The 72,089-nt window shown below is 40.7% G+C and overlaps 5 protein-coding genes across 5 annotated transcripts in view; all 5 read left to right on the top strand.

Moving 5' to 3' along the window:
* LOC133061623 (olfactory receptor 7A17-like) overlaps nucleotides 1-3,019 on the top strand; it is a 4,398-nt gene extending 1,379 nt beyond the window's left edge. Inside the window, exons 3-4 of the mRNA XM_061149594.1 lie at nucleotides 2,521-2,712; nucleotides 2,884-3,019. Coding sequence (XP_061005577.1) covers nucleotides 2,521-2,712; nucleotides 2,884-3,019 — 328 coding nt within the window. The remainder of the gene's footprint in view (nucleotides 1-2,520; nucleotides 2,713-2,883) is intronic.
* An 11,412-nt stretch (nucleotides 3,020-14,431) lies between these two features.
* Nucleotides 14,432-15,382, top strand: LOC133061622 (olfactory receptor-like protein OLF4). Its single transcript, XM_061149593.1, has one exon. It carries the CDS (start codon nucleotides 14,432-14,434, stop codon nucleotides 15,380-15,382), a length of 951 nt encoding a protein of 316 aa, XP_061005576.1.
* A 19,416-nt stretch (nucleotides 15,383-34,798) lies between these two features.
* Nucleotides 34,799-35,755, top strand: LOC133061621 (olfactory receptor 7A17-like). Its single transcript, XM_061149592.1, has one exon. The coding sequence runs from the start codon at nucleotides 34,799-34,801 to the stop codon at nucleotides 35,753-35,755; it is 957 nt and encodes a 318-aa protein (XP_061005575.1).
* An 11,110-nt stretch (nucleotides 35,756-46,865) lies between these two features.
* Nucleotides 46,866-47,795, top strand: LOC133061620 (olfactory receptor-like protein OLF4). The gene has a single exon (XM_061149590.1). The coding sequence runs from the start codon at nucleotides 46,866-46,868 to the stop codon at nucleotides 47,793-47,795; it is 930 nt and encodes a 309-aa protein (XP_061005573.1).
* Nucleotides 47,796-55,390: 7,595 nt separating this feature from the next.
* LOC133061619 (olfactory receptor-like protein OLF4) lies at nucleotides 55,391-56,347 on the top strand. The gene has a single exon (XM_061149589.1). It carries the CDS (start codon nucleotides 55,391-55,393, stop codon nucleotides 56,345-56,347), a length of 957 nt encoding a protein of 318 aa, XP_061005572.1.
* The last annotated feature ends 15,742 nt before the right edge of the window (nucleotides 56,348-72,089 follow it).

Here is a 72,089-nt window from a genome sequence, read left to right as displayed (position 1 = left end):
ATTTGTAATTATTGTATATAAAATAAACTTGAATTACAGTAATATTGTGTGTGATCACTCTCTCAATTGTGTCTGACTCTGCAACCGCATGAAGACTAATACTGTAGCCCGCCAGGCTCCTCTGTCATGGGATTTCCCAGGCAAGAATACTGGAGTGGGTTGCCATTTCCTACTCCAGAGGATCTTTGCAACCCAGGGATCAAACCCACATCTACTGTGTCTCCGGCACTGGCAAGTGGGTTTTACATACTGAGCCACCTGGGAAGCCCCCATACTATATTTGATCTTAGCCAGAAGGTGGAGAAGTGAAATGCTATCCAAATATCAGAACAAATGACCAGAATTAGGAGCAGCATGTTGTTATAATTTCCCTCAGTTCTGTTCTTTTTGATTATTGTATCAGTTAGCTGTTACAGGGCTTCCCTGGTGGCTCAGATGGTAAAAAAATATGCCTGCAATGTGGGAGACCAGGGTTCAATTCCTGGGTTAGGAAGACCTCTGGAGAAGGGAATGGCAACCCACTCCAGTATTCTTGCCTGGAGAATCCCACGGACAGGAGCCTGGTGGGCTATAGTCCATGGGGTCATAAAGAGTTGGACACAACTGAGCAACTAGGCACACACACACACACACACACACACACACACACACACACACACACACACACACAAAGGAACCACATGGAAGGAGGGATTCTGTGTGGAATGAAGTGTCACCTGTAGCAGGGAAGCCACCTTGTTCCTCAGCATCCCTGATACCATCTCTAATCACTACTCCTCTACCTCACCCCACTGCCCCATTGATTTCCTTGTTTGGATTTGAACATATGGAACCAGGATCATCCTTAGTTACTTTGCAGCAACCATTCCCTGTGCCAGGCACACACTTCTGATGTACGAGATCCTTCCCTCTCTTTCTTGACTTATCTGTTCAATTATCATCTTGTTTGCTGGCATTATCTGAACACTCAGTACAAGTAACACCTCTTATTATTCTCTCCTTTATATCTTACTTTGTTTTCTTAATAACACCTGTAACTCATTTAAATCATTGATGTGTGCTGTCATATCTGATTCTTTGTGACCCCATGGACTGTAGCCCACCAGGAGCTTTTGTCCATGGAATTTTCCAGGCAAGAATACTGGAGTGGGTTGCCATTTCTTCACCAGAGGATCTTCCCAAAAGAAGGATTGAACCCACGTATTGGGCATTGCAGGCAGATTCTTTAAAATTGAGCCATCTGTCAACTTCTGACATATTATATATTTATTTGAATATCATTTTTCACTGTCCTTGGATTGTGGGAGATTTGTTTTTCAGGTTTATTTCCTATTTGTGCTTGGGACATGACTGGCTCTCAATATATATATATATATATATATATATATATATATTTCTCAAATACGTGAATGTTCTTATTAAAACTGTAAATACATGAGTTCTATGGAACCATAGTGAGAATAGGCCAAAAATTTCTAATCAAAAGTGAAATAGGGTATACCCTCAAGAATATATCTATACACAACATGTTAACATCAATTCCTTGACAGCAAAATGAAAAAATGAGGCACAAGCTGGAATCAGGATTGCCAGGAGAAATATCAATAGCCTCAGATAGGCAGATGACACCACCCTTATGGCAGAAAGCAAAGAAAAACTAAAGAACCTCTTGAGGAAAGGGAAAGAGGAGAGTGAAAAAGCTGGATTACAACTCAACATTCAAATAATGAAGATCATGGCATCCAATCCCATCACTTCATGTCAAATTGACAGGGAAACAGTGACAGGTTTTAGTTTCCTGGGCTCCAAAATCACTGCAGATGGTGACTGCAGCCATGAAATTAAAAGACACTTGCTCCTTGGAAGAAAAGCTATGACAAACTTAGACAGCATATTAAAAAGCAGAGACATCGCTTTGCCAATAAAGGTCCATCTAGTCAAAGCTATGGTTTTTCCAGTAGTCATGTATGGAAGTGAGATTTGGACTATAAAGTAAGCTGAGTGCTGAAGAATTGATGCTTTTGAACTGTGGTGTTAGAGGAGACTCTTGAGAGTCCCTTGGACTTCAAGGAAATCAAATCAGTCAATCCAAAAGGAAATCAGTCCTGCATACTCATTGAAAGGACTGATGGTAAAGCTGGAACTCCAATACCTTGGCCACCTGATGCGAATAGATGACTCACTGGAAAAGACCCTGATGCTGGGAAAGATTGAAGGCAGGAGGAGAAGGGGACAATAGAGGATGAGATGGCTGGATGGTATCACCAACTCGATGGACACGAGTTTGAGTAAGCTCTGGGTGCTTTTGATGGACAGGGAGGCCTGGCGTGCTGCAGTCCATGGGGTCTCAAAGAGTTGGACCTGACTGAGTGACTGAATTGAACTGAAAATTAAAATTACAGTATAACACCAATTTCTTTACAGCAAAATAAAAACCACAGTATTTCAGCTATGTGAGTTATATCTGTTTGAGTGAAAATTAGTAATGTATTTAGTAATACCATTTTTTTTTTTTCCCAGTAGTCACCTCCACTACATGGAAACAGCAAACAATACACAGATTTCAAAATTTCTTCTTCTGGGACTTTCAGAGGAACCAGAACTGCAGATCCTAAGATTTGGTATTTTCCTCTCCATGTACCTGATTGCTGTGTTCGGAAACCTGCTTGTCATCGTGGCTGTCAGCTCAGACTTCCACCTCCACACCCCCATGTACTTCTTCCTCTCCAACCTGTCCTTTGTGGACATCTGCTTCTCCTCCACCACCATTCCAAATATGCTGTGGAACATCCAGACCCAGAGCAAAGATATCACTTATGAAGGATGCATCACCCAGATGTATTTTTACATATTTTTTGCAGGATTAGTTGTCTTTCACCTCAGTATGATGGCCTATGACTGCTTTCTGGCCATCTGCCATCCCCTGCACTATACAGTCATCATGACGCCCCAACTCTGTGGACTGCTGGTTCTGATATCCTGGATAGTGAGTGCCATGCATTCCTGTTACACAGCTTAATGGTGCTGAGATTGTCCTTTTGTACAGCTTTGGAAATCCCTCACTATTTTTGTGAAATAAAACAGATGATCCAACTTGCCTGTTCTGACACCTTTCTCAATAACATGGTGATGTATTTGGGAGCTGGACTTCTGGGCACCACTACCATAGCTGGCATATTTTACTCTTATTCTATGATTTTCCTTCATACAAGCAATTTCATCAGCCCAGGGGAAGTATAAAGCATTTTCCACCTGTGCATCTCACCTCTCAGTCATCTCCTTATTTTATTGTACAAGTCTAAGAGCATACCTTAGCTCTACTGCTACCCCCAACTCACACTCAAGTAAAACTGCCTCAGTGATGTACATTCTGATCACACTCATGCTGAGTCCCTTCATCTATCTGATCAATAAAGATATAAAGAGGGTTCTGAAAAGGCTCTTTGGGATGGAAACTGAGAGGGTAACAGGCAGGAAGGCCAGGGGTCTCCAAACAGAGGAAATAGGCTGCAAGTGCCAGACATTTTTCTCTGTCTTAAGCGGCAGGAGGAATGAAACTAGAGATATTGTTTTTTCTTTCTCTATACAAATTTAAAAGGAGGTTTCTCTTAAAATGCTGTGTTGCCATGACACCTGGTTTCACCTGAAGCTAACTATTCTCAAAACCTTGAGTTAACCAATACATTTTTTCTAATGGAAATGTTTGTCTTAAGCTATGTTAATGTACCCCAGACTCCGTCTTCAAGTTGGTTCCGCCAAATGGCTCAAACTACTTGACAAACCAGTTTGTGATACTCAGATATTGTTCCCCTAATCTATGTAAATGAAACTATTTGTGTGGTAATCTGCCCTTCTACAAGATTCAAGTCAATCGTTTTATGGCCTGGGCTGAATTATCTGGTGCCATTCTGAATTTTAATACAGTCCTTTCTTTTCATTAACAGACTGCGAGTGACTATATAACATCCAGCTGAAGACTAGCAGTGGGGTACTCTTTCTGCCCCCTTCTGATGCCTATGTCAGAAGCTTTCTCTATCTCCTTTATACTTTCATAAAACTTTATTGCACAAAAGCTCTGAGAGATCAAGCCTCGTCTCTGTCCCCGAATTGAATTCGTCTCCTCCGGAGGCCAAGAATCCCGGCGTCTTATCATTCAGCAACAACCTTTCAAAACTACAGGAGGGTCATTTATCCTTGGGCTGAAGAAATGCATATAATAATAGGGCTAAAGCCTCAGGGCTACTTTTTGCAATTCTTTGATGGGATTGTAGAAATAGCACTTGATCCTTCCACTTATTGTCTACTATTTCCATTTCTTTGATTTCAATTCAGCGACTCATTTCATTACCTTTTCTGCTCTGTCATATATATTTTATCCTTTTTCACTTTTTTACTGTCCCAAATTGATTCATAGTCTTAAGTGAAATAAATGGAAATTCCTGGATATCTCGTAAGACTGGGTCCATCTCCTATGAATATTTTCTTCTTGAACTATATGTACAGAACAAGCTTATCTCATTTTACTAAATGAATGATCATGAATTTAGCTACCTCTTTGAGGGGAAAAAAAAGCTACTTTGGCAACTAAAGCCAGTCACATAATTCCATAAGAGTATAAATTATGAAACCACAATTTATCATTTTTTGCTCATCATTCATTTGTACATCACTACCATAATTGCTCTTCCTGAAAATGTAGACCTTACCATGTAGAGAGTTTTCTAACAGGGCATTGATTTTATTCCATAAAGGATCTTGTTCTTTATATAGCTCAGTGTCCACATTGGCTACTAGAGTCACTGGAAATACTGATCATCAAATGCATGTCTCCAATTGTAGTCTATGTGAAAGGTAAGTTTCAGTAAAGAGTTTGACATAATTTCTGGAGTCTGAGATGATCTTAACTATAATGAAGCAAGAATTTATGCCAGATTTTAACTAGACAAACTATTTTTTTCTGATGAATATTTACTTACTGTTGTATGTAAGATCAGTGTCCATGTGTATTGGTTTATCGTTGGGGTAAAGCACTGTTTGGTGTAATTATATTTTATATTGAATTATTTTTCTTCTGCTTGAAAACTTGCAATGCTGCTTACAGATATGATTTCTTCCAGAGCAGTAAATGAAATATCTTTCCCCATTCTAAGTTTTATCATAACCGCTGGAAGGGTGCTAAGTAAACAATATAAATATCATATATGTGTGTGTGTCTCCAAAGTATGACTCACTAGAGAGCTTAAATTCCTGTCCATTCCTGTGATTTAGAGTCTCACACTTTGAACAAACAAGCAAGTCCTTTTCACCTCGCATGGTTACCTGTAAGAAAATCTCAATGGAGTTACTTTTTAATGGAGTCACAGTCACATGAAACAGACTGGAAAAACAGAGTGCTATTCAAGTATCAGAACTGCCCAGAATGAGAAGCAGTATATTATTTTAATTTCCTCAGTTCTCTTCACTTGGATTGTTATATCAGCTTGTTGCTGCATAACAAGTTGTCCTAAGAGCAAATGGATAACAATGCCCTTATTATCACATAGGAATATATGATGGGGCGATGTTCTGAAACAGATTATCTCTTCTTCATGGGTCTACTGTCAAGCTCTATTTTGTGTTTTAAAGGCTCCTCCATGATGTTGTGTGTGGTTGTAGTGCTCTTCTCTCTTGAGCCACTTTATGCCAATTTCTTCCTTTTATATATGTAGTAGTTGTTGAGTCACTCAGTCATGTCTGACTCTTTGCGATCCCATGGACTGCAGCATGCAGGCTTCCCTGTCCTTGAATATCTCCTGAAGTTTGCTCAAACTCATGTCCATTGAGCTGTTGATGCCATCCAACCATCTCATCCTCTGTTGTCCCCTCCTCTTCCTGCCTTCAGTCTTTCCCAGCATCAGGGTCTTTACCAATGGGTTGGCTCTTCACATCAGGTGGCCAAAGTATTGGAAATTCAGCTTCAGCATCTGTCCTTCCAATGAACACTCAAAGTTGATTTACTTTAGGATTGACTGGTTTGACCTCCTTGCAGTCCAAGGGACTCTCAAGAGTTTTTCCCAGCACCACAGTTTGAAAGCACCAATTCTTTGGCATTCTTTATGGTTCACCATTCCATATGGTTCAACTTTCACATCCGTACATGAATACTGGAAAACCATAGCTTTGACTATACGGACCTTTGTAGGTTAGTCTTTAATTTACAGAAGAAAAGTGGTTTCTGAAATGTTAACTTCTTTATTTTAATTTGACTGTTCCTATATCCATATAGGACACTTTGTTTTCTTCCTTGGTAGAAGAGATATCTCCCAATTTTAGGTGTGAATCAACTACATGGGATTTATTTACTACCTTGAATCACACAAAACCAGAACTTTTAAATTCTACCTAATTCACTGAAGTATAATTACATACAATAAAATGAAAGTTTTAAACTTACAATTTGTTAAATTTCAAAAATTAGCAGTACACACCACCTGGTTCATTTTTTAGAGTTCAAAATGTGCCCAAGTTTAATAGTAAACCTTAATTCAGGTGCATGCTGTAAGGAATAAATGGATGTTAAATATATATTGATTTATTTTGATGAGCCCAAAGAAAGCATTCAAGAATAGCTAGTGTGTGAATGTATATATGTGTGTGCGTTTGTACATATTGTTCTTTCAACTCAACACGCTCACACGTATGCATATATACATAGACTCAATCATCATCTCATCTACCATGTTGAAAGAAAACCTGAGAGAGATTGAAGGGAATGACATTTGAATAAACATAACCTAGAAGATTTAAAATAGAATATATTACTTTAATTTGAATAAGGGATTACTTTTTTACTACCTTAACTTCCCAAAGCCTTTGAAGTCAGAACCACATTTACATTATGTAATGAGAAATTTTCTATACCAGATAACGATACTGAATATCTCCAAATTAACTCTAATTTCTTTTCTTGAAAAGGGATTTCAATATAGAATGACATGCCAAGGGTGAATGATTTGAAAAGCTTAAACTCATTTCCTGGCAACAATATTTTCTTGCTTAAGTATCTACATTAGATTCCTCCTGCTGCAGTAAGAAATTAACAGACTGTGACTTAAAAAAACATTCTATCTTCAACCTCTAGAGGTCAGAAGCCTAAAATAGGTTTTTAATGGGCTTAAATGAAGACATCTGGAGGGCTTGGATCTTTCAGGATGTTCCAGGTGAGAATGAATTCCTTCTTCTATTCCAGTTTCCAGGGGGCAGCTTCATACATTGGCTCATGACCCTCCCTCTCTCTGCAGTCCCAGCAGCACAGCATCTTCAAATCTTTGACTCCAATTTTCACTCTGTCTTCTACATTTAGAGGATCATTGTGTTTACATCCTTGACAGCTCAGTTGGTAAAGGATCTGTCTGCAATGTGGGAGACCTGCGTTTGATCCCTGGTTGGAGAGATCCCCTGGAGAAGGGAAAGGCTACCCACTCCAAATTCTGGCCTGGAGAATTGGTCGCAAAGGGTCAGACTGGACTGTGCTACTTTCACTTTCAAGGTGCATAACCTGGGATAATCTTATATTAAATATATGACTAGTAATTTTATCCCATCTACTGTCTCCATTACCTTGCTATGCAACAAATATATTCGAAAGTTCTTTGGTTTAGGATATGAACTCTTTTGGAGTCCCTTATGATGCCTACCCCAGAGTTTTCTTTTTTTTCCCTTTTTAAAAATTTGGCTGTGACATGTCTTAGTTGAGGCATGCAGGATCTTTTTTTTAGATGTGCCATGAGAACTCTAAGTAGCATATCTAAGTAACAGTTCCCCAACTGGGGATTGATCCCTGGCCCCAAGCATTGGGAATGTGGAATCTTAGCCACTGGGCCACCAGGGAGGACCTAAAGTCTTTTTAATATATATTTTATTTGATGTCACTCAGGGCTATTATATTTTAGAGATCTGGACACAATCACAATCACCTATGAAGTGAGTGAAAATGATTCTTTCAAAATACATACATAAAAGATCCTTCATGGAGAAGACTAAAGATATGTGTATTTGACTCTAACAAAGGACCACTGCCTTGATATCCAAACTGTGGTCCACAGAACAAGACCTGCAACTTCAACACCTAAGATTTTGCTGCAACGGCAATCCCTGGGCCCTTTAGAGACCTGATGAGTCACAATTTGCATTTGAATCACAAACCTTCGTGATATGTATGCACAAAGAACCTGTAGAAGTTCTGGTCTTAGATTTCCTTACCTTCTTACAGGCTTCCCTGGTGACTCAGATGGTATGGAATCTGCCTGCAATGCAGGTGACCCTTTGATCCCTGGGTAGAGAAAATCCCCTGGAGAAGGAAATGGCAATCTGCTCCAATATTCTTACCTGGAAAACCCCATGGACAGAGGAGCCTGGTGGGCTACAGGCCATGGCATTGCAAAGAGGCAGACACAACTGAGTGGCTAAACACACGCACATTCTCACTGTCGGCATTTGAGGCAGGAAAGGTATTGTACAGGGTGCTAGCCTGCTGTACACTGGGGACTAGTAGCATCCTTTAGACATTGTCAAATATCCCCAGGGACAAAATCATCTCTGATTGAGAATCACTGCCCAGAGTTTGAGAACTGAAAGTATCTTGACCAATTCCAAACAAGATTCCATCCCGTACTTGGTTTACAACTTTAAGCAGAATATTAAATCCCTCTGAGTACCATTTCTACAATGTTGAATGGCATTCTTACACATTCTAACTCATAGAACACACAGTTTTCAAGATTAAACTTGACAGTCCCTAAAATATTCTAAACTAGTGTTACATAACAACATCTAAATATATCTTTTATAATTTTAATGTTTTATAATGAGGGACTAAATGACGGATGTTACTATCAGTAGGAAATCCTTATTGCCTTTGTAAAACTTTCTTGAAACCAAGGATTTTAATATTCAAGTTTTACATTAAAGAAGTAGAGTTAACCCCCATTTTGAAGAGAGAAATTGTAATTCTCAGATATTGCAGGGGTTGTGTTCCAATCACTAATCAAAGCACTGAAGACCCTGAGGACCTAGTCAAGACATATGCCCATATGAGAAAATTTGAACTCAGGGATGTGATGAGGTTCTGGGAGGCTTAGCCTTTTGGATGCAGAAGAGTTAAATGAGAAGGAGTGATAAAAATTGAATTCAACTAACTTATAATGCAATCTCCTAGGAACAGAGAATCAGCAGGAGAAAAATCCATTCTGTCCAAACCAATATCTCCCAGGAAAATCATGTATGTAGAGGTTGGAGTAACAAGAGGAAACATGCCTAATGAGCTGACACAGGAAGCTCTAAATATCTCCTCTGCTGCAGTCCCTCAGCCTGTGCCACTGTGGTTGGATAGCACATGGTCCTTGCTTATGCAGTCCTAAATCTGGCTGAGAGACCAATGCTGTTGTCTTGTTTAGGTACAAACTTTGGTTTCCATCACCAATTATTTAGGGGAGGGGGTGGATTTTGACCTTCTCAGGGAAAACTTCCATGCAGAATTCCCAAGCAGGTGAGTCTGGGAGCTCCACAGATATTTCAAGAGAGGATCAGAGAGGAGGGAAGCCAGGAATGTGTATTTGAGGTCACCTGAGGACTAATCTAGCATAGCCCAGAGGTCAGAGATCATTGTGGCTGTTTGCTGGCTTTCCAAGTAAATATTGTGCTTGGAAACATGAATGTCACTTTTAACAATTAAATCATGTTAGTGGAACCCCAATAGAAGAAGGAATGGGAGGCCTAAACTGCTTCCAGTAAAAGTAGAACATGAGCCCAGGGATCTTGTTAATTAACAGGAGTGGACAAATAGGGTTTTATCTGTGGAGGGTCAGACAGTGAGGTGAGGGCATTTCCTTTTATTGTAAGAAGGGACATATTAGACTCTGTTTTCACATCGAAGAGAAAGATCTAAACTGAAGACTGTTTGCAAATAAACCCTTGCAACATCTATGAATGAAACCTACGTATTACAGTATCTTCTCTCACAGTGGGTATTCACATAAGGAAAAAAACAGCTTAGTCACATAGGTAAAAAGATGTATGTCAAAAGGTTTACTTTTCAATTATTTTATTACCTGTGAGGCTGAATATATTTGTGGATTTGTTAGGCAATGAGTGTTTCTCTACTGAAAAATATCTCTGTAACTTTTATTTTACATGGTGGTGTCAGAGTACTATTATTCTGCTTTAAAATTTAATTCTTTGAAAGAAAGAATAACTTTTTAAACAAAAAACTGAATATCATTTAGTTCTTTTATATATGTATAGATATATTTGTGGGGATTGTATAAGCATTCATAAATTTTTTTGTTCAAATCTGTCAGTCAAATCTGTCAAATGCAGCATTCTCTTCATCACTTTTAAGAAAGAATTTGGGTAATTTGACACTGTGGCTCAGTTGGTAATGAATCTGACTGCAATGCAGGAGACCAGAGTTCCATCCCTGGGAAGGGAAAATCCCCTGGAGAAGGAAATGGCAATCTACTCAGTATTCTTGCCTGGAGAATTCCATGGACAGAGGAGCCTGGTGGGCTACTGTCTGTTCATGTGGTCTCAAAGAGTCAGACATGATTGAGAGACTTTCATTTTCTTTCACTTCCTTTATATGGCACTTAACAACCTATGAGTTACAAGCATACAGCATGTTGATTCAGTATTTGTTTATATCACTAAATGATCACCACAGAACATCTAGTTAACATCTGTCACCACACATAGTTCCAGTGTATTTCTTGTGATGAGAAATTTTCAGATCTGCTGTCTCTTAGCAACTTGCAGGTATGCTATAAATTATTATGAAAATTTGTGGAGACTGTTAATTTAAAACTGCTTCCCAACCAAGGGTAACTGTGTCCTCCAGGGGACACTTTGTGATACGAGTAGACATTTTTCACTATCACACTGATGAAGGGTAGATGATGGGCAAGGATGCTTCTAAACATTCTACAATATACAGGGCAGACCCCATCACATAGAATGGTCGGCCAGAGAATGTTCAGTAGTGCAGAGATGGAGGAACTCTTGAGTTAAAGAATATCCGTGCTTCCACAATCAAGAGCTGTCATAGGTAGTTTCTAAAATGTTCTCCACATCACATTTTTGCCAGCAAAATTACAGAACTCCCCTTATGTCTGTGATACCTGTTTAGAAGATTCAACCTCAGTCTATAGTAAGTGTTTTCCTGGGCTGAGGGTTGTGAATGAGACTTCTTGGTGATTTTTAACCTATTAGTTACTTTGAGTAAAGATTCATATATTTGATCAGAGTGTCAATTTTTATTATCATATATCTATATATTGTATGCCTATTTCTCAACAGTTAGCTGCATTTCCAATGATTTTGACAAATTATTGGTTCTGCAATTGACTTTTGGTTGGGTGTTTTTGACCATAAAAATGTTAAGTTTTATAGAGTCAAATCTGTCTTTCTCCTTACTTCTGATTTTCTCACCTTAATTATGATAGTCTTCCCACCTATTGATTTTTTGTGTAGTTTTTCATATGTTCATCTAAAGTAGATTGTTTACTTTTGGGATCTTTGGTCCCTTTTTAAAAGATGTACTGTGTAAGGAACCACTTCATTTTCTTCCAGGTAGACAGCCATTTATGCCAAGTTTTATTCAACAATCTGGACTTTTCCAACCAAATTGAAATATAATGCTCCTATAGGACAGTGTTCATATCTGAGAGGACCTAATTCCTAATCATTCCACAAATAATAGCAAAGCATCTGCTATGTGCCAAAATTTCTGAGTAACTTATATGTTATATTCTCCTGAGTCAAAGTCTTTTCTTAATTAATTATCACTTAGTGTTGTAATTGTCCAATGGCTGTTACTGTATATCATGTTTCAGTTTTGACGTTCCACTCAGTTATATTTAATACAATTATGCAAAATCACCTTTTTTTTTTTTTTTACTGTTTTTGCTGTTCTTTTTATTTCATAATTTCTAACTTTCTTAAGTGCATTTTAAAATAAATGTACATATATTTACATATCTTTGGGAAAAATGAGTGAACAATGTAGTTGAAGTCTCTACTGATATTGCATTATAGTGACAGAGTTACAGTACAGTAGACTACTATGGCTTCCCTGGTGGCTCAGACACTAAAGAATTTGCCTGTAATGCAGGAGACCTGGCTTTGATTCTTGGGTTAGGAAGATCCCTTGGAGGAGGGCATGGCAACCCACCCCAGTATTCTTGTCTGGAGAGTCCCAATGGACAGAGGAGCCTGGTGGGCTACAGTCCATGGGGTTGCAAAGAGTCAGATAAGCACAGAACAGCACAGACTACAACATAGTGTCCTCAGGTTTAAACTATGCAAATACATTTATCCAGAATAACAGAATGAATTTTCATTACCTCCTTAGGCTTTATATGTACGGTATGGAAAGACCTTTGCATGTTGGACAAAGACCAGAACAGGAATTAAATTGTGCCCACTGGATTTATTTTAAAAAAATATATTAAGCACAAGAATGATAAATAAAATATCTCCCATAATAGACAAGTCTTTCTTCATTCAGTATCAGATCACAAAAATATAATTTGTAAAGTAATATGAAAAACACTCAGGATAAACAAATCTTCTACTGATCCATATAACACACACAGAAATTTTGTTGTATTCCATGTTTCCATTTTGATTTCTTAGTTTACTCCCTTTGTTTATTTTTCTCTTGGGGTATTAAATCTGTATGATTTTTCACATTACAAATATATCACTCTTTCTGTCATTGGCAAAAAAAATTTTTTTCTTTATGATTTCACCTGGGCATTAAGGATATGTAGCTGAATTTGCAGTGTTCCCAAACAAAGGAAATTTTTCTTAGTCACATTTTCTCAGGGGCACTGGAGCTCATTAGATCTTTTTCCTTTGTTATATCTATCTGTCTCTAATACTTTTTATGTTTCTTTAATATAAAAAAAAGTGGGTGGTTGTTGTCATTGCTCAGTTGACAAGTTGTCTCCAAGTCTTTGTGACCCCATGGACTGCAGCACGCCAGGCTTCCCTGTCCCTCACCATCTCCCAGAGTTTGCCCAAACTCATGTCCACTGAATCAGTGATGCCATCCAACCATTTCATCCTCTGTTGCCCCCTTTTCCTTATGTTCTCAATCTTTCCCAGTATCAGGGTCTTTTCCAATGAGTTGGCTGTTTGCATCAAGCGGCCAAAACAGAAAGGAGACTCAAATTTATTGCTTCCTTGGAAATTTATGAAGTGAAATTTCTAGGTACCTTTTAAAAATTCTTTAGAAGAAACCTAATCTGATCCAACCAGCTTGAGTTGTCACCACTGATGGCCTAAGGAGGGTGGTTCTGGATGAGAAAATCATGACAGTAACAGTCCAGGAAGCCACGGTGTGTCTGTGCCTTGTGGAGTGAGAGCAGTTCTTAAAGCAGAGGCACCTGGTCATATATTAAGGTGACATAATAAGGTGAGAGAGGCCAGAACTCAGTGAACAGGTGGTGCTAAGAAGAGGACCTCCTTCAATCCACAGGGTGCCTTTGCAACCAAATTTCTGAAGTGCTGGGAGCAACATGGAAGGAGGGATTCTCTGGAATGAAGGTTCACCTGTAGCAGAGAGGCCATGTTTTTTCTCAGCATCCCTGACACCATCTCTAATCACTCTGCTTCTTGCTTATTCCTTTGCCCTACTGGCTTCCTTGTTTGCATTTGAACATGTGGAACCAGCATCATCCTCAGATCCTTTGTAGTGGCAGCTCCCTCTTCCAGGAACACACTTCTCCTGGTCTCATACTAAATGCTTCTCTCTCTTTCCTGATGTCTCTTCAAATAACCCTTTGTTTGCAGACCTTGCCTGAACACTCCGTGCAAAATAACTCCTTCTACTACTCTCTTCTTTGTATCTGGATTCATTTTCTTCATATCTGTCACCATTTGACATCTTTTATAAAATATTTATTTTAATATCATCTATCTCCATTCCTGGAATGTGGAGATTTGTTTTTCTGCATCCCTCTTTGTGCTTGGAACATGTTGGCTCTCAATACATATTTCTCAAAGGCATGAAAGAGTTTCTCATTAAAACTATAAAGTGAAAGTGTTAGTAGCTCAGTCCTGTCATATTCTTTGTGACCCCATGGACAAGATTCTCTGTCCATGGAATTCTCCAGGCAAGAATACTGGAGTCAGTAGGCATCCCCTTTGCCAGGGGATCTTCCTGACCCAGGGGTCAAAGCCTTGTGAATTTACTGAGAATGGGACAATAAAAATTCTAGTCAGAGGTGAAATGAGGTATACCATCAAGAAAAATTCATATATATGCAACATATTAACATCAATTTCTTGCCTACAAAATAGAAATTATAGTATTTCAGCTATTTTAGGTATGCCCGTTTAAGTGAAAATTAATCATGTTGCTTTCTTTTTATTCCCTAGTCACATTTGCCATATGGAACTGGAGAACAATACACAAATTTCAAAATTTCTTCTTCTGGAATTTTCAGAGAAATCAGAACTGCAGCCCCTCATATTTGTGATTTTCCTCTCCATGTACCTGATCACTGTGTTTGGAAACCTGCTTATCACCCTGGCTGTCAGCTCAGACTCCTGCCTCCACACCCCCATGTACTTCTTCCTCTCCAACCTATCCTTTGTAGACATCTGTTTCACCTCCACCACCATTCCAAATATGCTGTGGAACATCCAGACACATAGCAAAGTTATCACCTATGAAGCTTGTATCACCCAGATGTATTTTTATATACTCTTTGCAGGATTAGATGACATTCTCCTGGCTGTGATGGCCTATGATCGGTACGTGGCCATCTGCCACCCCCTGCAGTATGTGGTCATCATGAGCCCCCGGCTCTGTGGACTGCTGGTGCTGCTCTCCTGGACAATGACTATCATGTATTCCTTGTTACACAGTTTGATGGTGTTGCGATTGTCCTTCTGCTCAGACTTGGAAATCCACCACTTTTTCTGTGAACTCAATCAGGTGATACAACTTTCTTGTTCTGACACTTTTCTCAATAACATAGTGATCTATTTTTCAACTGCTCTCTTTGGTGGTGGTCCTTTTGCTGGCATAATCTACTCTTACTCTAAAATAGTTTCCTCCATAACTGGAATCTCATCGGCTCAGGGGAAATATAAAGCATTCTCCACCTGTGCATCTCACCTGTCAGTTGTCTCCTTATTTTATTGTACAGTCTTAGGAGTGTACCTTAGCCCTGCTGTTACACACAGCTCACACTCAAGTGCAACAACCTCGGTGATGTACACTGTGGTCATGCCCATGCTGAACCCCTTCATCTACAGTCTGAGGAACAAAGACATAAAGAGGTCTCTGAAGAGATTCTATTTGGGGATGCCAGGTATAAAACCGCCAGTTACATGAAGGAAATGAATGTTTTCTCGAGTCAAAGTCTTGGAAGCAGATATTGCAATGCTTTGGTCTTTGTAGAATAAAATTTGTTGCTTCTATTTATTTCCTCAGATTTCCCTTTTATTTTGATTCAGCTTCTCTATGGAAATTTTAGAAACTGTTTTTAAGTTTTTTCATCAGTCTGATATCAGGCAGTATATATTGTTCCTTCAAAATTTTCCTAAGTTTAGATTAGAAATGTTTGGAAATCCCATTCCTCTGATGGTTCATCACAGGTTTATTCAGAATAATTGCTTCTCAAAATGGTGATACCCTAGAGGGGTGGGATGAAGGGGTGAGAGGAATACACATAGTTATGTCTGATTCTTGTTGTTGTAAGGCAGAAACCAACACAAAATTGTAAAGTGATTATCTTCCTATTAAAAAATTAATTAAAAAATTTGTATGACACCCCAAGTAATTTTCATTTGTCTTCCTGAAAGAATCATGAATTCTATTATTTAAAAAAAAACATACAGTTGACAAGCAAGAAAAATCATATTATTTTAAATTAAGTTGGTTGAATTATTGGGTATAAAGAAATGACTATAAAATTATATGAGAACTTTTAACTATGCAAAGGGTCGATGTCCCCAACCCTTGTGTTGCTCAAGGTCTAGGATTCTATATACAAATATATGTATGGATCATCATGATCAAAAAAGACTCACTGGAGAGCTTTAATCTGTTTGGGAAAAAAAAAATCTGTTTGGTCACAGGACACAGGGTCACAATTTGAGCAAACAAACTTGTCTTCCAATCTCCTACTTGGCTGGAATGAAATCTCAATGGGGTCACTTTTTTTTTTTTTAATACTATTATCTGACATAAATTTTAAAAGCAGAGTAACTATGAATGCTGTACTTAAATATTGTATAAATGTCTAGAATGATAAGGAGTAGATTACTAATGTTGCTTTCAGTTCTGTTTGCTTTTATGCTGAATCATTGGACATTGCTGCATTAGAACTCATCCTAATGATAAATGTTTTAATACAACCCCTTCACTACCAAATGAAACTGTGTAGAGTGGAGTTCTGATCTCTGCTGGGCTCCTCATGAGTCTATATTCATCTGTCTTTCTCTATGTTGTTAATTCTAAAAGTTTTTGCATAGTGTACTTCTTTCTTCAGTGGTAAATGATAGTTTTCTCCATTTTGAGTGCCTGTTATGTCAGAGTTAATGGAAAAATGAGTTTATCATTAGTATGTCAGCATCATGATAAAATAAGATACTCCCTTTGTCTCTCCCTTTCAATCTACCTTTAGTAAAACATCTATACTTTAAGAAAGTTTCCTCTTCCCAACACACCAGACCTCCAGAGGGTAGGGACATCTGGTAGGGACACTGAAGGGCAGGCATTGCAGTTTCTCAGTTATAGGAAGTGTTATGCCCGATGTCCGAATCCCCGAGCGGGAAGAGAGAGAAGGCTTCCAAGACAATGCAACTCGCAAAAAGGGAAGTTTATTACTGTCTCGAGCCAGGGCCTTCTGCCACCAACATCACAATGGTGCAGGGTCAGAAAGCGCCGAGCTCAAGCTTGTTACACAAATTTATGAGATATGCAAAAGCGGTTAGTAACTGGCTTAAGCGGATTGGTTACATGTTTGCAAAGCAATTCTATCCCTACAGACTTTCGCGGGCTTTTCAGCTCTCCCTTTGTTCTTACTGGGCGCATATTGATTGGCTGGCTCCAGGTTACTTGATGGGGGTAGGGAATCTTACCATTTCGGGGGAAGCTAAAACTTAGGTCCAGGCCGCCCGTCATGGTATTAACCCTGGCAGCCTCACATTCCCCCCTGTCTTCTTGTTCCTGTAGAGGAATCTTTCTCTTCATCCTGGGCTACCATCTGATATTGCTGCCTCAATACCATAATCTGAATGGTATTTAGACGTTCTCTAATAAATGACATTAGCCGGTTTAAAATACAAGGGCCAAATGTAAGTGTTAATAATAGCACTATAAGCGGGCCCAGGAGGGTGGAAACTAAGGTGGTCAGCCAGGGGGAGCATTGAAACCAAGACTCAAACCATCCCTGTTGGGCCTCCCGTTCCCTCTTTCGTTGCGCCAGCCCTTCTCTTACTTTTACCATAGATTCTCTTACCACTCCTGTATGGTCTGCATAGAAACAACATTCTTCTCCCAGAGCCGCGCAGACCCCACCCTGTTGGAGAAAAATCAAGTCTAATCCTCTCCTATTCTGCAAGACCACCTCAGACAAGGAAGTCAGAGACTTCTCTAAGTGGCTGATTGATTCTTCTATGCGAGTTATATCTTCATCTATGGCGGCTCGTAGGGAAGAAAACCCTTGGCCTTGCAGAGATAGTGAAGCTATTCCTGTCCCTGCTCCTGCCAGCCCAAGACTGAACAAGGCTGCCATGGTGATCGCACTGATTGGCTCTCTCTTTTGTCTTAGCAATTCTCGGTCCCAATGTGAGTACATAACCTCTTCAGAGTGGTATAAGATTTTTGGCATTACAGCAACCAGGACACAGAATTCTTGACTCTGGTTAAAAACCTTCACATTTAAACATGGGGTTAGCCCAGTATGTGAACAAATCCACCAGCCCCCAACCTCTGGCACAATCCAATTTTTGCCATATAAGCGTAGGTTACTAATAGTCCGGGCACAGAGGGAAGTTTTATCACGTGGCACTGTGCCCAAACAGAGTCCCTGTCCCCAAACTTCATTCATTGTGAGGCCAACTTTGCGTTCTTCCCATCGGCATGGGGGTGGGTCCTGGCCTGAAGATAAGTGGTAAGAGACATTGAGGCCTATGGCCTCATAGAAGGGGGGGTGAAGATTATAACAAAGCCAACAGGACTGGGTTGCATTAGGGTTGATATGGTTTATGACCGTAAAGGCTGCATTCACTAAGGCCCATAGGGGGTCCTGAATTGCTGAGCTAATGGTAACAGCCAGAGGGCCAGGGGTTTCTGTCAGTTTGCCTCTGAGGCTCGGGGTAGAAGAGATGTTAAATGTTCCTGGCAAGCTTGGTCTGAAGGGGGTTGGCTTGGGGGTCGCCTTGTGCCCCTGTAATGCTTTGACCAGATTGGGACCTAAACTATGTACCTGCACTGGCTCAATAACCTGTTTAATGATTAAAAGCTCGCCTGGGTAGGGGCCGGGCCAATTTACGTGAAGCTGAAAACCCCAAGTCAGTCCTGAGGTCCAGCGGTTTTCTTTTTTCGCCCGTTCCTGGTTAAATCGTACTCGTACCTGAGGCCCCTGGTGTCTACGGTCCTTGAAGGTGAAGCTAACTAGATCTCTGTTTCCGACATCCCACCTCTGGGGTCCATCACAAGAGGTCACACAACTCCAGCTCCTGCAATAATAGCTTTCTATGCCACCACAGGTTTTCCAGTTATTTTTTACATAGCCCGGGCAAGCCCAAAACCCCAACCTATGGTTTTTTATCCCATCTCTATAGTACTTATCATAGAGACCATCCTGCTTTGCGAAGAGGCTTGAGAGGTCGAAGTTCAGGTCTGGCCACCAGGTGTTTGGAGGGTGGATTCCTGAGGTCTCATTGAGCAGCTCATGAGTTTGCCCGTCGTTGAGTTTCCATGTGATCTTAGCAGGTTGATGGGGGTTATGGCTGGTCGCTCCTGGGTCGATGAGAGCTGCTATCAGCAGGAGAATTAGGAGGCCTCCCGGCGGACGAGTTTCAGTTTCAAAGGATTTGACGGGTGAGGACTCGCCTTCCATTCTGCTCGCGCTTTTTCCTGTTCTTCCGATGTAGCTTGCCGCACGTGATTGCACTGAACCCAGGGTCCAATCCCGTCGACCTTGACAGCGGTAGGAGTGGTAAGGAGAACAACATAAGGGCCTTTCCATCTAGGTTCTAATACTTTAGATTGGTGTGGTTTTACCCAAACCCAATCACCTGGGCCAATATTATGTGAGGGGAGGGCCCTCTTGTTTTGGCCCTCATGCATCTCTCGAATCAATTTCCAAACATGGTTATGCACCTTACTTAATGCTATCAGAGTTTGCTGGAATTGTCCCAAAGTAGGGGGTGGCAGACATTTTCCTTCGAAAATAGGATACACAGGAGGGGGTCTTCCATACAGAATCTCAAAAGGAGTAAGATTCAGCTTATAAGGGGTGTTACGTGCCCGAAAGAGTGCAAAGGGGAGGAGGGTCACCCAGTCCCCGCCAGTCTCTATTGCCAACTTTGTCAAAGTTTCTTTTAGGGTCCGATTCATTCTCTCAACCTGTCCTGAGCTCTGGGGATTATATTCGCAATGTAACTTCCATTTCGTCCCCAGAGCTTGGGCCAGCCCTTGTACAATCTGGCTCACAAAGGCAGGTCCATTATCAGAGCCCATAGTCACTGGCAGCCCATACCTAGGCACTATCTCCTCTAAGATCTTTTTAGCAACCACTATTGCTGTCTCTCCCTTAGTGGGGAAAGCTTCTACCCACCCCGAGAAGGTATCTACCAGTACCAACAGATAGCGGTACCCACACTTGCCTGGCCTTACCTCGGTGAAATCTATCTCCCAATGTTGCCCTGGCTTTTCCCCTCGGTACCTCGTTCCCAAGTGCTGCTTCTTCTCTGCCCTCATCAGCTGGCACGCTTCACAGGCTTGAATTATCTCTCGTACAGTTGCATTTTGTCGAGGGAACCTCAGGCAGGCCATCTGGAGAAGTGTTAGGGTCTTTTTTTCTCCCAAGTGTGTAGTTGTGTGCAGGTGTTCACACAGGTGACGACCCAGGGTGGCAGGCAAGATCAGGTTGTTGTTTTGGTCTCGGTACCATCCATCTTGGTCATCTTTCTGGAGGGTGGTATCCTTGTTGATCCAGGCGAGATCAGGGAGGGAATATTTGGGAACTGGTGGCAAGGTCCCCATACCAGGGGGTGGAAGGCCCACGGCTAATATGGGGGCGGCATAGTCCCGGCTAGCCGCTTCTCGAGCGGCCGCATCAGCAGCACGATTGCCTCACGCGTTAGGGTCTTCTCCCTTCTGGTGACCGGGGACATGTACTATAGCTACTGCCCGGGGTAGTTGGACAGCTTCCAAGAGCCTGCGAATCTCAGGCAGATTTTTGACCTCTTTTCCCTCAGCTGTCCGAAATCCCCTTTCTTGGTATATGGGACCTTGAATATGGGCAGTGCTGAAAGCATATCGGCTGTCAGTAAAAATGGTGACTCTCTTCCCTTTGGCTTGCTCCAGAGCCTGTATTAGGGCAATCAATTCTGCTTTTTGTGCAGAAGTGTTTGGGGGTAGTGTCTCAGCCCATATCGTCCGCCCTGAATCATCAACTATGGCAGCTCCCGCCTTCCTTTGCCCATCTTTTACATAACTGCTCCCATCGGTGAACCATACTAGCTCACTGTTGCTTAGGGGTACATCAGTTAAGTCTTTTCGTGCCGCCAGGGCCTCAGCCAGTATCTCACTGCAATCATGGAGAGGGCTGTCCTTCTCTGGGTTGGGTAGGAGAGTGGCCGGATTTAGGGAGCAAGGGGTCTGAAAACACACCCGTGGGGCATCGAGCAGCAAGGCCTGGTAGTGTGTCAAGCGGGCATTGGAGATCCACTTACCCGGCGGCTGCTTTAAAACCCCTTCCACTGCGTGGGGGGTGTAAACCGAGAGTTGCTGTCCATACGTCAACTTGTCAGCGTCGCGGACGAGGAGGGCTGTAGCTGCAATGATGCGAAGGCAAGGGGGCCACCCAGCGGCCACCGGGTCTAATCGCTTCGAAAGGTATGCTACCGGCCGCTTCCATGGTCCCCATTGTTGAGTCAAGACCCCCTTTCCTATTCCTTGCTTTTCATCTACAAACAGCTGGAATGGCTTATTTGGGTTAGGCAGGGCAAGGGCTGGGGCTTCTAGTAGGGCCCGTCTGAGTGTCTGGAAAGCCTGTTTCATTGGCTCAGTCCAAGTCCACTTTGGGGTCTCTTTACTTCCCTCATATAAGGGCCGGGCCTTCTCAGCAAACCCCATAATCCACAGTCTGCAATATCCAACAGTCCCCAGAAACTCTCTCACCTGGCGAGGGTTTTTGGGCTCTGGTATCTGCAATATTGTTTCTTTCATGGCCTGGGTTAGCCACCTTTGCCCCTGCCTGATCTTATACCCCAAATAGGTGACGTCTTGCCGGGCTATTTGTGCCTTCTTTGCGCTAGCGCGATACCCCAAGATGCCTAGGGTCTGTAATAGGTCCCCAGTGGCACGGCTGCAAGCTTCCTCTGTGGTTCCAGCCAACATAAGGTCATCTACATATTGTAGCAGAATGACCTCTGGGTGGCAAGCCCGATATTCGTAGAGGTCCTCACTCAGAGCCTCATTAAACAAGGTAGGGGAGTTCTTGAACCCCTGTGGGAGGCGGGTCCAAGTTAATTGTACTACCGGTTGGCCTTCCCCCTCAGTCCACTCAAAGGCAAATATCTCCTGGCTCTGGACTGCCAGGGGTAGGCTGAAAAAGGCATCCTTCAAGTCCAGCACAGTGTACCAAGTGTACTCAGGCAGTAAACTGCTCAGGAGAGTATACGGGTTAGGGACAGTTGGGTGTATGTCACTCACCCGTTTGTTGACTTCTCGCAGGTCTTGGACAGGTCTGTAATCTGTCCCCCCTGGCTTCTTCACCGGCAGTAAGGGGGTGTTCCAAGGGGATTGGCATCGCCTGAGAATTCCGGCCTCCATGAGCCATCGAATGTGGGGAGTGATCCCCCGCCGAGCTTCTTGGCTCATAGGGTACTGTCTCACCCTCACAGGAATTGCCTCGGCCTTTAGCTCGATGACGACCGGATGTCTCTGTTTAGCTAGTCCCATTCCTGCTGTTTCTGCCCAGGCCAATGGATATTTATGGACCCACGGTTGTACATCTAGTGCTATGGTCTCTGAGGGCTTAGGCGCAAAAAGTCTGTATTCATCCCTTAAGGCTAGGGACAAGACATGTATCGGTTGTCCAAGTCCATCCGTGACTGACATTCCCCCGGGGTCAAAATGGATCTCAGCATTAACTTTAGTCAACAAGTCTCTTCCAAGTAGAGGGGCTGGGCATTCTGGTATCACCAAAAACGAATGGGACACCTGGTGGGTCCCCAGATTTACTTTCCGTTCTGTGGTCCAGCAATATCTTTTTGTCCCCGTGGCTCCTTGCACTAAGCTGGCTTTCTTAGACATTGGTCCCAGTTTTTTTATTTAAAACAGAGTGTTGGGCGCCAGTATCTACCATGAAGCCAATGGGTTTCCCCTCCACATGTATGGTTACCCAGGACTCGGGGAGGGGTGCCGAGTCTCGACTCCCCTAGTCACTGTCTTCCCCCGCATATAGAACTCGAGTTCCAGGGGGGATTTTTTCTCTCTGGGTCATTCCTCTCTTTGAGTCCCTCTTAGGGCACTCGTTTTTCCAGTGCCCCTGTTCTTTGCAGTAGGCGCACTGATCCTTCTCTAGGGCCTGCCTTTTTGGTTTTTCTTTTTCTCCCGTCTGGGGGTTTCGAGGTTCCCTCAATTCTGTTCCAGCCTTTATCCCCGCAAAAGAATCTGGGCTAGCTCCTTCTGGTTCTTCCGGTTTTCTCTAGCCCTATGTTCCCTGTCTTCTTTCCTGATCTTCTCCGCTAATTCCCTTTCCTCCCGCCGAATTCGCTCTTCCCTTTCTTCTGGGGTCTCCCTATTATTAAATACCTTTTCAGCTACTTTCAGTAAATCCTGTATTGTCTGTTCTCCCAATCCCTCTACTTTTTGTAATTTCTTCCTAATATCTGGGGCTGCCTGATTCACAAACGCTAACAAAACTGCAGCACGTGACTCCTCAGCCTGGGGGTCCATAGGTGTATATTGCCTGAAAGCTTCCATCAGCCTCTCTAGGAAGGCTGCCGGGCTTTCAGTGGGCTCTTGCCTTACTAAATTTACCTTTGCCAGATTTGTCGGCTTTCTTGCTGCAGCCCGCAGGCCAGCCATTAGAGTCTGGCGGTACACTCGGAGACGCTCCCTACCTTCCACCCGCTCAAAATCCCAGTTAGGCCGCAACAGAGGAAACCCCTCGTCCACAAGATGAGGCTGGGCAGTTGGCCTCCCGTCGACCCCTGGTACCCGTTTCCGCGCCTCTGCCAGAATTCGCTCCCGTTCTTCCGTGGTGAAGAGCACCTGCAACAGCTGCTGACAATCATCCCAGGTGGGATTATGAGTGAACAAAATGGAATCTAAGAGGTCAATGAGGCCTTGGGGCTTCTCTGAGAAAGGAGGGTTTTGGGTCTTCCAATTGTACAGGTCACTCGTGGAAAAGGGCCAGTACTGATAGGTTCGCTCTCCGTCCGGGTTAGTTGGTCCCACTCGGACAGGGAGCGCCTGAACAGTGGATGAAGGTAACTCTGGGTCCCCAGGGTCTTGCTTACCCCTATCTCCCTTAGTTTTCCCCCGGGTCCCCAAAGCCGGTCCCCCCTCATGGTCGGTTCCCGTTGGCCCTCTTAATCCTCTCGGTTCACCTGTGGGAGCTTCTCTCCTCGGAGGGGATTGCAAGGAGGACACATATGGCGGAGGCCTTATCTCCGTTTCTAGATCTATCAGGTTTGGATAAGATGATTCCTGAAGGACTGGTTTTGGGTCCTCTTTCTTTTTGGTTTCCTCCGGGGGGGTCTCCATCACCAGGACCTGTGAACTGGAGGAACTAGGAAGTTTGTAAACAAAAGGTTTTAACCATTTAGGCGGATTTTCCACTAGATCCTGCCAGACCATGACATAGGGGACCTGACTCGGATGGCCCCAGGGATCAGGAGCCATAATCTTTTCCTTCACAGCCTGTATGATGGACGGTTGAAAGGTGCCTTCCGGAGGCCATCCAACCTGAAAGGCGGGCCACTCTGCAGAACAAAAAGTTATTAATTTACTTTTCTTGACCAGCAAAGACAAGTCATGGGCCCTGGCCCTGACATCCGAAAAATGGTCAGTCATGAGAGAAAGTGGGGTAGATTCTCCTTGCCCCATGGTCAAAGAATTAACGGTAAGGAAGAGAGAGAAAGTCACTGAGAACGACCACCAAAAATCCTACCGGGAGTGGTGGCGGCCAAGAGGTTGGGCTTATGGTATGCTTTTGGAACTGTTTATGTGCCTGCGTCATTGCACGGAAGTTTTCTTGCTGGGGGCGGGCCCCCTAGGGGTTTCTAGCCCGTTCCGTGACCCCCTTATCCTCTCACGGGAGTCTTCAAGTGGCAGGCGCCCTAATGGCCTTTATGTGCCTGACCCGTGCCCACAAGAAGAATTTTAGGCCACGTCCTCAGTTAGGGATGTTAAAGGAGAGTTTCACCCGGTCGGGCTCTAGTTACTGAGGCTTACTTATTGTAGGGCCTTCAGAGTCCGCCAGAGCATAGCCCTGGCCAGGACTCATCAATTGCCCCCACAACCGTTTTCCTGTTCACTGAAACTCCCGAAAAGAAAAGGAGTTGGGGGCAGATCAGAGAAGTAAGAGAAAGAGAATAAGTCAGAAGTGAGAGAGAACAATGCACCAGAAGAGAACGAGACTAGAGACAATGCCGGCACACATAAAAACACGGAGAGCCAAAGACAAACACACGGACAAACAAATGTCAGCCGACGACACAGCGCTGGGTTTTCGGGCCCCCTGAATTTTCTTGCCTCCCGGTAGCAGATTCACCTTACCGAATGACGTCCGCTGTTCATCAGACTCGGGGTCGGGAGAGGAACTTTCCTTCCCACGGAGTCGGCTGCCTCCCAGCCCGTCCGCTGGCCTTGGCCTTACGCCGGCTGGCTCCCCCTTTATAAAAAGCCTTCCCGCGGAGTCGGCTGCCTCCCAGCGCGTCCGCTGGCCTTGGCCTTACGCCGGCTGGCTCCCCCTTTATAAAAAGCCTTCCCACGGAGTCGGCTGCCTCCCAGCGCGTCCGCTGGCCTAGGCCTTACGCCGCTGGCTCCCCCTTTATAAAAAAACCTTCTCGCGGAGTCGGCTGCCTCCCTGCTTCCTGAGCACCGGTGTTATTATTTATCCTTCCCCTTTGTTCTGTAAGCGTTCTCTTCTCCCGGTCAAGGGATCCCGGACGAGCCCCCAAATGTTATGCCCGATGTCCGAATCCCCGAGCGGGAAGAGAGAGAAGGCTTCCAAGACAATGCAACTCGCAAAAAGGGAAGTTTATTACTGTCTCGAGCCAGGGCCTTCTGCCACCAACATCACAATGGTGCAGGGTCAGAAAGCGCCGAGCTCAAGCTTGTTACACAAATTTATGAGATATGCAAAAGCGGTTAGTAACTGGCTTAAGCGGATTGGTTACATGTTTGCAAAGCAATTCTATCCCTACAGACTTTCGTGGGCTTTTCAGCTCTCCCTTTGTTCTTACTGGGCGCATATTGATTGGCTGGCTCCAGGTTACTTGATGGGGGTAGGGAATCTTACCATTTCGGGGGAAGCTAAAACTTAGGTCCAGGCCGCCCGTCATGGTATTAACCCTGGCAGCCTCACAGGAAGTTGTAGGTCATATAGAAGAAACTAAAACCTTGTTCAATAGAGCTTAACTGAAAAACAAAGAAGGGCCTCTAGTTAGCAATCTGAATTCTTAGAATCAAAATAACAAGGGTTTACCCATATAAAGCAGGTGTTTGCTATTTCAAATGCACTGGCAGAAGACCAGTCTAGTGAGTACCATGAAAAACCACAGAAACATGGACTCACAAAAGGGAAATAACAATTCTCCATGAACTAATATTAGCGTTATGGAAAACTGTGGTCAACTAAATAGAAAAGTCAAAGCAGCATCTGGAAGAAACTCAACAAATTATAATAAAACTGATAAAGGACTTTAATAAGCTCAGGAATAAAAATAATAATGAACATAAGGAACACTTTCCAAAAAGATGAAAACTCTTAGACATGACCAACCAGAAATTCTGGAGCTGAACAACTCAATAAATGAGACAAAGGATGCCTTAGAAAACACTGGAGGTAAAGGATGTGTTATGGATGTGAGTAACAGTGAGCTGAAAGGTAGAGTGATTTAGGAGAAGTGAAGACAGAACTAAGATTTTTTAATGAAGATAGTCTGTGAGAAACATCTGACTCCATTAGAAGAGGTAAGAAAGATAATGAGTTCTCCAGTGGCTCAGACGGTAAAGCATCTGCCTAAAATGTGGGATACCTGGGTTCGATCCCTGGGTCGGGAAGATCCCCTGGAGAAGGAAATGGAAACCCACTCCAGTATTCTTGTCTAGAAAATCCCACGGATGGAGGAGCCTGGCAGGCTACAGTCCACAGGGTCGCAAAGAGTTGGACACAACTGAGTGACTTCACTTTCACTTTATCCCAGAAGAAAAAGAATAAAAAGAGAGAGAAAGGAACAGAGGTAATTTATAGAGATAATAGAATTTTCAAAGCCTGGGGAAGGAACTATATGCACAAGTCCACAAAGCTATCATAATAGGACACCTAAATGTCTCAATGCAAAAGACCTACTCCAAGACAGACATATTAAAGCTGTCGAAAGTCAATGACAAAGAAAAAATATTAAATGTAACCTACAAAGGTATCTTTACTAGGGTATCAGCAGATTTCTTGGGAGAAACTCCACAGAATGAGACAGAATGGAATGACTTTCTCAAAATATTGAAAGATGATAACTGTCAGCCAAGAATATTCTATTCAGCCAAGTTAACCTTCAGGTGTGTATGTGTGTGTGTGTGTGTGCATGCTCAGCTGTTGTCTGACTCTTTGCCACCCCATGGACAGGACTGTAGCCCAGCCGACTCCTCTGTCCTTGGGATGTCCCAGGCAAGAATACTGGAGTGGGTTGCCATTTCCTCCTCCAGAGTATTTTCTGGACCCAAGGATAGAACCCTTGTCTCCTGAGTCTTCTGTACTGCAAGCAGATTCTTTACTACTAAACTATTGGGGAAGCCTCTATCTTTCAGATATGAAAGTGAAATAAAGGCTTTTGCAGACTAACTAATGCTGGGAGTTTAGAATCACTAGAATGCTTTATAGGAAATGTTGAAACGTTCTCTTTTACCTTGAATGAGAAGGCACAATGACACAAAACTATGCCTAAGGTGACAGAATCAGAAAAATTGCAACTCTATATCAAAATGAGTTGTTTAAAATTACAGTGTAAGTTTTAAAGGGAAAAAGCATTAAAATAACTTAAACTACTTCAGTTTGGTAACTAAGTCACAATATGAAAAGGATTATTTTCTAGTACAACTTGATACCAAAGAATGAAATGGATCTGCACTACTATGCTATTATACAAAAAATAAACTCAATACAGATTAAAAACTTAGATTTGAGACCTTAAACATTAAAAATCATAGAACAAAACATAGGTTGTACCTCTTTGACATCAAAATTAGAAATATATTTGTGGATACATCTCTTCAGTCAATAAAAAAGTAAAAGCAAGCAAAGGTAATTACATCAGACTAAAAAGCTTTGAAAAAGTGAAGGAAACCACCAATAAAATTAAAAGGCCACTGTTTATGGGGAAAGGTATTTGCAAATTATATTCCCAATGAAGAGTTTTTTTAATCAAAAAATACAAAGAATTCAATCAACTCAATACAAAAGGCAACCATATTAAAAAATGAGGAGGGGATCCTCAATGGACAGTTTTCCAAGGAAGGCGTCAGATTCATCAACAGGCACATGAAAAGAGGCCCAACATCATTAATCACCAAAGGAATGGACACCAAAGCCACTATTTAAACACAAGATGCACTTCCCATGGTTAGAATGCTGTGCTGTGCTTAGTCACTTTCTCATGTCCAATTCTTTGCAACCTTTTGGACTGTGTAGCTCACCAGACTTCTCTTTCCATGGAATTTTCCAGGCAAGAATACTGGAGATTGCCATTTCTTCCTCCAGGGATGGGTAGAATGGCTATTATCAAAGAGAAAAAAGTCAACACATGTTGGTGAGGACCTCATTGGACCAGGAAAGGATACCCAAGTTTCACAATTTCTTCTCAAACCTGTGTATCTTCTCTCTGTATCTCTTATAAATATATTTGTCATTGGATTTTGGGTCCACCTGGATAATCTAGGTTGATCTCACTAGAAGTCCTCAATTATATCTGTAAGAGATATTTTTTCCCCCAAATGAGGTCACTTTGGCAGGTACAAGGGGTTAGGATGTACACATATCTTTTGAAAGCCCACCATTCAATCCACTATGCTGTGTTCCAATAAAGCTTTTTTACTGAAACAGGCTGTGACTACAATTTGTTCTGTGATAACAGTGTTCTAAATCCTGATTTAGAGTGCAGAGCCAGACAAAGGGAGTAAGTAAACCAGAGGCTGAACTGCAAAATAGAAAGAATATCAAAATATAGCTCCTATACTTTTAGTGGGTTTCACGTGTGTGTGTGTGTGTGTGTGTGTGTGTGTGTGTGTGTGCATGCGTGCGTGCTCAGTTGTGTTCAGCTGTTTGTGACCTCATGAACTGTAGCCCACCAGTCTCCTCTGTCCATGGAATTTTCCAGGAAAGAATACTAAAATAGGTTGTGTTGACTAAGAAACATATTCACAATCTGAAAGAGAGTTACTTTATTTGGTGGGGCTGTCCCTAGCCCCGGAGACAGCATCTCAGTAGCTCTGAGAAAACTGCTCCAAGGATAAAGGAGGGGAAGTCAGGCTATACATCTTTGCAACAAAGGGAGCAGGCAGGCTAAACATCAAAGTCAGATATCAAATTAAGGAATTTAACATTCATTGTATGGGAAGTTGTAAGCCTCTGGACTCACTGAATTCATTCCTTTCATATGCACCTTGGCTGTCTAGGGCCAAATCCTGTTTCCTTGTTCTTAAGGAGGGGCAAATGGCTGCTTCTTGCATTCCCCCTTGGGGTGGGTGGGGGGGGGGGGGGGCGGGTGGCAGCATCTGCTGGATTGCAGTTTTAGGAGCTCCCCCATTCAACATTTGGAGGCCAGAGATAGCTGATGGCTGTGACATTTCTTGTTTATTGATATGGCAGGAGATATTTTCATTTTACAGTTGCTATTTGCTACTCCCAGGAACCTTTCTGACCCAATGATGGAACTCAAGTCTCTTGCACCTCCTGCATTGGCAGGCAGATTCTTTACCACTGAGCCATCTGTTCCCAAACAGCTGCTCCCTGTGTCAGTGTGTGCCAGCAGGCAGGTGGCTAAGGATGAACAGAGAAATTGGGGCAGGGCCAAGTTCCAGTACTCTTGCCTGGAAAATTGCTTGGATGGAGGAGCCTGGTAGGCTGCAGTCCATGGGGTCCTAAGAGTCAGACGCAACTGAGCGACTTAACTTTCACTTTTCACTTTCATGCATTGGAGAAGGAAATGGCAACTGACTCCAGTGTTCTTGCCTGCAGAATCCCAGTGACGAAGGAGCCCGGTGGGCTGCCGTCTATGGGGTCGCATAGAGTCGGACACGACTGACGTGACTTAGCAGCAGCAGCAAGTGACAGGAAATCCCACATCACATAAACAACAAGGACCATGGGCAGACAAAGGAAAGCAAGAAACTTCAGATGGACAGAAAGCCACATGTTTTGGGTGATAAGGGTTCTGTAACAACCTAGAGGGGTGGTATGGGGTGGGAGATGGGAGGGAGTTTCAAGAGGGAGGGGATATACATATACTTATGGCTAATTCATGTTGATGTTTGGCAGAAAACAACAAAATTCTGTAAAGCAATTATCCTTCAATTAAAAAATAAATGTTTGAAAAAAATGATATATTCTGAACTGTGGTGCTGGAGAAGATTCTTGAGAACCCCTTAGACAGTAAGAAGATCAAACCAATCAATCCTAAAGGAAATCAACCCTGACTATACATTGGAAGGACTGATGCTGGAGCTGAAAATCCAATACTTGGGCCACCTGATGAGAAGAACTGACTCATTGGAAAAGACACTGATGCTGGGAAAGATTGAAGGCAGGAGGAGAAGGGGACAGCAGAGGATGAGATGGTTAAATAGCATCATGAGGAGCTGACTCAATGGACATGGGTTTGAGCAATCTCCAGTGATAATGAAGGACAGAGGAGCCTGGAGGGCTGAAGTCCATGGGATCACAAAGAGTTGGACACAATTTAGCAGCTGAACAGCAACAATTCTGTGGGTGATTTTAAATATATATCGAAATATGTCATGATTAACAAATCTTTTTAAAGAGGAGTAAATAACTGCTCTAAATTAGAGTTAAATCTCCTGATTTGTCAAACGTCACATGAAGCCAAGGATTATATGTGGTTTTGTAGTAAACAATACAATTCTTTTGTTGAAGACTACCAATATTCTGGATATATCAGGAGCTATTCCTTGTGTTAGGTAGTTAGAATAGGAAACAAGAATCCAGAAGGGTGGTGGCTAAAAGACAAGGAAGGGAAAAGCCAGCAGAAATAGAAGAAAGGAAGGTCCGAGGACCTGAGTGAAGGCCTCAGATAGAACAAACAGCACTCCTGGCTAGCCCAATTTACATAGGGCAGGCCCAGGGGGAGAAAAAAAAAAAAAAAAAGAAAAACATAAAAAAGAGGAGCCAAAGGGCTGGGGGTCTCTCTCTCTCTCTCCCATGTGCTGGGGCGCTCTTCTCTTTGCGTCTTTGAGTTGACATGCTCTCAAGCCTCAAGGATGGATTTTCCTGATATTTTTTAAATAAAATAGAGCTGTAACATGGAGCTGTAACACTGATTTGTCTAAGAGCTATAACACAGTCTGTTTGAGACCTGAGAGTTATAACACCGCCTGTCCAAGACCGGAGAGCTGTGATGTGCTGAAGGCATTAATGTCTGTCACCCCAAATCCTTGTTGTGATGAGACAGAACCGAGGAGCATACACTTGCCTGACACTTGGAACAAGACAATAATTTAGAAGTCCATGGAAACTAGTCAAAATAGGTTCCTCCTTTCCAGATTAGAAAATGCTAACTGAAGGTTAGGATAAAGTGCAAGGAGGTTAGACCTCTGGAAGACTGGAGAATTCATAAGAAGTAATACAAACTAGATTCAACTGACATCCAACCTTGTCTCCTGGGAACAGAGTTTCAGCAGGAAAATTTTATTCTGTTTCTAGTGTCCCACAGGGAAGTGATGTGCTCTGAGATCGGAGTAACAAAGGAAACAGTGTCTAATGAGCAGACATAGGGAGCTGTAAATATCTCCTCTGTTATAGTCCCTGTAGATGTAGAACCTTGGGCTGCACAGGACATGGTTGATGCTTTTGGAGTAAAAATTTTGGTTGGGGTACCTTCCCGGCAACAGAGCTTCAGTTTTCACCATCAACCATCCAGGGAGGAATTTGGATATCCACACAGATTTTCCTCTCATAGACCTCATCTAGGTGAGTCTATGAGTTTAATAAGTAGTTCAGGAAAGATTCAGAGAGAATGGAAGTGGAAAACTTCTATTTGAAATCACTTGAGAGTCTAATAAGTCTAGTACAGACTTGAGATATTTGCTATGCTTGTTTCGTAGGTTGGCTAATTAATTTATAGTTCATTTTTAAAATATGTTAAAAAGAGAAATGTCTGATGGACTCAGCAGCATGCATTCTTGTTGATGACTAAGTGATGGAAATGGAAGTCCAGTTGGATCAGAGAGAGGAAGGAAGTGGGAGCATGAAGTGGTTCCAGTAAAATTAGAGGATATTAAAGGTGTTTTGTAGATAATGGGAATAAGAAAAGTAGATTTAGAGGCATGTGCAGTGAACTAAAGACATTTTTTAAAGATGTGATGCATTAAGGCATGTTCTGTGTTAGTTAAAAAGATATATTCCCATGGAGGTAGATACTGTCTTGCAACAGAGTTCTTAAGACATACATTTCACAGCATATTCTTTCATGTTGGATATTCACATGAAACATATGGATTTAATACAAAAACAGGTATGCTACTGAGCTTTGATTTTTGTAAGACTTCTTTAGACATAAGTGGGAAAGCAATGGAGAAATTTGTGAGACAGAAGAAAAAAAATCAGTTAAATCTCATCACCAATGATAATCATTCAGTTAATAACATGGAAGAATTTTGCTGAGCTTTTTACATACATTTGCCTACTGATGTAGAAGGATGGACACCACTATTTCCATTGAGTAAGGATATTAGTGTTTAGAATGGATCTATAGTCTTATCAAGTTCATATAGCTAACATGCGTTAGTTCTGCAGTTCAGATGCTGGTTTTCTGATTCAGTTTTTTGTATTGAAGATAATGTAGAAAGTCTTTCCTGGAGAAGGGAATAGCAACCTTCTCCAGTATTCTTGTCTGGAGAATTCCATGGACAGAGGATCTGGGTGGTCTACAGTCCTTTTACCAATTATGTTTTAAAACTTATTGTTGAACTTTGTATATTTTCTGTTGCTAATATTTCTAACATAACAATGATTTCTAATAATTTTTAATCATTTTCAAACAATAATCAATTGTTGTTAGTTTCCTAGTGCAGTGTTCAGCCAGTAGGATGTTTCTTTTTTCCTCCTTTGACTGCCATTTTAACAGAAAAAGAATAAAAGCTTTCACATTATAAAACACTATAAAGCATGTTTTGACAGCATAAAGATAACGACTCGTTTTTCTTTTGATAGATTGTTGTAGGCTGCTTCATTAGGTATTCTGGGCATTGAGGAGTTAAAACTGGGGTTAGAATGCTGCCACTACTAAGGAAGCTTTGTCATCACAGTCTCTCAGGGACCAACTGAGCTGATTAGATCTTGATCTGTAGATGAAGGGGTTCAGCATGGGGGCGACCATGATATATATCATTGATGTCACTAGACTTGTCCTAGAAGATGAAGTGCCTACAAAACTGAGGTATACATAAACCAAGACATGTGCTCTAAAATAAGGCAACCAGGAAGAGATATGAGCCACAGGTGACCCTTCTTTTCCTCCCCATGTCCTTTTCTTCTTTGTCATATTTTGAACTGCTTTTTAAATTTATCTTTTAATACAGAACACCAAATGGTCACATTAAATGAAGCCCCAAGGGAGGCTCACCAACTAGAACTTAGGTACTATTCTCTAGGGTAAAGATGTTTTGATGTTGACAACTTGCTTTGTATTATTCCTTTCCTAATCGTTGTGGCTGGAGTTGAGAACTAGGGAGCGATGGGGCTTCCCTGGTGGCTCAATGGTAAAGAATCTGCTTGCAATGCAGAAGCCTTGGGTTCAGTCCCTGAATTAGTAAGATCCCTTGGAGAAGGAAATGGCAACCCACTCCAGTATTCTTGCCTGGGAAATCCCACGGATGGAGGAGCCTTGGGCTACGGTCCATAGAGTCACAAAGAGTCAGACAGGACTGCAGCAACTTAGCATGGACACGCAGGGAGTAATAAGCCGGGTAAGTAAACATGTGCTCTATTTGTATGAGAGTGTGTTTTGGGGGATGAGCAGTTCTCTGGGCAGTGGTACTTAAGTTTATCTACTCCAAAATATGACCTGTAAAAGACAGACACAACAGTGTTACCCAGAAGATGAAAATAAGGAGGGAATCTGTTTCTATTTAAATGAATCGTTTTAAATTTTAAAGCAAAATAAAAATGTGAAAGGAAGCACATGTGCATGAGGGACTCTGTGCCTTACAGTTTTGGCAGCAGCAGGGAGGTCATCAGCATCCTTTGACGTCGCCTCCCTTTCTCCCCTCACTCATTCCCCCAGACACTTGGTCTTCCTTTTGAGCCTTGACTATTTGAAACAAGTCCCAGCCTCAGTGACTTCACACTGACTCTTTCCCCAACAGGATACTCTCCTCTCCCAGATAATATAATATCTTCCTTTGTCTTCCATCAGGTCTCTGTTCAAATTTCTCCTTGTTTGAGGTCTCCCTGAGCTCCCAGTGAAGCGTAACACTTCCACTCTATCTTAAAATTCATGGTAGCTAAGTAGTGTCTGACTCTTGCGATCCCAGAGGACCTGCCAGGCTGCTCTGTCCATGGGATTCTCCAGGCAGGAAGACTGGTGTGGGTTGCCATTTCCTTCTCCAGGGGATCTTCCTGACCTGGGGATCAAACCCAGGTCTCCTGCATTGCAGGCCGAATCTTTACCAACTGAGCTATGAGGGAAGCCCCTGTCTTATACCTGCTTTGTTTTTCCATTTACTCTGTTTTGTAGTGAATTTTTTCCACAGCATCTTTCACTATAAGACATGGCAATGTGTTTTTGTATTTGTTAATTTATAATTTCAATCATTATTGGACTGTAGGGAGTTTTGTTCTTAGTATCCTATACATTCACCCCAGAAGATAGTCAGTATTCAACATAAATTCCTCAAGATAGTGGAAGAATTTTGCATTTAAACTGGGTACATGAGCTGTTGGCCAAAAGCCTGAGTGTGAAACAGGAATCTCTAATCACAGATGTCACAGAAGATATCTTGAATACTACAGAAATGTGTAATTTACAGCTTCTCACTATGTTAATGCCCACATGTGCAAAAATTAATCATGTTCTTTTTTTGTTTCCTAATAGTGACCTCGAAAACATGGTACCAGGCAACAAAACACAAATTTCAGAATTTATTCTTCTGGGATTTTCAGAGGAACCAGCACTGCAGCCCATCATATTTGGGCTTTTCCTCTCCATGTATCTGATCACTGTGGTTGGAAACCTGCTCATCATCCTGGCCGTCAACTCAAACCCTCAGCTCCACAGCCCCATGTACTTCTTCCTCTCCAACCTGTCCTTTGTAGACATCTGCTTCACCTCCATCACCATCCCAAAGATGCTGGTGAACATACAAACACAAAGCAAAGTCATTTCCTATGCAGACTGCTTCACTCAGATATATTTTTTCCTACTATTTGTACAGTTGGATGACTTCCTCCTGACTGTCATGTCATATGACCGGTATGTGGCCATCTGTCACCCCCTGCACTACACAGTCGTCATGAGCCCCCGGCTGTGTGCGCTGCTGGTGCTGGTGTCCTGGATGATAGGTGCCCTGAATTCCCTGTTACAGACTTTACTGGCCCTGCGCCTGTCTTTCTGTACAGTCTTGGAAATCCCCCACTTCTTCTGTGAATTCAAAGAGGTGATCCAGCTTGCCTGTTCTGACACCTTTCTTAATAAAACCATGATGCACTTTGCAGTTGCGCTGTTGGGTGGTGGTCCATTCGCTGGGATATGTTACTCTTACTCTAGGATCATTTCTTCCATACGTAGAATCTCATCAGCTCAGGGGAAGTATAAAGCATTTTCCACCTGTGCATCTCACCTCTCAGTTGTCTCCTTGTTTTATTGCTCAGTCTTAGGAGTGTACTTTACCCCTGCTGTTACCCACAACTCACATTCAAGTGTAACAGCCTCAGTGATGTACACTGTGGTCACACCCATGCTGAACCCCTTCATCTACAGTCTGAGGAATAAAGACATAAAGAGGGCTCTGAGAAAATTCTTTAGGATGACAAATATATTAGAACCAATTGTCTTGAGGTCTTAGAAATGTTGATTTTTGCAAGATGCAATGCCTTAGGAGCTAAAATTGTGATTTTCTGATCTGACTGTGAAAAGAGCACTTGCTCCTTCAATTTTCTGCCTGATATTTTCATTTATTTGATTTGAATTTCTTTATACAAGTTAACTAGCTCTCTTGACTAACTTTTATGCTATTTGCTATCTTTTTTTCTTTGTCAGTTTTTCTACTTCCACAAATTGATTTGCAACCTTAAGTGGAATATATGGAAATTCCCATTTACCTCATGACTCTTCATGCATTCCTTGGGAATAATTTCTTCTGAAGTGAAATGCTTTATATTGAACAATTTGTTTTTCAGTTTCAGTTCAGTTCAGTCGCTCAGTTGTGTCCGACTCTTTGTGACCCCATGAATCGCAGCATGCCAGGCCCCCCTATCCATCACAAACTCCTGGAGTTTACTCAAACTCATGTCCATCGAGTCGGTGATGCTATCCAGCCATCTCATCCTCTGTTGTCCCCTTCTCCTCCTGCCCCCAATCCCTCCCAGCATCAGGGGCTTTTCCAATGAGCCAACTATTTGCATCAGTTTACTAAAAGAAAAATTATGAGTTGTACTATTTCCCTGGAAAAAGTACCAACTTGGCAACCAAAGCCATTTCCACAATTTCATTAGACAGTCAAATATGAAACTAAAGTTTATCACTTTTTTTCTTCATCATTTGTTTGTTCATCACAACCACACCCATGCAGAACCCCTTTATCTGCTTTCTGAGCAAGAAAGACATAAAGAGAAACTCTGAAGTGATTCAATGCGATGGCAGTCACAAAGCAGTCAATTGCCCTGGGGGTGATGAACTGTCCTTGATTTCACAGAAAATAGTCCTACAGCCAGAAGTTGTGATTCTTTGTCCATTGTATAATAAAACTCACTCCTCTTTGTTTCTTGGAACTTCCATTTTATTGTAATTCAAGCTCTCAATACAAATCCAGTGACTCACTTTATAAATAAGCTTTCTCCTCAGTCTATTATATAGGCATTTTTTAAAGTTTTGCTTTTTTCTATTTCAAAATTCTCCAAACTCTGGGTATGAAATATTTGGACATTCTCATTTTTCATGGAGTAACATGAGAAAGAATTTCTTCTTAAATGACATATATCATCCCAAGTAATTTTTGCCTTGTTTTCCCGAAAGAATAGTCATGAGATGAATTACTCATTTAAAAAAGTACAAGTGAAATCTAATGCAATTTATATAATTTTATAACAGGGTTGATTGAATCATAGAGTATGGAATTGTGGATGAGGCTCATTGATTGCAGTGTTATAGGCAGATTTTCAAGTGCACAGGGTGTCATTGCCCCAATCCCTGCATTGCTCAAGAGTCAACTCTTTATATATGTATATGTATGTGTATCTCATGATCAAAGGTGACTCACTAGAGAGCTTGACCGCCTATCCAGTCGTGTGATTTAGGTCACAATTTGTGCAACCGAACACGTCTGCCAATCTACTGCATAACAGGGAGGAAACTGCAATGGAGTACTTTTTAACACCATTTTCTGTAATAAAATTCAAAGGCAGTAATGCTGATCGCTATCTTTAAATATCAGAATAAATGCATAGAATGAGAAATCTATTACAATTGCCCTCAGTTCTGTACAATCTTATATTTTACTCAGTTATTGCTGCATAACCACCCACCCTAATAGTAAATGTTTGAATGTAATGCCTTTATTATCAAGTGAGATTTAATATTGAGTTGTTCTGATCTCTTCTGGGCTCCTCATAAGTCTACATGCACTTGTAATTTTATACGTTACAACTCTAAAGCTCATCCCGGAGCTTGTATGCAGCCATGTGGCAGTTCTTTCTTCACCAATATATGATAGTCTACTCAACTTATGTATGTATTTTAATCTTGAAACTTGTGGGAAAAAATAGTTTATCATTGGTGATGTCAGCATCATGGTGGTAGAAGATGTTCCCTGTGTCTCACCTCTTCAATCTACAACTAGTAAAACACCCATAACTAAACAAAGTTTTTCTACCTAACATGTCAGGGCACCAGAGATACACATTGTTGTACATCTGAAGGTGAATGGATTTTTCACCTAGAGGAGATGGAACTGGGAGAACAACAGATGCAGTGATCCTGGTCTCAGCTGCACCACTGAGGCAGCTGAGCTCATTGCCCCAGACGGACCTGGTAGCATCAGTGGACGTGGTACACGGGACCCTGGCCTCCTGGATGCAGCAACATCTAGAGCCACAGAGAAACAGGTAGTACAGATAGTGTAGCCCTTAACCTTGGTCACCCTAGGCATGGCAATAGAGCCCACCATTTTCAGGATTTCTCCAGCAAAGATGATGGCAAAGAAAGAATGTTATAGGCAGCCAGAAAAAAAGAAGAGTAACCTACAAAGCTATCATCATTAGGCTATGAGCAAATTTCTCATCAGGTCAATGAAATATCATACTCATAATATTGTTATACAAAACTGTCAACCATAATACTCTATCCAGAAAAGTTATCCTTCAGATATGAAAGAAAGATTATCTCACAGATAAAGACAAGCTGTGGAAGTTCAACATCCAGAACTATTTTATTTTTTAAATTTATTTATTTTAATTGGAGGCTAATTACAATATTGTATCAGTTTTGCCATACATTGACATAAATCAGCCATGGTTGTACATATGTTCCCCATCCTGAACCCTCCTCCCACCTCCCTCCCCATCCCCTCCCTCTGGGTCATCCCAGTGCACCAGCCCTGAGCACCCTGTATCATGCATCAAACCTGGACTGGCGATCTGTTTCACATATGATAATATACATGTTTCAATGCTATTCTCTCTAATATAAGCAATATTGAAATGCTCTTTTCTAATTAAAATGAAAAAACAAAAGTACCTGAAAATTGAATAAGGTGATAGATAGAATCAGAAAATTGAAACTATTTATCATACAAGGTTGTTAACAATTACAGTACAATGCTTAAAGAAAAAAGCATTAAAAATAACTGTAGCTGCTTCATTGGTAACAATCACAAAATGAAGAAGAATATTTTCTGAACTGGACAACTTCAGGGAAAAGAATGCAACTGAACCACTCTACCACATTATATACAAAGATAAACTCGACATAGGTTAAAGACTTAAATGTGAGGTCTAAAACATTACAAATCATAGAATAAAATATAGGCAGTAATACCTTAACTTCAGTTTTAGAAATATTTGGGGGGTGGGGGATATATTTCCCCAGGCAAGAAAAATAAAAGTAAAAATAAACAGAACTATATCAAACAAAAAAAACTCTGCAGTGAAGGAAACCAGCAACAAAACTAAAAGGAAACCTACTCGTGGGAAGAGGTATTTGCACACTATACATCTGATAAGGGACTGCTATTCAAAAGAAGAATTCAGTCAACTTAATTAAAAACATAAACAACCAAATTAAAGACAGGTAAAGGACCTTCAGTAGACATTTCCGCCCCCCTCCCCCCACCAAGGAATACATACAGATGGTCAACTGCCGGGGTCCAGCCTTGGCAGGATCCAGGGGTACCCTCAGGATGAACGGCGTAGGCGAGAGAAAGGGAGAGAGAAGAGAGAGAGAGAAAGAGAGAGAGAGAGAGAGAGAGAGTGAGAGTGACCAGACGGGGTGCAGCAGAGTCTGGCAAATCTTTATTTTTTTACTGTAGCTTTTATATTCTAAGTTAGTACATTTTTAAGGGGAAGAAAGTTTAATATTACATCGGCTTATCCTTCAGGAAACCAGGGTGTTTTCTGCATACTTCTTTGTGAGAGTCTTGTACAGTATCTTCTGGCCATGGGGCCTGTTGACATTTTTTGACCTACATGAATGCAAAGCTGCTTTCCGTAATCTATTCTTTAATGAACACAAAGGTCAGTCCTTTTGCAGAAGTTATCAGTTAAATTTATCTAAAAGGTTTACCACACAAAGACTCTGCAGCTCCGGTGAGGCAGCCCCTGTTTAGCATTCCTGGTTAAAATTAACAATTCTAAGCTCTTATTTTTCTAAATCTTTAACTATAACCACTTTTAGAATAATATTTTTATGTTCTCTAATAGGGCTTCCTCACCCCCGAAGGGCTCTGTGCCTAATAGGGCCTTTTGTGTGATCAGGTTCTTTATGCTGTTTATGATTAAGGTGTTGTGAGCAGTCGTGTGCATTAGTACGCATTTGCCAAGCAGGCTAGAATGCCAGCAAAGGGGTCTAAACTGAAACACTCCTTTCATCCTGGATAATCTTATAGAATACCACTGTCCGGGGGACATATTGATTAAAGTTCTAAGTTGATTCTGTTTGGAGAGAGATTGGGGAAGGCCATCTACCTGTGTCACAGAAATTATGGAGTAGTCTAATATAGCAAGCATCAGAAAGACAGAGATCATCTTTAAGGTGAGCGCCGGGGCAGCTTTTTGAGATCCCTGAGGTCCTGATCTGCCTTGCTTGTCAGGTCTTCTCCTCATGACCTTGTCATGGGTGGGATCTCATGTGCTGGCTACTGGCAGTCAACAGACTCGTGAAAAGAGGTTTGATATCTTCAGAGAACTGGAAATCAAAATCACAGTGAGATACATTTCCCACTGGTCAGAATGGCTATTGTTAAAGAGACAAAAATTAACAAACGTTGGTAAGGACCACATGGGACCACGAAATGATACCCAAATTCACAATTTCTTCCTCTTGAATATCAGAGGAATCAAAACTGCAGTCCCTCATGTTTGAGAGTTTCCTGTTCATGTACCTGATCACTGCGTTTGAAAACCTGCTTATCTTGAGACTTCCTTGATGGTCCAGTGGCTAAGACACCACACTCCCAATGCAGGGGCTCAAGGTTTGACTCCTGATGGGGAAACCAGATCCCAAAGGTCACAACTAAAACCCTCACATACTGCAGTGAAGATCTCACACACCACAACTATGACCCTGTGCAGCCAAATAAATTAAAACACAAAATTGCTCATCATCCTGGCCACTGTCTCTGACTCCTACTGCTGCACACCCATGTAATTATTATTCTCCAATTTGTTCTTCTTAGATATGTGTCCCTTAACCACCATCCCAAAGAAGGCTAAGTCATAACCTATGACTATACATTAACCCACTCTTTGTAGATTTGGACAACATTTTCCTGACCACAAAGGCCTATGACCACTTCACGGCCATCTGCCAACCCCTGCACTATTCTATAACCCTGAACCTTCTGATCTGTGGACTGCTGCTTCTGGTGTTTGATTCTTGAGTGTCCTGTATTCCTAGTTACAAAGATGAATAGGGTCACAACTGTCCTTCTGTACAACTTTGAAAATCCTCCACTTTTCCTGTGAAATCAAACAGGATGTCCAACTTGCCAGTCGTGACACCTTTCTTAGTGACATGGTGATGTATTTTGAAACTGTAATATTCCAGAGTGGTGATCTCTTGCCTGGGATCCTTTACCCTTATTCTAAGAAAGTTTCCTCTATACGTGCAATGCCATCACCTTGGGAGAAGTATAAAGTGCTTTGCACCTGTGCCTCTCACCTCTCAGTTGTATTATTGCTTTATTGTATGAGCTTTGCTTGTACCTCAGCCTTGCTGCTCCACAAACCCTTCTGCTCAGAGTCGAGGGCATTTGCCTCAGTGATGTTCACTGTGTTCACACCCATGTCGAACCCCTTCAGATCTGCAGTCTAATGTACAAAGACATAAAGAAGACTCTGAAAATATTCTTTGTAATGGCAGGTATAAAAGGACCAACAGTCATAGGATTAAAGAAGTTCCCACTTTTGCAGGATGCAAAGCATTTGAGCCAGAATTTGATACTTTTTGACCAGAATGTAGAAGTAAAAATTGCTCACTCCCTCTATTCCCTGAAATTTTCATTTCTTTGATTCAAATTCTTCATAACAGTGAAGCAACTCACATTTATAAGCTCTTTCTCTGTCTGATTTATAATCAATTTTCCCCTTTGTCCACTTTTAAATTTCTCAAAATTTTTCCCAAACTTGTTTCACAATATTTACAATTCCCATTTTTTAATGGAAGAACATGGACTTCTTAAGAATTATTTCTTCTCAAATGGTACATATCATCCAAATATTTTTTCTCTTGTGTTATTGAAAGAATTGTTAGAAGTAATAGCACCACAGTGCGGAAAAAAGCTACACTTACTAGCCAAGGCATTTTATGTAGTTTTATATCAGAGGAAAACTGTGACCCTAGTTTTCATTTTGCATACACCATTCCTTAATTATTGCCTTTTTTGCTTATGTAAATTATTTCTTCATTGCTCTTCTTGACAATGGAGACTTTAACCTACAGTTTGCTTTAGAAGTGGTTCTTCAGGTTTATCTTCTCTTTAGGATCCTGTTCTCTTATTTACTGGTGTCCACAGTACTTACCCTAGTTACTGGCAAGTGTTAGTCAACTACAGATTTCCAAGCGGAGTTTACACAGAGGAACACATCTGAATACATTCACTTAATATGACCTTTGAATCAGGGAAAAAAGTCAATAGGTAGAAAATTTAAACTACATTTTGTATTACTAAGGAAAATATTTCACTTTCATGCCCTATAGATCTATTCACTGACGTTTGGATTTTGGTGTTCATGGGAAAGTGTCCTATTCTCATTAGGATAAAAGATTGGTTGCTGTGTTTAAAATAAGTTCTGTGTAATCACCTATAAAGCAAGTGAAAAACTTTTTCAAAATTATATATATAAAATATTTTTGTTGAAGAAGATTAAACTGAATAGTGAAAGTGAAAGTGTTAGTGACTCAGTCATGTCCGATTCTTTGTGACCCCATGAACTGTAGCCCACCAGTCTCCTCTGGCCATGAAATTCTCCAGGTAAGAATACTGGGGTGGGATGCCATGTCCTCCTGCAGGGGATCTTCCCTACCCAGGGATCAAACCCAGGTCTCCAGCACTGAAGGCAGATTCTTTACCGTCTGAGCCACCAGGGAAGCCCAAAACTGTGCATACCTGACTCCAACACAGAACCACTTTCTTGCTACCCAAAGCGTGATTCACAGACCTGGACCTGCAGCATCAACAATACCTGGGAGCTTGTCAGAAACAGGGTCCCTGGGTCGACAAGAGACCGGGTGAATCAGAATTTGCATTGAACTAGAACCCTTGGTGATTTGTATGTACAGTGAATTTAGAAATATTTTGATCTAGAATAGGGATTCTCACCATCTTACTGTTGATTTGGAGCAGGATAATTGTTTATATTGGGTGCTGTTCAGTTCAGCTCTGTCTCTCAGTCGTGGCTGACCCTTTGCGACCCCATGGACTGCAGCATGCCAGGATTCCATGTCCATCGCCAACTACTGGAGCTTACTCAAACTCATGTCCATTGAGTCAGTGATGCCATCCAATCATCTCCTCCTCTGTGTCCCCTTCTCTTCCCACCTTCAGTCTTTCAATGGGTCAGTTCTTTGCATCAAGTAGCCAAAGTATTGGAGTTACAGCTTCAGCATCAGTCCTCCCAATGAACACCCAGGACTGATTTCCTTTAGCATGGACTGGTTGGACCTCCTTGCAGTCCAAGGGACTCTCAAGAGTTGTCTCCAACTAATGCTGCTAATTGTCTGTGGTTTATAGAACATTAGCAGCATCCTTTCAGATACTGCAAAATAATTCCAAGAACTAAATCTTCTCAGATTGAATCACTGCCCCAGAGCTCCAGAACCAAGGGATTCCAATCAGATTCCATCCCTTACTTGGTTTATACCTTTGAGTAGAACATTAAATCCCACTGAGTCTTATTTTGACTATGGAAAATGATGCTCATAAAAGCACTATTTCATAGAATACACTGGTTTTAAAATTAAATTTGTCAATCTCTATAATATGTAAGGGCTTCACTGGTGGCTCAGATGGGTTAAAAATCTGCCTGCAAGCAGGAGACCCGGGTTCAATACCTGGGTCAGGATGACCCCCTGCAAAGGGGATGGCAGCTCAGGTATTCTTACCTGGGAAAGCCCATGGACAGGGGTGCCTGGCGGGCTACAGTCCATAGGGTGGCAAAGAGTCAGACATGACTGAGCGACTAAGACACCCATACACATAACCTGCTAATCTAGTTTACGGGGCATAATAATAGCTCAGTATCTCTTTTATAATTGGAAATGTTTTGTACTGAGGACTAAATGACAGCTCTGAACTTGTGATGTAAGTAGACAACTCTCAATTAGCTTGGAAAAACCACCATGAATCCAGGGAATATAATACCCAAGATTTTATACTAAAGGAAAAATGTTGTTCCCCTTTTTGAAGAGAGGAATAGCTATTTCCAGAAGCTTTGGTGATTGTGTCCCCACCACAAATCAAAGCTTTGAAGACACGTGTGACCTATTTAAGAAAAATCTTCAATATTATGCTTTTGAGAAAATTTGAACTCAAGGATGTGATGAGGTGTTAGGAGGCTTAGAATTTTGGAAGCAGGACAATTATTGTAGAAGGAGTAGTAAAAACTGAATTCACCTAACTTATAAAGCAGTCTCCTAGGAACAGAGAATGAGCAGGAAAAAGAAAAACTCCATTCTGCCCAGACCAGTGTCTCCAAGGGAAGTCCCGTACTTATAGATTGTAGTCACAATAGGAAAACATGTTTAATGAGCTGACATAGGAAGATGTAAATATCTGCTTTCCTGTAGTACCTCAGCCTGTGTCATAGCTGTTTGACTAGGATGTGATCCTTGCTTTTGGAGCTCTGTATCTGGCTAGAAGACTTCTTCCTGTTATCTTGTTTGTGGACAAAACTTTATTCTGCATTGTCAGTCATTTTCCTTCTATGCAGAAAGCTTGCTCTCAGATTCTGCAGGCAGGTGAGTCCAAGAGCTGAACAGACACTTTAGGAAAGGGTGAAAGAGGATGGAAGCCAGGAACTTGTACCTGAGGTCACCTGAAGACCCCTGTAACATAGCCCACAGGCCAGAGGTCACTGTGGTTGTTTACTGGCTTTCCTTATTTTAGTGTATATTTATTTATTGTCTAAAAGATAAATGGAACATTGCACTCGGAAATGCAAGTGTTGATGCTGACAATTAAATGGTGTTGATGGAAGTTCAATCAGAAAAAAGAAATGAGAGACATAAAATGTTTTCAGTAAAATTAGGCAGTAAGTCTACAAATTATATTTATTAACGTGCATGTGTATGCTTAGTCATTCAGTCATGTTCAGCTCTTTGCAACCCTTTGGACTACAGTCCACCAGGCTCCTCTGTCCAAGGGACTTTCAGGCAAGAATACTGGAGTGGGTTCCCATTTCCTCCTCCAGGGGATGTTCCTGACTCAGAGATTGAACCTGCATCTCCTGTGTCTCCTACACTGCAGGCAGATTCTTTACCTGCTGAGCCATTAGAGAAGCCCATAATTACCAGCGGGAGTAGACAAATAAGGATAAGCCTCAAGGAAAAAAGAAATCTGCTGCTGCTTCATATAAAACATTCCCAACTTTTGTTGTGTTTTGTGTTTCCTGCTTTGAATTGTTACTTTATTCCTTTTGCTTATTTTTCTTTTAGGATATTCAATTTGCAGGTTATTTCATATCATAAAGATATCACTGTTCCTGTCCTTGGGGAAAAAAAAAAAAACAATTTTTGCATCAAGGAGATGTCACTGGATTTGGAATGTTGCCAAACCAAGGAAGCTTTTCTTCATTGTATTGTCTCAGGGTACATTTGGACTATTGGATATTTTCTCCCCTAATATTTATATGCCCATTTAACTCCTCTCTATTTTCTTTCTCCCCCTCTCTTAATATTTTTTTAAATATAGAGAAGAAAATGGTTAAGTAGAAAAAGAACTCCAAATTTATTGGTCCATTAGAAGTTCATGAACTGGAATTTCTAGGTACCATTTATACATTCTATACAGGAAAAATATTCTGGTTTGACCAGGTTGGGATGTCAGAACTCATGGCCTAATGATGCTGATTATAGGTGAGAAATACATGGAGTTACACAGCCCAGGAGTTCTTGTTAGTTCTTGTTAATTCACACCTTGTGGATTGAGAACAATTCTTCAATCAGAGGCACTTGGGCTTATATATTAAGGGGGTTTATGATACAGAGGCCAGAATTCAGTCAAAGATGGTATAATACTAAGGATGTCATCTACTTTAGTTAACATGATATTTTTGCAAGAAAATAAAGAATTTGTAAGGAGGGATTCTCTGTGGACTGAAGGTTCAGCTATAGCAGGGAGGCCACCTTGTTCCTCAGCATGCCTGACACCATCTCTAATCACTCCCTGTCTTTCTTATTCTCTGACCCACTGGCTTCCTTTCTGGATTTGAACATGTGGAACCAGCATCTTCCTCTAATCCTTTGCAGTGGCCGTTTCCTCTGCAGGCACACCCTTCTCCTGATATGGTACTAGATACTTCCCTCTCTTTCTTGAAGTCCAATGCCCAAATATTTTCTTGTTTGCTTACCTTAACTTAACACTCAGTACAAAATAACACCTCCTACAACTCTCTCCTTCATAACTGGTTTTGTTTTTTTCACAGCATCTGTCACCACCTAACATATTATATAATACTTTATTTGCTCATTTTCTCTCAACATCCTTGAATTGCGGGAGATTTGTTTTTCATAATCTCTACTTATTGCTTGGAACATGGTTGGCACTCAATATGTATTTCTCAAATGCATGAAAGAATTTCGCATTAAAGCTGTGTAGAATATACGACCTTTTTGTAAATATGCTGAGAATGGGACAAAAATCCCTAGTCAAAGATAAATTGGAAGCATAGCAGGTGGTGCTGGTGGTAAAGAACCTGCAGGAGACTTAAGAGCCTGGGGTATGATCCCTGGGTCGGGAAGATCCCCTGGAGGAGGGCATGACAACCCACTCCAGTATTTTTGCATGGAGAATACCATAGACAGGAGCCTCATAAGCTGCATTCCATGGGGTCGCACAAAGTCAGGCACAACTGAAGTGATTTAGCACACATACTCTCAAAGAGAACTTATCTATACATAAAATAGTAAAATCAGTTTCTTGATGGCACAATAGATATTGTAGTAGTTCAGATATGTGACTTATGCCCGTATGTGTGAAAAGTAATTATGCTATTTTCCTTTCTCCTGGTAGTCAACTCCAGCACATGGAACCAGGGAACAACACACAAAATTTTAAATTTCTTCTTCTCAGATTCTCAGAGGCACCAGAACTCCAGCGCCTCATATTTTGGATTTTCCTCTCCATGTACCTGATAACTATGTTTGGAAACCAGGTAATCATCCTGGCTGTGTGCTCAGACCCTCAATTCCACACCCCCATGTACTTCTTCCTCTCCAACCTGTCCTTTGTAGACATCTGTCTCACCTCCACCACGATCCCAAAGATGCTGATGAATATTCAGACTGAGAGCAAAGCCATAACCTATGAAGGCTGCATCACCCAGATGTATTTTTACATACTTTTTGCAGCATTAGATGACTTCCTGCTGACTGTGATGGCCTATGACCGGTTTGTGGCCATCTGCTACCCCTTGCACTACATGGTCATCATGAGTCCTCGGCTCTGTGGACGCCTGTGTCTGGTTTCTTGGGTGGTGAGTGCCATGTATTCCTTGTTACACAGCTTAATGGTGTTGCGATTATCCTTCTGTCCAGATTTGGAAATTCCCCACTTTTTCTGTGAACTCTATCAGGTGATACAACTTGCCAGTTCTGATACCTTTCTTAATAACATGATGATCTATCTTGCAACTTTCCTACTGGGTGTCGGACCTTTTGCTGGGATCGTTTACTCTTACTCTAAAATAGTTTCCTGCATATGTAGAATCTCATCTGCTCGGGGGAAGTCTAAAGCATTCTCCACCTGTGCATCTCACCTCTCAGTTGTCTCCTTGTTTTATTGTACAAGCCTAGGATTGTACCTTAGCTCTGCTGCTACCCATAGCTCACACTCAAATGCAATAGCCTCCGTGATGTACACTGTGGTCACACCTATGTTGAACCCCTTCATCTATAGTTTGAGGAACAGCAACATAAAGCGGGCTGTGAAGAGTTTTTACTTAAAGCCATGTTAAAAGGGCCAAATTTCTTGGGGGGTGATGGCATGCTATTGTTTCATGGCTTAAAGTCTCTGATTCGGCAATTGTGATTCTCTCATCCTTGTGGATTAAAATTTGCTCCTTCTGTAACCCTGTAAGCTGGAAGGGTTAATTTTGGTTCCATTCTGGATCTGTTTCTCTGGCTTTAACTCCTGCTTTGCTGCTTTTGTTATTACAAGCATGCACAATGGCATGCCTCAGAGAACCCTGCCCCCCTCTTGCTGTTGTTCAGTGTCTAAGTTGTGACATACACTTTGCAACCCCATGGTCTTCAGCACGCTAGGCTTCCCTGTTATGTTCTGTGATGGTGCATAGCAACATATAAATATCCCTCTTATAGTTATAAACATTTTATAATGAGGGATTAAATGAGCTCATAACTTCTGATATAACTGGGAAATGTCTTATTGGCTTGGAAAGCTATCATGAATCCAGATAATATAATGCCCAATTTTTATACTTAAAAAGTACACAAAGTTGCCTTGTCTTTGATGAGGTGAATAGCATTTTTTAGAGATTTCAAGGGTTATGTCCCCACCACCAATCAAAGCTTTGAAGACCCACGTGATTCAGTCAAGACAAATTCTCAATATTACACTTTTGAGAGAATTTGAACTCAGGGATGTGATGAGGTCCTGGGAGGCTTAGAGCTTTGGAAGCAGGAAAGCTAAAGGAGAAGGAGTGATAAAAACTGAATTCACCTAACTTGTAATGCGATCTCCTAGGAACAGAGAATCAGCAGGATAGAGAGTCTGTTCTGTCCAGCCCCGTGTTCTTAAGGGAAATCACATACTTAGAGATCGGAGTAACAAAGGATAGACATGCCTAATGAGCTGACACAGGAAGCTGTAAATATTTCCTCTGCTGCAGTCCCTCAGCCTGTGCACTTTGGTTGGACAGGATGTAGTTGTTGCTTTTGCAGACCTAAATCTCACTGAGAAACCCATACTTGATCTCTTCTTCTTGTCTTATAATTACACACAACTTGGGGCTGCAATATCAACTATTTAAGGGAGAATTTGGACTGCCACACAGAAACCTTCTCTCAAAGTTTCTGAGCAGATGAGTCTGGGAGCTCCACAGACCGCAGATACTGCAGGAGAGGATCAGCGAAGAGAGAAGCCGAGAACATGTACCTGAGGTCACCTGTGAGGCAATCTAACATACACAGGTACCAGAAATCACTACAGTCTTTTGTTGGCTTTCCTAATAATTTAATGTATCTGTGTATAATGGTCAAAAATAAAATTGAGCACTGCATTCCAAAATGCAATTGTCTATGTTGACAATTAAATGGTAATAGTGGGAGTTCAATTAAAAGAATAAACAGGAAAAGTAAAATACTTTTATGAAAAGTAGGTCATAAATCCTTGGAAATCAATAATTAACAGGAGTAGACAAATAGGGTATCACTTGTGGAAGGTTATACAGAGAAGTAAGGCCACTTTTTTTATTGCAAGATGGGATATATTAGACTATTTTTTTTTTTTTTTTGCTGGGTTGTTGAGTTTTTTGTTTTTTTTTTTAATTTATTTTTTTCATTTACTTTTATTAGTTGGAGGCTAATTACTTTACAATATTGTAGTGGGTTTTGTCATACATTGACATGAATTTACATGTATTCCCCATCCCGATCCCCCCTTATTTCCACATGAAGAAGGTAGATCTAGACCAATGAATGCTTGCAAAGACTGTCCTGCAAGAGCAGTGTATGAAATGAACATGCCTGGATGTCTTTGCTCAACTCTGGGCATTTACATTAAAAAATCTTTATTTCATTGGTGAGAAGAGGTATGCTAATGAGCTTCACTTTGTAATTATTTTTTAATTTTATTTTTTATTTTTTAACACCAAAAGCATTTTGTATTGGGGTATACCCAGTTAACAATATTGTGATAGTTTCAGGTGAATGGTGAAGGGAATCAGCTATACATATTACGTGTATCCATTCTCCCTCAAAACTCCCTCCCATCCAGGCTGGCACATAACATTGACCAGAGTTCCAAGTGCTGTACAATAGATTTTCATTAGTTATCCATTTTAAATATAGCAACGTGTACATGATCTTCCCAGAGTCCTTAACTATCCCTTCCTCCTGGCAACCATGGGTTCGTTTCTTAAGTCTGTGGGTCTCTTTCTGTTTTGTGAGGCTGAATTTATTTGTGTGCTTGTTAGCCATTCAGAGTTTCTCTATGTTTTTTTTTTTTTAAAGTCCATAGAAATCCGTTGTTTTTTTATAGCAGTGCCAGTGTGCTGTTATTCCTTTTTTATTGTTCTTTGAAACAAAGAATTGTTTCTTTACACAAAACAGACTGTTTGCCATTTAGTTTGCCATGCGTGTGTACTCAGTCACTTTAGTCATGTCTGACTCTTTGCGACTCCACGCACTGTATCCTGCCAGGCTCCTCTGTCCATGAAATTTCCCAGGCAAGAACACTGGTTCAGTTCTGTTCAGTTCAGTCGGTCAGTCGTGTCCGACTCTTTGCGACCCCATGAATCGCAGCACGCCAGGCCTCCCTGTCCATCACAAACTCCCGGAATTTACTCAAACTCATGCCTACGAGTCAGTGATGCCATCCATCCATCTCATCCTCTGTTGTCCCCTTCTCCTCCCGCCCCCAATCTTTCCAATCCCCATGAACAGTATGAGAACACTGGAGTGGGTTGCAATTCCTTCCTCCAGGAGATCTTCCCCATCCTGGAATCTAATCTCCTGCATTGTAGGTGGATTCTTTACCCAGTGATCCCCCTGTGGATCCCCCAGTTCTCTAGATATGTGTGATATATTTGTGGGGAAGAGTTTATTACTTTTGTTTGTCAAACCTGTCTATCATTCATGGTGTTCTCTTCATTGTTTTTAACAAAGAATCTAAGCTATAGTTGACATATAAAATGTATTCGTCGCTGCTGTAGAGCACAATGATTCAGTATGTGCTCATATTGCTAGATGACCACCATAATAAATCTGGTTAGCATTTGTCAGCCTTTGTAGTACAATTGCAATTTTTTTTGTGATGAGAGCTTTTGGGATCTACTGTTCCTTGGAAACTTTCAAATATGCAATAGAGTATTATTAATTATTAGTCACAGTACTATACACTATATCCCATCCATTGCTTTTTTACTGTTATTACTACATTAATTTAGCTGCCACTTTAACATTCTCTATGTGTCAATATTTGCTATAAACAAAAACAAAAATCCTTAGAGGTAATAAATAATCTTTTATACTGATATACGTTCCCAGTGAGTTTTCATATCTCTGTTATTCCTTAATGCTCCTTGTGGCCTTGTGACTAAATCCTTTTCTAAAAGTTCATCACCTTTCACCATAATTTGGAAGATATTTGTCTTGATCTTTGGACTAAATGTTACCATTATATTTTATAAGCATGTTTGAATCCATCTGTGTCTAATGAGATGAAATTATAATTTAAATTCTGCTTCATCCCCACATTTTAAAAGCACTTTGGTTATAATATTATTTCATTTTCAGTCTTCAGCAATTTTAATGTTGAATTAAGTACCCATGTTGGTATCTCTGAGTTAATACTTTTTAATCTTTGTATAAGCTAGCCATAGATTTTCATTCAATTTTATTGCATACTCTTTTTTTAATAAAACATGTACTTAATCTAATTTCTTTCTTACTGACATTTTTGTCTATAAGTTCTTAGTTTCCTTTAAATCTTCTTGTTCTAAATTATGCACTTACACAAATTCACACACGTTTGCACAAATGTTTTAACACAATCCTGTGTACCTCATAAATATTCTTTATGTTTCAGTGAGGTCTTTTTTCCTGCTGTTTGTTCCTCTCTTTTTTTAAAATCAATAATACCTTAGGAACTTGCTTCCAATCAATTAGTATAATTCTGTTTCATTATTTTAGTGTCTGTATAAGATTTCACAGTGTGGCTATGATGCTCACATATGTGGGGGTCTGTCATATTATTTTTCAACAAATTGCTGCTATAGCACAGATTTACAAATATTTGATATTATTCACTTAAAACTGTGCTTCTCAACCAGGGATGAGTAATTCCCCCAGGGGACATTGAGCTACACCCATAGACATTTTTCACTATCACACTGGGATGAGGTAGGTGGTGGGCAAGGATCCTTATAAATATCCTAGAATATACAGGAAAGATACCACTACAGAGAATGACCTGGCTCAGAATATCCAGTAGTGCAGAGACCGAGGAACCCTGAATTACAGAATATCTGTTTTTAACATTTACAGCTCTCTTCAAGTTGTTTCCCCAATGCATCACACTTCACATTTATTCTAGCAGAATTAGAGAATACTGCTCTTTTTCTTTGTGTTAAAAAAATATATGTATATATGTCAGTCTCAATCTCCCCATTTATCTTATCCCATTTTCCCTCTTAGTTTCCATATGTTTGTTCTATGTCTGTGCTTCTGCCTTGCAAACAGCTTCATCTGTACCATTTTTCTAGGTTCATTTTCTCTGAGTATTTTTGACCAAAATTTTCTGTTTCATAGAGTTTAATGTATCATTCTTTAAATATATATATTTAATAAATTTATATATACCTATTAATTTAAATTTTATGCATCTATATAATATATATAAATATATATTAAATTTATTATATTTGTTAAATGTATTATATTTATTAAATTTATATATTTTAATTAAATTTAAATATTTATATATATATATATTTATTTATTTGGCTGCACTGGTCTTAGCTGGGTCTTCCCAGGTGGCTCAGTGATAAATAATCTACCTACGTGCCAATGCAGGAGCCACAGGAGACTTGGGTTTGCTCCCTCAGTTGGGAATATCCCCTGGAGAAGTGAATGGCATCCACTCCAGTATCCTTGTCTGAAAAATTCCACGGACAGAGGAACCTGGTGGGCTGTAGTCCATGGGGTCACAAAGTGCTGGACACAACAGAGCATGCATGCAGGCCCTGATCTTAGTTGTAGCAGGTGGGATCTTGATCTTCATTGCACACAAGATCTTTGATTGTCATTATAGCATGCAGGATCTTTACTTGCAGTATACACACTCTTAGCTGCAGCACATGGGATCTAGTTCCCTGACTGAGGATTGAACCCAGGCCCCCTTTCTTGGGATCACGGAGTCTCAGCCACTGGACCACCAGAGAAGTCCCCTATATTGTTCTTTTTATTCTGAATTTCTAGCTTTAATTATTTTAGTTTTCAAACTGCAGCTTTTACATGAATTTGCTACATGTTCATATGAAATGGACAGTTTACCCTGATTTTTTGAAGCTGTGTTAGATTAAAAACAAAAAAACTCTTTATTTCCTTCCAGAGAAGCAGTCATTTGTTCCAGCTTTTATTCAACAATTCAGCTTTTCCCAGCTCAATTGAAATACAACCATCCCATGTATTAAATGTTCATACCTGATATGACCTAATTCCTAATCTTTCAACAGATAATAATGGAGCAACTGCTATGTGCCAAAAAGTTCTAGATACATTTATGTTATAGTCACTTAAGTGAAAGCCTTGGCTAAAGTAATTATTAATGCATACTGCTCTTGTTCAGTTACTGCTATTGTATATCATGTTTCCATCAGTTTTTGATGTTCCATTTTGTTTTGCTAAATATAACTTTATGAAATCTCCCTATTTAACTGCTCTTACGTTGACTGCCATTATTGCTTTTCTTTGAAATATAATTGATTTAGCAAATTATATTAGCTTCAGGTGTACAGCATGGTGATCAATATTTTTATAGATTACTCCCCATTTACATTGCAAAATATTGGCTATGTTCAATACATACTACATATTAAGCAGTATATAGTAGTATATTTCTGTAGTTTTGCCACTAATTTTTATTTAATCTCTTCCCATTTTCTTAAATGTGCATGCAGACATGCTCAGTCTCTTCAGTCATGTGTGACTCTCTGTGACCCCACCGACTGTAGCCTACCAGGCTCCTCTGTCCATGGGATTCTCCAGGCAAGAATACTGGAGTGGGTTGCCCATCTTCCCTGCCCAGGGATTGAACACATATCTACTGTGTCTCCTGCATTGCAGGCTGATTCTTTACTGCTGAGTCACCAGGGAAGCCCCTGTGTTTGTAAATAAGTACACAAATATTCACATACATTTGGGAAAAATGAGGTGAGCTATGCAGGTGCATCCCCTGCTCATTTGATGGAGGCATATATTGTTGAAGCCTGAGTACAGTATGCAGACGACACCACCTTTACGGCAGAAAGTGAAAAAGAACTAAAGAGCCTCTTGATGAAAGTGAAAGAGGAGAGTGAAAAAGCTGGCCTAAGAGAACTAATATCATGGCATTTGGTCCCATCACTTTATGGCAAATAGATGGGGAAACAATGCAAACAGTGACAGACTTTATTTATTTGGTCTCCAAAATCACTGCAGATGGTGACTGCAGCCATGAAATTAAAAGACACTTACTCCTTGGAAGGAAAGCTATGGCCAACCTAGATAGCATGTTGAAAAGCAGAGACATTACTTTGCCAACAAGAGTCCATCTAGTCAAAGCTATGGTTTTTCCAGTGGTCATGTATGGATGTGAGAGTTGAACTGTAAAGAAAGCTGGGCGTCAAAGAATTGATGCTTTTGAATTGTGGTGTTGGAGAAGACCCTTGAGAGTCCCTTGGACTGCAAGGAGATCCAACCAGTCCACCATAAAGGAAATCAGTCCTTAATATTCATTGGAAGGACTGATGCTGAAGCTGAAACTCCAATACTTGGGCCACCTGATGTGAAGAACTGACTCATTTGAAAAGACCCTGATACTGGGAAAGATTGAAGGCAGGAGAAGGAGATGACAGAGGATGAGATGGTTGGATGGCATCACAGACTCCATGGACATGAGTTTGAGTAAATTCTGGGAGTTGGTGATGGACAGGGAGGCCCGGCATGCTGCAGTCCATGGGGTCGCAAAGAGTCAGACATGACTGAGCGACTGAACTGAACTGAGTAGAGTAAAATAAATATATGTATGACAAATGAGAAAATCATATGAAAAAGTTATTCAGTGTAAGAGGATAAATAATCATGGCATATACATGATTTATAGATTATGGTCTAGGGAGAGCTTTAAATGTTGATAAAAAAACAGAACCAGAAGTAGTATGCCCACTGAACCTACAAAAGAGAGATCAAAGCTCAAAGAACATGAATAACAAAGAAGATGGCACAGAAGAAAAATGAGAAAAGATTTTTCCTCATCCCCTACTGATACCTACTGAAGCTAATGTCTTGACTATGAGATGTAAGTAATAGCGTTTATGTTAGGTTGGTGCTAATGGTAAACATCTTGCCTGCCAATGAAGGAAATTTAAAAGACACAGGTTCGATCCCTGCATCAGGAAGATCCCATGGAGAAGGAAATGACAATCCACTCCAATATTCTTGCCTGGAGAATCTCATGGACAGAGGAGCCTTGCAGGCCACAGTTCATGGGATCACAAAGAGTCAGACATGGCGGAAGTGACCGAACATGCATTCATGCTAGGTTGCTAATGCTTGCTTGTGTAAAAGTTAATCAGTTACTATGCTATATCTTGGTAGTTACCTACAAGGAATGGAACCACAAAATATTTCAGAAGTTTCAGAATTTCTTCTCATGGAATTTTCAGAGGCACCTGAGCTGCAGCCCCTTGTATTTGGACTTTTTCTGTCCATGTACCTGATCACTGTGTTTGGAAATCTGCTTATCATCCTGGCCACCATCTCAGACTCCCACCTCCACACCCCCATGTACTTCTTCCTCTCCAACCTGTCCTTTGTAGACATCTGCTTCACTTCCACCACTGTACCAAAGATGCTGTGGAATATCCAGACACAGAACAAATTGATCACCTTTGAAGGCTGCATCATCCAGATGTACTTTTACATACTCTTTGCAAGTTTAGATGACTTTCTCCTGACTGTGATGGCCTATGACCGGTTTGTGGCCATCTGTCACCCGTTGCACTACATGGTCATCATGAACCCCCGACTCTGCGGTCTTCTGGTTCTGATATCTTGGATCCTGGGTGTCGTGTACTCCTTGTTACAGAAGTTAATGGTGTTGCGATTGTCCTTCTGTGCAGACTTCAAAATACCCCACTTTTTCTGTGAACTCAATCAAGTCTTACAACTTGCCTGTTCTGACACCTTTCTTAATGACATGGTATTGTATTCTGCAGCTACCTTGCTGGGTGGTGGTCCTTTTGCTGGGATACTTTACTCTTACGCTAAAATAGTTTCTTGCATACGTGGAATCTCATCAGCTGAGGGAAAGTATAAAGCATTTTCCACCTGTGCATCTCACCTCTCAGTTGTCTTTTTATTTTATTGTTCTGTCCTAGGAGTGCACCTTAACCCTGCCACTCCCCACAGTTCAAGTTCAGGTGCAGCAGCTTCAGTGATGTATACAGTGGTCACACCCATGCTGAACCCCTTTATCTACAGTCTAAGGAATAAAGACATAAAGGGGGCTCTGAAGAGATTCTATGAAATACTAGGTAGAAAAGGCCAACTCTGCTGGGGGAGATGAAGTGACCTTGGTGACATGACTCAAAGCCTCAGAATCAGAAATTTGGATTCTTTGATCATTGCAGAATCAAATTTGCTTCTTCTCTTTGTTCCCTGGCATTTTCATTAAAATCATTCCATGTATTGATTTATTAAGCTTTCTCCTCAATCTGATACATAGGCTTTCTATTTGTACTTTTCCCTACTTCAAAATTTTCCTACCTTTGGATCAGAAATATTTGGAAATACTCATGTCCTTCATGAGAGGACTGAGTTTCTTAAGGATAATTTATTCTTGAATGACATATGTCATTACAAGTAAGTTTTCTCTTATGTTTCTAAACAATAGTTATTAGTTTCATTACTCATTTTTATTTAAAGTAAAGTTGACAACTAAGGTATTTTAAATAGGTTCTAATAGGTTATATTGAACATTCAAATGTGGAACTGTGGATACAGAGCTGACTATAAAATTATATTTAGATTTTTTACTGCACAGAAGGTCAGTGCCCTTCACCACTGCATTGTTCAGAGTGAACTTGGTATATCACAATATTTACATGACCAAAGGATGACTCACTGGAAGACTGAAATGCCTATCCGGTCACATGATTCAAGGTTACATGTTTAAAGCAAACAAGCACACTTTTCATCTTTTCCTGCTTATCTGGAGAGGAAACTTAATGTACCAGTTTTTAATATAGTTATCTGAAATAAAATTTAAAGACAGAGTATTCATGAATGCTACCTTTAAATATCAGAATAATTTGTAGTTGAGAAGAAGCTGATTAATACAATTGTCTTCAGTTCTGTTCACTTTTATTTTTGATCAGTTAGCTATTGTTGCATAATAACTCATTTTCATAGTAGATGCTTTAATATAATGCTTATTAACAAATGAGTTTGTACAGTGTGTGGTTATCCTGATCTCTGTTTGACTCCTCATGAATCTATACTCAACTGTCATTTTCTATGTTGTAATTCTAAAGTCTCAACCATGATGTTATACTGTTATACTGAATGTCTTTCTTCACCAATATATGATAGTTAACTCCATATATATATGTCAATCTCACAGTTTACGAAAAAATAAATATATCTTTGATGACATCAGCGTCATGGTAGCACAAGACACTCCCTTTTTCTCTCCCCTTCTATCTCTGATTAATCAGAGTTCCATAACTCAGCAAATATTCATCTGTCCCATAACCAGGAGTCCAGAGATTCATACAATTTTACATGTTAAATTGGGTTGATTAGAATACATAGAAGAGGTGCATCTAGGGGAAAACAGCAAGAGGCAGTGCCCCCGGTCCCAGCCCAATGGCTGAGGCAGCTGAGCCCACAGACCCAGAGCACCCGGTAGGACCAATGGAGGAGGCACACGGGAACCTGGCCTTCCAGATGCAGCCTTATCTACAACCAAAGGGAAACAGGCAGCAGTGCTGGTGGGGACCTTGAACCAGGTGACCCTGGATGATGCAAAATTGCCCACTATCATGTTCCTTGAGCAGAGATGCCAGCCACATCAGGGACACATCAGGTGACCCTGGAGGCACCAGCAGTGATGACAATGCACCAAGCAGTGCCTCTGCCAGGGGCAGTGAAGGACAAAAGTAGTTTCTTAAAAATAGCCAGATGAGTGAGCGCATGCGTGCTCAGTCACTCAGTTGTGTCCGACTCTTTGCCTCCCCCTGGATTGCAGCCCTCCAGGCTCTTCTGTCCATGGAATTTTCCAGGCAAGAATACTGGAGTGGATTGCATTTCCTACTTCAATAAATGCAACTCGGATGCAAGTCAGGTAAAAGAAATAAAAGACTTGTGTTACTGTGTCACCTAGCTGAAAAACACAGAAAGGCCTCCTGTTACCAGTTTGTGGAATTGTTAGAATCAGAATGAACAGACTTTTACCTAAATGAAATAGGTGTTTGTAATTTCAAATGCACTGCCAGAGGCGCTACCACTGGGCACCATGAAAAACCGCAGTAACACAGAATCACAAAAAGAAAATGACAATTTTCCAGAAACCAACCTTAACACCATAGAAGATTGTGATCAAGCCAGTGGAAAACTCAAATAGTGTCATGGAGAAACTCGGGAAGCTATAGGAACACTCACAAAAGCACTTAAACTCATAAATTTAAAAAAAAATGAAAATAAGAAACGATTTTCAAAGAGATGAAAACTCTTAAACATAACCAAACAGACATACTGCAGTTGAAGAACTCTGTAAATGAGATGAAAGATGCATTCAGATCAGGTCAGTTGCTCAGTCGTGTCCGACTCTTTGTGACCCCATGAATTGCAGCACGCCAGGCCTCCCTGTCCATCACAAACTCCCAGAGTTTACTGAAACTCATGCCCATCGAGTCGGTGATGCCATCCAGCCATCTCATCCTCTGTTGTCCCCTTCTCCTCCTGCCCCCAATCCCTCCCAGCATCAGGGTCTTTTCCAATGAGTCAACTCTTCACATGAGGTGGCCAAAGTATTGGAGTTTCAGCTTCAGCATCAGTCCTTCCAATGAACACACAGGAAAGATGCATTAGAAAGCACTAAAAGTTGAGCAGATCATATGGTGAAGAGAAATAGTGACCTCAAAGGTAGAATGATTTAGGAATAAGAGAACTTTTTTTTTTTTAAATGAAGAGACTCTACAAGAATTATAGGACTCCAATAGAAGAGGTAATAAGTATACTGAGTATCTTAGAAGGAAAAGAGAGTGCGAGAGAAAGAAAAGATGCTATTTAAAGAAATAATAGCTGAGATCTTTCCCAGATTAGGGAATAAATAACAGGTAGAATGTAAGAGTGGAGAAGGAAATGGCAACCCACTCCAGTGTTCTTGCCTGGAGAATCCCAGGGATGGGGAAGCCTGGTGGGCTGCCGTCTATGGGGTCGCACAGAGTCAGACACTACTGAAGCGACTTAGCAGCAGCAGCAGAATATAACAGGTGGTCCAACTTACCAATTATAAAGCCTTTCTTAATGACATAGGGATATATTTTGAAGGTGTATTCATGGGTGGTGATCATTTATGATCTTTTGCTCATACTCTAAAATAGCTTCCCCAGGTGGCACTAGTGGTAAAGAACCTGCCTGCCAATGCTGGAGACGTAAGAGATACAGGTTCGATCCCTCAGTCAGTCAGGAAGATCTCGTAGAGAAGGAAATGGCAACTACTCCAGTGTTCTTGCCTAGAGAATCCCATGGACAGAGAAGCCTGGCAGGCTAAAGTCCATAGGGTCGCAAAGAACCAGACACGACTGGAATGACTTATTGCACTGTGTGTCTCACCTCTCAGTCGTCTCCTGATTTATTATGACAGTCTACAGCTGTACATTTGCTCTGCTGGTATCCATAGCTCACAGTCAAGTACAGCCTCAGTGATGTTCACTGTGGTTACATCCGTGCTGAACCATTTCCTCTTAGTCAAAGGTATGAAGATATAAAGAAAGCCCTGAAAAGGTTCTTTGGGATGGCAGCAATAGGAAGACTAATTGTCATAGGGTTAAAGAAGTCCTCAGTTTTTTGCAAACTGCCAAGCATTTGAGCCAGAATTTAATATTCTTTATTCAGAGTGTGAACATAGAATTGTTCTGTGTCTCTATTTCCTGAATTTTCATTTCTTTGATTCAACTTCTTTATACCATTGAAGTAACTCACATTTATGTTTCCTTCTCTGTCTGATTTACAAACAATTTTCCCCTTTGTTCATTTTCTACTTTCTCAAAGCTTTTCCAAGCTTGATTTAAAATATATGTAATGCCTATTTATTTCATAGGGCAGCATGGATTTCTTAAGAATAATTTCTGCTCAGAGGACATATATCATCCCAAATAATTTTTCTCTGTGCTACTGAAAGATTGTAGTAAACAATAGGACTACTGTGGAAAAACTACATTTATTATTAGCCAAGGTACTTAATATGATCTTATAATAGAGGAAATCTGAGACTACAGCTTTTCATTTTGTGTACAACATTCTTCTGAAAATCACTGCCATAACTGTCCTTGAAAATGGAGATTGAACCTACAATGTGTTTTATAGGTGATTATCTAGTCTTATTCTTCTCTTTCAGATCCTGTTCCCTTATTCAGCATTGTCCATAGTGCCTACCTTAGTCACTGACAAATGATAATCCACTACAGGTTTCCAAGTGAAGTCTACACAGCAAGACACATTTGAGTACATTCACTTAATATGGTCTTTAAGTCAGGGAAAAAATGTCAATAGGATGAAAATTTAAACTACATTTTTTATTACTAGGCAAAATATTTTATTTTCATGCTCTATATCTTTTCAGTAAAGTATCAGTTTTGGTGTCCATGTGAAAGTCTTGTTTTCATTAGGGTCAAGCAATGGTTGATGTGTTTATGATGACAAATTATGTGTAATCACCTATAAGTGACTCCCACTCTGGTGGCTCGGTGGTAAAGAATCTGCCTGCAATGCAGAAGACAGGTATTCCATCCCTGGGTGTGGAAGATCCCCTGGAGAAGGAAATGGCTACCCACTCCACTATTCTTGCCTGGAGAATCCCATGGACAGAGGAGCCTGGCAGACTACAGGACATGACTGGACATGACTGAACAACTAACACTTTCACTTTTCTCCTATAAGTGAGTTAAGAACTTGTTTTCAAACTTATATACATAAAAGCTTCTTGGTGAGAAGACTAACGCTGTGTATACCTGACTCTAACCCAGGACCACAGCTTTGATATTGAATGTGATTCCCAGGCTAGGCATTGCAGCATCAACTACTCGTTAGAAATGCAGTCCTTGGCCCCAGTAGAGACCTCATGAATCAGAATTTGTATTTGAACCACAAATCTTGGTGATTTGTATGCAAAATGAATCTATAGATGTTCTGGTCTGAATAGGATTTCTCACATTCTTACTTTTGCCTTACACAGGCTAATTATTTGTATTGCATGCTGTTCTGTGGTTAAGAATCACTGCCCAGAGTTCTAGAACTAGGAGATTCCAATCCAGACTCCAGCCCTTACTTGGTTTATACCATTAAGTAGAACATTAAATCCTTCAGAGTCTCATTTTGACAATGGAGAATGGAGTTCGTAAAAGTACTACTTCATACAATTCACTGTTTTTAAAATTAAATCTGACAATTTATATAATATGCGGGGGCTTCCCAGGAGGCACTAGTGGTAAAGAACCTGCCTGTCAATGCTGGAGACTTAGGAGACATGAGCTCGATCCTTGGGTCAAGGATAATATGCCAAGTGAGCTTATTGGGCATAACAATATCTAAATATCTCTCTTATAATTAAATACAAATATTTTATAATGCTTTAGAAAATGACAGTTCTCAATTTCTAATATAGGTAGTACATTCTTAATTGTCTTGGGAAAGCTATCATGAATGCAGGGATTATAATACCTAAGGTTTTACACTAAAAAAACAAACTTATCCCCCTTTTTGAAGAGGGGAAACATCATTTTCAAAGCTTTGAAGACCCATGTGATCTAGTCAAGACATATTCTTAATATCATATGTTTGAGTGACCTAGTCAAGACAAATTCTTAATATCATATGTTTGAGAAAATTTGAACACAGGGATGTGATGAGATTCTGTGAGAATTAGAGCTTTGGAAGAAGGAGAGTTAAAAGAGAAGCAGTAATAAAAATTTAATTTATCTTATAAAGCAGTCTCCTAGGAACAGAAAATTAGCAGAAAAAAAAATTCATTCTGTCCAGACCAGTGTCTCCAAGGGAAATCATGTACATAGAGGTTAGAGTAACAAGAGGAAAGCATGTCTAATTAACATGGAAGCTCTAAATATCTCCTCTGCTGCAGTCCCTCAGCCTGTGCCACTGTGGTCGGACAAGATGTAGTCCTTGCTTTTGCAGTCGTACCTCTGGCTGAGAGGTCAGTGCTTGGCCTCTTCCTGTTGTCCTGTTTGGGAACAAAAATTTGGTCTGCCTCATCATCTTTTAGCAAGGAGTTTTAACTTCCATCGGGAAAGCCTTCTCTCTGAATCTGCTTGCAGGTGAGTCTCAGAGCTCCGCAGACACTGCAGGGAGAGAAGCAGAGAGGAGCGAAGCCAGAAACATGTACATGACAGAGGCTGGAGGTCAGCTGTCTGCTGGCTTCCCTAATATCAACATATTTCTTTACGATCTAAAAATAAAGTGAACATTGTGCTGGGAAATGCAAGTCTCAGTGTTGACAATTAGACGGTCATAACGGAAGTCCAATTAAAAGGAATGGAAGTCGTCAAATGCTTCCAGTAGATGTAGACAGTAAGTATAAAGATTTTATTTATTAACAGGAGTGGGCAAATAGGGAAAAGCCTCAGGAAAAAGAAGACTTCTGCTTTTGTTCTATGTATTTTTGGTTTTGAACTGATAGTTTATCCCATTTGCATGTTTTCCTTTTGGGATATACAAACTGTAAGGTGTTTCACATCATAAAGATATCACTGTTTGTGTCCTTAGCAAACATATGTTTTTCTTTATTGTTTTTTCTGGACATCAGGGAGATGTCTTTGGACTTGGAATATTGACAAACCAAGGGAGGTTTTATTCATTGCATTGTGTCGAGAGCTGTTTGAGTTTACTGGATATTTTCCCCTGATATTCATATGTCCATTCTGTTCCTCTATCTCATAGTTTTTATATTTCTTTAAATTAAAAGCAGAAATTAGCCATACCAAAATGGAATTCCAAGTTTATTTCCAGGTTTATTTCCATGGAAAACTTATAAACTGGGATTTCTGGGTACCATTTACAAATCCTTCATGAGAAAGATAATCTGATTTGACTAGCTTGAGTTGTAACTAACCGGGGCCTAAGGAGGGTGGATCTGGGTGAGGAATGCATGGCAGTAACACAACCTAGGGGGACAATGTTGTGTGTGTGTACGCATGTGTGTGCACGCGTGAGCCTTGGGAAGTGAAAGCAGTTCTTTGAAGCACCTGGACTCACACATTGAGATGACTTAGAACACAGAAGCCAGAATTCAATCAACAGATGGTGTGAAGAAGTGGATCTGATATAATCACAGGAATCTTCTACGATTAAGCTAATAAAGTGCTGGGAACAACACAGAAGGAGTGATTCTCTGTGGACTGAAGGTTCACCTTTAGTGGGGAGGCCACCTTGTTCCTCAGGATCCCTGACACCATCTCTAATCACTCCTCTTCTAGCTTATTCCTCTGCCCCACTGCCTTCCTTGTTTGGATCGGAACATGTGGAACAATCATCTTCCTCAATTACTTTGCGGTGGCCAGGCACAAACTTCTCCTCATGTCAAACTAGATCCTTCTCTCTCTTTCTTTGCTATCTGTTCAATTATCACCTTGCTTTCTGACCCTGCCTGAACCTCAGTACAAAATAACACCTTCTACAACTCTCTTCTTTATATCTGGTTTTGTTTTCTTCATAACATTTGATACCAGCTTACATATAATATTTTATTTGCATATCATCTCTCATCATCCTTGGATTGTGAGAGATTTGTTTTCCATCACTCTCTACTTATTGCCTGCCTGTAGTTGAAACACAGTTGGCACTCAATATGTATTTCTCAAATATATGAAACAATTTCTCATTAAATCTCTAGAATATATGACTTCTGGAAGTATGCTGAGAATGGGCCAAATATTCCTAGTCAGAAATGAAATGGAGTATACCTTCAAAGAGAACTTCTCTATAAATAAAATATTAACATTGATTTATAAAGAGCTAAATAGTTTTAGCTATGTGAATTACGCCAGTTTTTGTGAAAATTAGTCATATTATTTTTTCTTTTTCCTGTTAATCACCTCCACCACATGGAACCAGCAAATAATACACAAATTTCAGAATTTCTTCTTCTGGGACTTTCAGAGGAACCAAAACTACAGCTGCTCACATTTGGACTTTCCTTTCCATGTACCTGATCACTGCATTTGGAAACCTGCTCATCATCCTGGATGTCAGCTCAGACCCCCACCTCCACATTCCTGTGTACTTCTTCCTGTCCAACCTGTCCTTTGCAGACATCTGTTTCACCTTCACCATCATCCCAAAGATGCTGGTAAATATTCAGACACAAAGCAAAGTTATTACCTATGGAGGCTGCATTGCCTAGATGTATTTTTACATTCTCTTTGGAGAACTAGATGATGTCCTCATAACTGTGATGGCCTATGACCACTTTGTGGTCATTTGCCACCTTTTGCATACATGGTCATCACGAGCCCCCGTCTCTGTGGACTGCTAGTTCTGACATCCTAGGTAGTGGTTGCCTTGTTTTCCTTGCTACACAGCTTAATGGTGTTGCCGTTGTCCTTCTGTCCAGTTGTGCAAATTCCCCACTTTTTCTATGAACTCAGTCAGTTGGTACAGCTTTCCTGTTCTGACAACTTTCTTAATAACATAGTGATGCATTTTGCAGCTGTCCTGATGGGTGTTGGTACTTTTGCTGGTATCCTTTACTCTTTTTCTAAAATAGTTTCCTGCATGTGTAAAATCTCATCAGCCCAGGGGAAGTATAAAGCGTTTTCCACCTGTGTGCCCATCTCTCAGTTGTCTCTTTATTTTATTGTACTACATTAGGTCTGCTGCTACCCATCTCTCACACTCAAGTGCAATTGCCTCAGTGATGTGCACTGTGGTCACACCCCTGCTGAACCCCTTCATCTACAGTCTGAGAAATAAAGACATAAAGAGGGCTCTGAAGAGATTCCATTTCATGCCAGTATAAAATGGCCAATTATACTAGGGCTGATGAAGTGCCCTTGATTGCATAACTCAAAGCCTCAGAACCAGAAATTGTGGTTCTTGATCTCTGTAGAATAAAATTTACTCCTTCATCTGATTTCTTGGGATTTCCATTTTTTAAACTCAGTTTCTTTGTGTAATTTTAGGGCTTCCCTGGTAGCTGAGATGGTAAAGAGTCTGCCTGCAAAGCAAAAGACCCTGGTTCAAGCCTTGAGTTGAGAAGACCTCCTGGAGGAGGGCATGGCAACCCACTCCAGTATTCTTGCCTGGAGAATCCCATGTACAGAGGAGCCTGGTGAGCTATAATTCATGGGGTTGCAAAGAGTTGGGCATGACTGAATGAGTTTCACTCTCACTGTGTACTTTTAGTAGATCTCTTTATTAAACTTTAGCCTTGGTTATATATATAGGCAGTTTTTATTTTTTCCTACTTCAAAATTTTCCTAGCTTTGGATCAAAAAATGTCTGGAAATTCCATTTCTTTGATGGGGCATCATAGTGAGAGAGTCATTTCCTAGGCAGGTTGATAAGAAGTCTAGGGGTCCCCAAAGAGAGAGAGGTCTAGGATATTCAAGGAGGAAGAAAGGACAAACTTTTTTTACTTTTTTTCCTCTACATTCCTTAGGATTATATATCAATAATGTATCCTGCCTGAGGACAGTCTTTGGATTAAACCCTCTGGCTAATTCTGTTATCTTAAAACATAAATTATGGGAGTAGGTCTGGTCTTTACAAGGATGTATCCTGCCTGAGGACAATCTTTGGATTAAACCTTCTGGCCAACTCTGCTATCTTAAAATGTAAATTATGGGAGTGGGTCTGGTGAGGTCTTTACAACCTCCAGATATTCTTTGGATTCATTGGAGAGTATATAACTCTATTGCTAACACTAGCAAAGGGGGTACTCTTTTGCCCCCTTCTGATGCCTATGTCAGAAGCTTTCTCTATCTCCTTTATACTTTAATAAAACTTTATTACACAAGCTCTGAGCGATCCAGCCTCGTCTCTGGCCCCGGATTGAATTCATCTCCTCCGGAGGCCAAGAATCCCGCGTCTTATCGTTCAGCAACAACCTTTCATCTTGGGGGCTCCTAAAAGGAAAGGGGGGAATGAGAGTCATTTCCTAGGCAAGTTGATAAGAAGTCTAGGGGTCCGCAAGGAGAGAGAGGTCTGGGATATTCAAGGAGGAAGAAAGGACAAACTTTTACTTTTTTTCCTCTACATTCCTTAGGATTATATAACAATAATGTATCCTGCCTGAGGACAATCTTTGGATTAAACCCTCCGGCTAATTCTGTTATCTTAAAATATAAATTATGGGAGTAGGTCTGGTCTTTACAGGGATGTATCCTGCCTGAGGACAATCTTTGGATTAAACCTTCTGGCCAACTCTGTTATCTTAAAATGTGAATTATGGGAGTGGGTCTGGTGAGGTCTTTGCAGCCTCCAGACATTCTTTGGATTCATTGGAGAGTATATAACTCCATTGTTAATACTAGCAAAGGGGGTACTTTTTTGCCCCCTTCTGAGGCCTATGTCAGAAGCTTTCTCTATCTCCTTTATACTTTAATAAAACTTTATTACACAAAAGCTCTGAGCGATCCAGCCTCCTCTCCGGCCCTGGATTGAATTCATCTCCTCCGGAGGCCAAGAATCCCGCGTCTCATCATTCAGTAACAACCTTTCAATAGGTTTATTAAGAATAATTACTTCTTAAATTAAATATGTCATCCTAAGTAATTTCTCCTCTTTCCCTGAAGTGATGAGTTGCATTATTCACTTAAAACAAACATTTAAGAACCAAGATAATTTGTATTATTTTTTTAAAGTTGGTTGAATCAGTGATATAGAAAGATGACTGCAAAATTATAGGAGGATTTTTGACTATGCAGTAGGTTGGAAACTGACCCTCTTTTTGTTCAAAGGTCAACTTGTGTGTCTATATACACTGCTTTGGTCAAAAGGTTGATTTTCTTTTTTCCATACCATAGCATCTTGGGCTTTCATGGTGACTCAGAAGGTAAGAAACTACCTGCAATAAAGGAGACCCAGGTTTGATCCCTGGGTCAGGAAAATCCCCTGGAGAAGGAAATGGCTACCCTCTCCACTTTCTTGCCTGGAGAATTCCATGGAGAGGGGAACCTGGTGGGCTACAGTTCATGGGGTCCCAAGGAATCTAACACCACTGGATGTGATTTAGCATGCACACATATTGGATGGCATATTTTAATATTTTCATTGTTTGCTTTTGAAAACTTCCAATGATGCCTACAAATATAACTCTTCCCATTGCTCTAAATAAAATAACTCATATTTTTCTAAATTTCATCATAAACACTAACAGGGAAGCAGATAAACAATAGCTCTTATATATCCCCTATATATTCAATACAAAGGCATTTCTTCAACTTCATTATCATAAATTACTCATAAGACAACTTGAATCTACCTGTTCATGGTATTCAAGGTCAGCACCAGCAAGCTGACCTTGGTGCCACAATGTTTCTGCACCAACATACATGTCCTGCCAAGCTCTCCTGGGTAGCTGGAAAGGATATCTGTGCAGTCATCTTTTAATACTGTTACCTGACAAAAAGATAAATAATGTTACAATCAGAGGGTTATCTTCAAATATCAGAATAAATGCCAAAATTAAGATTAATATAGTCATAGCTGTGGTTCTTCCAGCAGTCATGTATGGATGTGAGATTCGGACCATAAAGAAGGCTGAGCACTGAAGAATTGATGCGTTTGAACTGTGGGGCTGGAGAAGACTCTTGAGAGTCCCTTGGACTGCAGGGAGATCAAACCATTCAATCCTGAAGGAAATCAACCCTGAATATTCATTGGAAGGACTGGTGCTGAAGCTGAAGCTCCAATACTTTGGCTGTCTGATGTGAAGAGCCAACTCATTGGAAAAGTCTCTGATGTTTGGAAAGATTGAGGGCAAGAGGAGAAGGGGGCAACAGAAAAAGAGGATGAAATGGTTGGATTGCCTCACTGATTCAGTGCACACACTGTTGTTGTTTTTCAGTTGCCCAGTAGCGTCTGACTCTTTGCGACCCCATGCACTGCAGCACACGAGGCCTCTCTGTCCTTCATCATCTCCCAAAGTTTGCCCAAGTTCATAACCATTGCATTGGAGATGCCACCCAGCCATCTCATCCTCTGACATCCTCTTCTTCTGCCCTCAATCTTCCCCAGCATCAGTGACTTTACCAGTGAGTCAGCTGTTCACATCAGATGAACAAAATACTGCAGTTTCAACTTTAACATCAGTCCTTCCAATGAGTATTCAGGGTTGATTTCCCTTAAGATTGACTGATCTGATCTCCTTGCTGTCCAACGGCCTCTCAGGAGTCTTCTCCAGCACCATAGTCTGAAGGCATCAATTCTTCAGCATTCCGCCTTCTTTATAGTCCAACTCTCACAACCGTACATGACCACTGGGAAGAACATAGCCTTGGCTATCAATGGACATTTGTTGGCAGAATAATTAACATCTCTGCTTTTTAGCACACTGTCTAGATTTATCATAGTTTTCTTGCCAAGGAGCTAACGTCTTCTGATTTCATGGCTTCAGTCACCATTTATCATGAAGTAAGGGGGCCAGATGCCATGATCTTAGTTTTTTTTTTTTTTTTTTTTTTTTTAAATATTTAGTTTTAAGCCAGCTCTTTCACCCTCATCAAGAGACTCTTTAGTTCCTCTTCACTTTCTGCCATTAGAGTGATATCATCTGCATATCTGAGGTTGTTGATGTTTCTCCCACCTATCTTGATTTCAGTTCATAACTCATCCAGCCCAGCTTTTCTCATGATGTACTCAGTGTGTAGGTTAAACAAACAAGGTGACAGCAGACAGCTCTGTTGTACTCCTTTCTCAATCTTGAACCAACCACGTGTTCCATTCAGGGTTCTAACTATTGCTTCTTGACCCACATGCAGGTTTTTCAGGAGACAGGTAAGATGGCCTGGTATTCCCATCTCTTTGAGATCTTTTCACATTTTATTATGATCCACGTGGTCAAAGGCATAATCAATGAAACAGAGGTAGATTTTTTTTGGAATTCCCTATCTTTCTCTATGATCCAGTGAATGTTGGCAATTTGATCTCTAGTTCCTCTTCCTTTTCTAAATCCAGCTTGGCCATCTGGAAGTTCTTGGTTCACATAATGTTGAAGCTTAACATGCAAGATTTTAAGCATGATCTTACTAGCATGGGAGATGAGTGAAGTTGTTTGATGATTAGTATATTATTTAGTGTTACCCTTCTTGAGAATTGGAATAAGGATTGACCTCTTAAAGGATGATGCCATCAAGGTGTTGCATTCAATATGTCAGTAAATCTGGAAGACAAAGCAGTGGCCACAGGACTGGAAAAGGTCAATCCTCAATGGACAAGAGTCTGAGCAAACTCAGGGAGATAGTGAAGGATAGGGAAGCTGGGCATGCTGCATTTCATAGGGTAGCAAAGAGTTAGACATGACTTAGTGACTAAAAAACAACAAAAACAAAGAGAAGCAGAGTATTATCACCGGCCTCAATTCTATTTGTTCTGGTTATTCAATCAATAATTTCCTCTGTTATTGCAGCATAACAAGCCAATCTAAAATAAAATGATTTATCATAATGCCTTTATTATTGAATGGGGCAGTCAGGTGGGGAGTGGTACTGAGCTCTGCCTGACACTTGATGAATTTATATTCAGCTGTGAGTCTCTACATTGTGTTTCTAAGGCTCATCCATGAATCTGCATATGACTCTTGTGCCCTTTTCTCTCAAATATATTTATACTCATCTTACTCCATGTTTATAACTAAGTTACCCATTTACAGAAAGTAAATGAGCTTTTCAAATGTGAATATTCTTAATTTAAGGTCACTGTTCCTATATCCATATATGTTGTTATTTAATGACTGTCATGTCTCCAACTCTGTGTGACCCCGTGGACTGTAGCTCACCAGGTTCCTCTTTCTATGGAATTTCCCAGGCAAGAACACTGGAGTTGGCTGCCATTTCCTTCTCCAGGGATCTTCTCAACCCACAGATCAAACTCAAGTCTCCTGCATTGGCAGACAGATTCTTAAAAACACACACACAAAAATAAATAAATAAATAAAACCCCCCAATTAAAAGGAATCATTAGAAAGAAAAATGAAATTGTAGGAATCAGACTCCCTGACTTCAGACTATACAGCAAAGCTAAAGTGCCAAAACAGAGTGGTATTAGCACAAAAATATAAGTGTTGATCAATGCAACAGGATAGACAGCTCTCAGAATTAAGCCCATTTACCTAAGATCAACCAATCTATGACAAAGGAAGCAAAACTAAACCATAAGCATAGTCTCTTCAATAAGTGGTGCTGGGAAAACTGGACAGCTTCATGAACAAGAATGAAATTAGAACATTCTCTCTAATAGCATACAGAAAATAAACTCAAAGTGGATTAAAGACCTAAACATAAGACCAGATACTATAAGCTCTTAGAAGAAAAGAGGCAGGACTTTCAGTTAATCACAGCAGTATCTTTTTGGATCTCTAGCCTGGAGTAATAGAAATGAAAATAAAAAGAAAGAAATAATACTTAATTAAGCTTAAATGCTTTTGCACAGTGAAGGAAAACATAAACAAAGCAAACAAAAAACTTTTTCTAAAGATGTGACCAGTAACAGTTAATTTCCTGAATATACAAACATCTCATGCAGCTCAATCAGACAAAAAAAAAAATCCCAATTAAAAAATGAGCAGAAGATCTAAAGGTATTTCTGCAAAGACACAGATGTCTAAAAGGTGTATGAAAAGATACTCAAAATCACTATGTGTGCTGTGCTGTCACTTCGGTCATGTCTGACTCTCTGCAACCCTTTGGCCTGTAGTCCACCAAGCTCCTCTCCAGGCGAGAATACTGGAGTGGGTTGCCATTTTCTTCTCCAGGGGATCTTCTCAACCCAGGGATCAAACCTGCATCTCTGGGTTCTATATGTGTATATGTGTGTGTATGAATTACTGTACTGAATACCTAAAACAAACATGGTAGTATAATTCAGCTATACTTCAATAAAAATAAATTAATAATTGTTAATGATTTTTAAAAAATTAAAAAGATGTTTACCACTTAATCTTTTAAAATTATCCTACTATTGTATATGGTATTTACTGTTGCAAATTGTGGGTTTATTCCCTTAGTTCATTAAATCTGAGATACCATTCCTTTCTCTTTTGAATACATTGACTTTTCCCGCTTTAATTATAATTTTGGGCATTATGGGGATTTAGCTTCAGTTGGACTGCTGCCAGATTTGATTAATCTTTTTTCTTTTCAGGTCTCTCAGGGACTACTTGAGCTCACTAGATATTTTTTCTTTTTTTTTTTTTTTGCCTCTTATATCCATTTTTCTCTATCACTGTTTCTTTGACCAATTTTTAAAGTTTCTTTAATTACAAAACACAAAACTGTCATATTAAAAGGGAGACATATTTACATATGCATGAAATGATATTTGTGTATGTGTGCGTGTGTGCCACTATTATGCTCAGTTCTCAGTCATGTCCAACTCTTTGTGACCTCAAGGACTGTAGCCCACCAGGCTCCTCCATCCAAGGAAATTTCTGGGCAAGAATACTGGAGTGGGATGCCATTTCCTTCTCCCGGGGATCTTCTGGACCCGGGGATCAAACCCGTGTCTCTCGTGTCTCCTGAACTGGCAGGCAGATTTTTTTTTGTTTTGTTTTTTAACCACTGTGGCATCTGGGAAACCTCAGGAAATGATAAGGGATAGAATCTGGGTACTATTTCTATATATTATGTATATAGATAATCTGATGCTGACAGCTTCTTGCGTATCATCCATTTAGTAATTATTGGGCTTCTAATTACTTGACAGCTCCCATATCATCCATTTAGTAATTACTGGACTTCTAATTATTAGTAATTAGAAGAGATTGGTAGTAACTAGCCCAGGAGGTCACAGTGCACTCTCTCTATGCATGTGTGCATGTTGTGGGGAATTATCAGTTTTTTATGACAATTTGA

The sequence above is a fragment of the Dama dama genome, chromosome 9 (genome assembly GCF_033118175.1).
Source record: "Dama dama isolate Ldn47 chromosome 9, ASM3311817v1, whole genome shotgun sequence".
Taxonomy (NCBI): Eukaryota; Metazoa; Chordata; class Mammalia; order Artiodactyla; family Cervidae; genus Dama; species Dama dama.
The sequence above is the reverse complement of the archived record's forward strand: the minus strand, read 5'-3'. Positions and strand labels throughout refer to the sequence as shown.

Excerpts from the sequence above, each read along its gene's own strand:
- LOC133061621 (XM_061149592.1), top strand. The coding sequence starts at position 34,799 with ATGGTACCAGGCAACAAAACACAAATTTCAGAATTTATTCTTCTGGGA.
- LOC133061619 (XM_061149589.1), top strand. The coding sequence starts at position 55,391 with ATGGAACCACAAAATATTTCAGAAGTTTCAGAATTTCTTCTCATGGAA.
- LOC133061620 (XM_061149590.1), top strand. The coding sequence starts at position 46,866 with ATGGAACCAGGGAACAACACACAAAATTTTAAATTTCTTCTTCTCAGA.
- LOC133061622 (XM_061149593.1), top strand. The coding sequence starts at position 14,432 with ATGGAACTGGAGAACAATACACAAATTTCAAAATTTCTTCTTCTGGAA.